This window comes from Pleurodeles waltl, chromosome 1_2, assembly GCF_031143425.1.
Source record: "Pleurodeles waltl isolate 20211129_DDA chromosome 1_2, aPleWal1.hap1.20221129, whole genome shotgun sequence".
NCBI lineage: Eukaryota > Metazoa > Chordata > Amphibia > Caudata > Salamandridae > Pleurodeles > Pleurodeles waltl.
This window is the reverse complement of record NC_090437.1, coordinates 874,385,400-874,457,488: the sequence shown is the minus strand read 5'-3', so window position 1 is coordinate 874,457,488 and position 72,089 is coordinate 874,385,400.

The window sequence follows — 72,089 nt, the reverse complement described above, 5'->3', positions numbered from 1 at the left end:
CCAAATGTAAGACAGTGTGTAAAAAAGACGTCTATTTGAGAAATGTCCTGTAATTCACATGCTAGTATGGGCACCCCGGAATTCAGAGATGTGCAAATAACCACTGCTTCTCAACACCTTATCTTGTGCCCATTTTGGAAATACAAAGGTTTTCTTGATAGCTATTTTTTCCTCTTTATATTTCAGCAAATGAATTGCTGTATACCCGGCATAGAATGAAAACCCACTGCAGGGTGCAGGTCATTTATTGGCTCTGGGTACCTAGAGTTCTTGATGAACCTACAAGCCCTATATATCCCCGCAACCAGAAGAGTCCAGCAGACGTAACGGTATATTGCTTTCGAAAATCTGACATTGCAGGAAAAAGTTACAGAGTAAAACTTAGAGAAAAATTGATGTTTTTTTCACCTCAATTTCAATATTTTTCTTTTTCAGTTGCTATTTTCTGTAGGAAACCCTTGTAGGATCTACACAAATTACCCCTTGCTGAATTCAGAATTTTGTCTACTTTTCAGAAATGTTGCGGTTTATGGGATCCAGTGTTGGTTTCATGCCCATTTCTGTCACTGACTGGAAGGAGGCTGAAAGCACAAAAAATCGTAAAAATGGGGTATGTCCCAGTAAAATGCCAAAATTGGGTTGAAAAATTGGGTTTTCTGATTCAAGTCTGCCTGTTCCTGAAAGCTGGGAAGCTGGTGATTTTATCACCGCAAACCCTTTGTTGATGCCCTTTTCAGGGAAAAAACCACAAGCCTTCTTCTGCAGCCCATTTTTCCAAATTTTTTTAAAAAAATGAAATTTTCACTGTTTTTTGGCTAATTTCTTGGCCTCCTTCTGGGGAACCCACAAAGTCTGGGTACCTCTAGAATCCCTAGGATGTTGGAAAAAAAGGACGCAAATTTGGCATGGGTAGCTTATGTGAACAAAAAGTTATGAGGGCCTAAGCGCGAACTGCTCCAAATAGCCAAAAAAAGGCTCGGCACAGGAGGGGGAAAAGGCCTGGCAGCGAAGGGGTTAAATGAAGCTTAACAATAACTTTCCCGTATTTAAAGGCCACCGGCTCTGATTGATCGTCGTAGATCATGATGGTTATAGTGTCAAAATGTTTTTGGGAAATTGCCACGTAGTTGGGTTTGTGTTGTTGTATATTAACCATTGTGTTATTTTCCCCCTTCAGAGGGACCCACCTCAACAACGGCGAATAACTGTCACCAATCCTTTGTGGTTCTACGATGTCGCTATACACGCAGAGTGTATAAAATCCGCCGTTAATATCAGGGCACGTAGGGTCTGGATCCACCTGCCTTTTCACATGTTGAACAGTTCCTAAAACCCTCTGTAATTTACCGGAACAGTTAAATACTGTACTGAGCTCCGGGCCTTTAAGAAACACTTTTCTTCTAGCGTTATCTGACACCATATGTATATTCGCATATGTTTCAATGCTGCCTATAGATTTGTTGATGGTGTCGACCACCCAGGAAACGGTTGGGCAATAGCTATGAGGAAATCCCACATGGATGTTCAGAGAGTCCTGATCACGCTTTATACTAAATTTAGCCTCATGCTTTGTAAATGTATTCCCCGTTCTAGGGTATTGTATCTCCGTTAGGGCCACCTCCCATGGCCCTTTCAAGTACACAGGTTTTGCCAGTTTCACCGTATAATTTGAAATCTGATTGCTGGGGAACATGGCCTTCGAAGCGTTGGACGGCAGCGTAATATAAAAAGGTGAGTTCTCCATCGCGGCGCTTACAGCGCAGCCTCACACCCCGTGCAGAGAGCTGTCCAAAACTGTTAAATTTCTCGGGCCACCCCCGCCATTTGACCAACGCCTGTCTCTTAGCGCCGATGGCTTTCCTTTTCAGAACCTTTTCAACCCTGTACACCCTGTTCGGATCGTAGGGCACCTTTTGTAACTCTTCGTTGTAAAAGACACCTGATACCTCTTTCCCAGCGTAGTCCTTCAGCCTGTAAATATATACCCCTTCTTTAAGCTCCACACTATCCACTATGAATATCTCATCGCTGAATGTCTGTTGGCAGCCTTAGGTGAAGACACCATTCAACTTTGAAACCCTGACATGATCCCCTTCTTTTAAAACCGGTTTATTGACCCTTGATGCGAGACGACTGCCATACACGGTTCTCCACACCATTAACGAATTATCAACTGTTACCTCCACAGGGCCATTTTGATTGTTCTATGGTAACTGGCGTTATAAACATCTATAAAAGCCTGTAGAACATCCACGTATCAGCAGGTATTGTTGGCTGTGAAATATCACCACATCTTGGATTTTAAAGTTCTGTTAAAACGCTATACAACCGCCACTTTTACCTATGTATGCATTACAAAATGTTGAACAGTGTGTTGCTTTAATAATTTCTGGAAAGGTTTGTTTAAAAATTCCTTTCTGGCGTCTGTTTGTAGTTTTTGAGGTACTCGACCTCTCGCAGAGGCTGTGACGCTGTTACCACTTTTATTGTTTAACACCTCTGCATAGGCATACTCGGACAATATGTCTATGACTTAATATATGCACCACAACGTTGTTATGTTTTGCTAGATCTTGAAGACTGATTATGCCACTGATAATCTAGCTGTGTACCAACGACTGTGGCCCGCCTCTTATAACGTCTCCTGGCTGGCTTGTGGAGCGAATATGCCTCTTCCCCCTCTAACCAGGTCTTCACCTTTGAGCAGTTTAAAGACTCGTTTTCAACCCGAGCCCTTCTAAATAGAGCTTCGCTGCTGCCGAAGCTTCCAACCCCACATGCATCGTAATAAAACCTCCTTAAAGCATCCCTGGCCATGTTGTCACACACAGCAACCACGAAATGAAAGACATTTGTTTTGTGTAAGCTTGTTTTATTAAACATAAAAAACATAAAAGACTGCTGGTCACCTTGAGATCATATGACGGCGTATATATAGCATGACACATGTTACACATATTACTCCAAGTTGTTCCTTTTACCAGGTCTCAGCGTTACAAGCTTTGATATTTTTATAGCTATACTCTCAATAGCTCTAGACATGACCTCCTGCTCCCCAAGCCTATAACTCTGGGCCATCAGGATGCTGTCAGCATTAAGGAGTTCATACAGTTCTAGGTCGGACAGTGTAGGACCTTTATTTGTGAAATAGTCTTCAGTCATGAGCTCCAAAGCACTGTGTAGCCCCGTCAGTGGTGAAAGTCTTAACTCACACAGTCTCGGGCCGCGCTCCAGTATTTATCCGCTGTGGGTAGCCACGCGTTGATAAACCATTTGGTGATACACACAGGACTGTTGCACTTCAGCGCAGCCGCCGGTTCCGTAATGTTCAGATAGCGCAGAGTCACAGGGTGTAACTTATAGACATCTTGCCCGCGACACTCTGATTCTCGTCCTAAACGTGAGTAAGTATGGAGTGTTAAGTAACACCGTTATGGTCTGTTGTCCATGACCTCTGTTTTTATTTATTTATTATTTATTTTTATTTTTTTTAAACAACTTTCTGGGTGCTAAAGACGTAATTCTTCTATTTTTAAAATAAATATCACACATACGTCTTTCTATGACCCTTTCTATCAAACTTTTGTCAAAACAGGTACATAGCCTCTGCATGTGCTCCAGTTTTGAGCAGGGCTCAGAAGCGTATCGGATCTCATTGACAGTATCTGCAAGATCTTAATCATATCATCGTGGACCCCTTTCTTCACAGCTGCCAACCCATACACCACCCTTAACAACCGATATACCTTGTGCGGGTCTAAACGGCTGCAAATGTTTCGAATTGTTCTGGCAGTGTACGACTCGTATAGATAGTTGTGAGCCTCCTGCTGTGGCTCGTTCATTTTATGCCCGTAACACAGGTTATAATAGTCACGTTTAACACGTGTGTTCACAACTGCTGCCGCAAAACCTTTAACAGGCCATATTGCGTCGTAGGGTACGCCTGGCATTTCCTTTTCATAATTGGTGCTAATGTAAGTGCTGACGCATTTCTTACGCCGCTCTTTGTTCTGGCTTATAATACTTTCAGACTATCTGGAACAGCATAACCAGTAAAAATTTACGTTGTTAACCTTTGGAGTAGACCCCTTTAGTGTATCTCTCTCGGAAGTTGTTTTCTAAGGTTCGAACAGAAACTCAAAAGACATACTATTAGTTAAAAGTATGATAACGATGTATACACGATAATTGTCTATAGAGTCTTTACTAACCTCAACATTTTCGCCACTCTCAGCGGCGCTCTGAAATCTTGCGAGTCACACAGGTCCATTGGTGTATAAGTGACTTTGGATTTTACAGTTGCTGGTTGCATCAGGAAGGCCTCTGGATCTGGGCCCTCCTGAAAACCCATCTCTTCATAGATCGGGGAATTTAGCGGTGCTACACCTTCTTCAACATCTTCATCGTCGTTGAAGTTGATTGCATCACTTAGTTGGTCTTTCGAGGCTTTGCTGTCACTGCTATCAACATTAATGGGTGATACCAGTTGTGGCAAATCCTTGAGGCTGAGCTTTTCAAGCCGTTGGCAGAGTTGCTCGTGCAACCCTGTAACATCGGAACCAACGACTTTAGGAGGAGTCTGCTGTGCATTCTCATCCATCACCGCCAGTGCTAGGGTCCGATAGTATCTATTGATAGGGCTCTGGACTCCTGAGGCCATGGCTTTTCTGGCTATCGGATTGTATCTCTTCATGTTGCCTAGACACCCTATTCCAACGCTAGATCACGGTTTGACATGCTGCTCTAACCGTCACTTATATGTATTCGGTGGTTCAAAAAAGGCGTACGCCTCTACAACCCATAACTATCACATGTTCACATTGACGGCTCTGATACGTTGCCGGGTTACACGTGGTGATAACCACATGTCATGGCTTTTACATCATTTGACCATCCCCTCTTTTTGGACTAGCCAACCGAAAGGAGGTCTGGCCAGCCCGCCCACTTCACAGCCCTGTGAGGGGAGCCCCAAACAGCCACTTGGTCCTGAATGTCTGACATGTCCAGACCTGTCCTCTTAGGCTCTGAAACTGCTTGCACCAAAGCATTCATTTTACACAGCCCATAGACCAATACCCAGGGGCTAGGACCCAGGCACATGGCTAACATGTAAGATCATGAGGTCACAAACCACGTGACACCTCTACACCCACGTCACTTCTGGGGCGGGCTCTCTGGGGCACCGGAAGTCCCAGTAATGGAAGTGACGTCACTTCCGGGGCGGGATAACTGTCACTTTGCAGTTGATGAGGAAACGTATCCCCTCCTACTACTATTATCCATTGCGCATGCGCACTAGTAAGACAGTAATGTGCAGTAGAACTAGAAAACACTACTTCTAGTTATCGTGAATGTGAAAGTCTGTCATATTTGTTATGGAATAGTACCCTGCTTTCTTGACCTTTGATCCACCCTATCCTTTTACCTCTTGATCAAGGACGAGGCTTTTTTCTTAAGTCCTGTCATAGTCTTGACAAATTGTGTTGTAAACCATCCACAAAATGATGAGAGAGAGAGAATACCACCTGACCATGCCATTTTCAGGAAATAGCCCCCACTCTGGCTACACCATGTTGGCACAAATGCCTCTCAGTTCCTTATTTACGAACGGTCTCTGTCTAGACACATTCATTTATAGTCAACTGGCTGAAAGTTGACTTGTTAAGGAGAGGGGTGGAAAAAGCCTAATCATGCCCTCCTGCAATTGAGAGTACATTTACATTCCAATGCATGACCTCTGCTAGACCAGCCACACAGTGTATTACAGAACAGGTCTTACCCTCCCTTTTGAAATTCGAAAATGATGCCCCTGAAGCACAGCTAGCAGCATGCACCATTTGAGCATGGCCTCATTTTCCGTTATCTGTTCACAGTTTTGTTACTTCCCTCCGTGTGTTTCACGTTTTATTTTCAAGTGTGGAATATTTTTCTTTTCTCTTATGACAAATATGCTGTCCCAGCTTTCGCAATTCATTCATTTCATAAACATAATGTAAATATATTGTCAAGTTAAGCAATTTTTCTTTCCCGGTTTTCAGCTAGTACTTAGTTGTGAGGAAGTTTAATTCTTTACTTCAACTTGTTTTTGTTATTGTCCTTTATGTAGCACATTGCCATTACTAATGTGACCCAAAGTGGCATTTTCTAACTCTTAGAAGCAAGCATGCTGGTGAATTTTAGAAGGGTGTTGATTGGGGGACCTTTACTATGTTGGAGGATGTTGTTTCATGATTGCTGAGAAGCTGTAATTTGTAAAGGAGGAAGGATGTAGCAGCATAATGTGGCTGATGTATATGGTGGAAAACGATTGGTGGGGAGTCTTTATATAGCAGTGGCGGGCCTCTGTGCAAGCTGGGAGCGTGAGTGCAGGAGCAAGTCGGTGGGCTGCAAGTATACACAGCTGAGATGCATAGGGACCAGAGATTTAAAGTAGGTGCTGTGCACAGCCAACAAATACAGCTAAGTAGAGGGATTAGTTGGTCAAAGTTTAGGGAACTTTGTAGAGGATGGATACATATCTGAGCAGCATTGAAAAAGACGGAGGTATATTTTAGTAAACATGGGAGGGACCGCCCTCCCTGAACCATCTTAGGCTGCACCTAAATATGAATGCATTTTGCACCTCCCCACCGGTTCTCAGACCCCACTTCAGGGATCACACCAAAACTTTCCTTGCACAAACTAGTCATAAAGTAGCATTTTTTGGGAAAATTTTGTGGAGATGCATCAAACAGCGTCAAAATTATTAGCAACACAAAAAGGCCTTTCCTAAGGAAACACGATTCAACCTATAAGTAACCAGTGGCAATAGGGCTTTGGCTGCCTGTGGGAAGGGGTTGACCACAGGGCCTAGCTGCAGGCCTTGCAGCATGGAGTTGACTGGGTTAGGCATTGGGCCACTGGTGCTCTAAGGCAACTATAACTTGTGCCCAGCCATGCACTGCAAATTATCCCACACATCACTCATGCTGCCTTCTATGACATTATTGATAATATTACTGCAACATTTGCACTCAAATTATTGATGAGAAAACTGTGCATGGCGGGGCGGAAGTTATGGCTACCTTTGGGCACGAGTTATTGTTACTTGAAATAACTCTAACTGGAGAATTTCTGTGGTTTTTAGAGTTTGAAACAATATGTTGTTACTAAACATTTCACCTACCTAAAATGTTTTTTTTCAGTGTTTGTATGTGTGTATATATATATATATATATATATATATATATATATATACACACATACACATATATAATATATAAAATCTGAATCAATCAGTCAACCAATCAGAGTTTGTAAAGCGCAGCTACTCACCTGTTAGGGTCTCAATGCGCTGGGGGGGGGGGGTTGTAGCGTGTACCAGAGGTGGATTAAAAAAGCCATGTCTTCAGTTCCTTTGTGAAGCTGGGGAGGGAGGTGGTTTGTCTGATGTGGATGGGTAGGGTGTGCCAGGTGGTGGCGGCGAGGTAGGAGAAGGAACGTCCTCCTGTTCTGGTTTTCCTGACGCGGGTCACTTCTGCGAGATAGAGCTGGGCTGAGTGTAAGGTCCTGTTGGGTACGTGGAAGTTCAGTCGATGGTTAAGGTAGGCTGGTCCGGTATTGTGGAGGGCTTTGATGAGTGATTCTTTTCTCTATGGGGAGTCAGTGCAGTGTGTGTAAGTGTTGTGAGATGTGGCAGTGTCGGGGTAGGTCGAGGATCAATCTGGCGGCGGCATTCTGGATGTTTTGCAATTTGCGGATTCGTTTTTTGTTGATTCCGGTGTAGAGTGCATTGCCGTGGTCCAGTCTGCTGGTGATGAGGGCATGTGTGACGGTCTTTCTATGCTCGAGAGGGATCCATTTGAAGGTCTTGCGTAGGAGGCGGAGGGTGTGGAAGCAGGTGGAGGTGACTGAGTTGATCTGTTGGTTCATGCTGAGGCTGGGGTCCAGGATGACTCCGAGGTTGCTGGCTTGCATGGCGGGGGTGTGTAGGTTTCTGAGGGTGGGTGGCCACCAGTAGTCGCTCCATAGGTTTGGTTGAGGGTCCAGGATGAGTACTTCTGTCTTGTTTGTGTTGAGTTGAAGGCAGCTATCTCTCATCCATTTGCTGACTGCTTTTATGTTCTTGTGGAAGTTGTGTCTGGCTTTGTCTGGTTCGTTGGAGAGGGAGAGAATGAGTTGGGTGTCGTCAGCGTAGGAGATTATATTTATTCCGTAGCTTCTGACAATTGTGGCTAACAAGGCCATGTAGATGTTGAACAGCGTGGGGCTGAGGGAGGATCCTTGGGGCACTCCACAGGTGGTAGGTGTGGGTTCTGTGAGGAAGGGGGCGGGTTTCACTCATTGCATTCTGCCGGAGAGGAAGGATTGGATCCAGTCGAGGGACTTGTCGCTGATGCCGGCTTCGTGGAGTCTTCTTATCAAGGTGTGATGGGAGACCGTGTCGAACGCTGCCAACAGGGTCAAGTAGGATGAGTGCCGCCGTCACTACCTTGTCCAGTAGGGAGCGGATGTCGTCTGTTGCAGACAGGAGGGCTGTTTCGGTTCTGTTGTTTGACATGAATCTGGATTGGGAGATGTTGAGGATGTTGTGGCTTTCAAAAAACATGGTGAGTTGGCTGTTGACTGCTTTTTATATGACTTTCACAGGAAATGGAGGTAGGGAGATGGGCCGGAGGTTTTTGAGGTGGGTGGGGGTCAGCCGAGGGTTTCTTGAGGAGGGGGTTGACTTCGGCGTGTTTCCAGTCGTCGGGGAAGATGTTGGAAGCTAGTGAGCAGCTGTCGGTGAGGCGGAGCTTGGGAGCGATGGTGTCTGCAGCTCTGTTGAAGACATTATGGGGCATAGGTCCATGGGGGCCCCGGAGTGAATGACTCCAAGGGTCAGCTGACTGACCTTGTGTCTGAGCTACAGGACAGCAACATGCTCCAGAGGCCTCCCTGCAACTGTCCGGCTTCCGTGCTGCACGGCCTCTGCTGGAGTGAGTTCCTGAGCCCCAAGAGGTGCCTCCCAGAACCTGGACACTTTGCTAGCATCGTTAAGCTCCTCCTGTGAGAAAATTTGAAATCCTAAAGTTTTGGGCTCATTTTGACTGTGAACGGTCCCGTTCGTGCTGAGGCTCTGCCACCTGCACGACCGCCAATGCTAAGCTTCGGAGAACCTGACTCTTCATGCTACGGTGACTGCCAGCAACATCTGGAAACAGGCGATCTGCACTTAATGACAGAGTGCTTTATACACCCGGCTCTTTGAGCTTCAGAAACAACAGCCCGAGCCACTCAGCATGCTCTTCTCACTGTAGTAATGACCATCCATGATACTCTCCCTGCTCCTTGTGGCCCACTCCACCACAAACGGAATTCTTCTCTCTGTACTTTGAGCAGGTAACTTTTTCAGCAGGTCTAAACCTGATCCCTGTATCTGGCTCACACTCCATGGGGGTCTGCCTGAACGTTTGACTTTCCACCAGTCTAGCCTGATCAAATGACCACAAGTGGGGCTTTGTGCTTTTAGGTGCTTGTAGTGAAAATAATTGTGTTTGACCACTGACTTTGTGTTTCACCACTGTACATATTAGTTGTTCAATGTTCACCAGTAGCACATTACATTTTGCATTCAGTCTAGCTGCCTATTGGCTTTAACGTGGCATTAGACATTACATTTTGTATTCAGTTTAGCTGCCTACTGGCTTTAACGTGGCATTAGACATTCAGTTTAGCTGCCTATTGGCTTTATCGTGGCGTGAGACATTGCAGTTAAGACATTGCAGATGAACTGTGTTTTTCCACATGGTAAAGTAAGCTTGTATTTTGTTCTCACCGAACCCTAGCATGATAAGGGAGCGCATATTTTGTGTTTTTCTTTAGTCAGTCTTAGGAGAGACAGCCTTGAAAGCGTGGCCAACTTTTGACGCTTGTTTCTTCCAACTCTGACCTATAGTAGCCAGCATTTTTTTATAATTCTCCTCTAAGGGGGAGGGCTTTCTTGAAAGTTCTCTATTCAATGATATAAAAAAGATGACTCTGTTCAGTAGCAGGGAATTCCGAGACTTCAGTCAGGAGCGGGCGCTAGCTGCCTGACGTGTCCTGTTGGGATGGAAATTCTCTTTCTCGCAATTGAACATGAGACGTTCTTCTTGCTGGCATGAGAAAGATGAAGCATTTGGTGGGCCCTACTACAGTGATGAATTTTGACTCCTATTCTTTGCTTTGCTTTGAAGTTATGCTATAATATAACCACATATATTTGCTGTGTACATTGCAATTGAGAATCACTTTGATATATTTTCCTGTGCTGTGGCTACTTTTAAATGTGTGCCTCCAACCTACTAATCTCCTCTCTCAGGAATCTTGTGGTGAAGTAATAATAAATGTCTTCTTTAAACTAAGAAGTGCATTCCAGATATTGTTTTCAGCTTGGTCATTAGTGAAAGCAAAACAGTGCTAAATATACTTCAAACTTTAAAACTGAACTTCTCTGGTATAAGTTTATTTATCAAAATGTACTCTATTTTCCTAAATTGGTTTGGGATTTTTCTTGTGTTGTATGTTCACCTTACTGTAGCTTCCATGTTGTAAAAATACTTTACACAGTGCCTCTACGTTAAGCCTGGCTGAATTTGCACCAAGCTACCAAAGGGTTAAGGACAGGTTAATTTAGTGACTTTTGTGGTTCACCTTGGCAAGGATTGTGGTTGTTTCCTGCATGGGGTCTCCACCTCCTCAATCACTAAACCCATTTCTTACAGAAGGGAAGACCACCCCTTCTAGAACATACATGCATTTAAACAACAATTGCATATTGAGGGCCTCATTACGAGTTTGGTGGTTGGACTGCCAGACTGCCAGGTTGGCAGCCGCCAAAAGACCCCCATGTTGGCGGTCATACAGATAGCCTTCTTACAAGTTACACAAACAAAACCTTAAAAAAACAGCCAAAAATCCTTCCCCGTCAGGACTCTGGAGGGTGGGAAAAAGGCGGGCCGACCACCGGCACCGCCAGCCCATCAATCAACCACAGACTGCATTACAGCTCGAAAATCACCATGACAGTCTTCCAAAAGTGGTGAGAACTGTGGCGTTTGGCAGGCACCACAGTAATATACTACACCACATTGGCTGAATTTGAAAATAACACATGAGACACATGTCCACACACTTCACACCCCTTCAAACCACACTATAAAACACGCCCCTTCACACACCATAATCCTTTGCCTCTCCACGCCGAACACAAGCCAGGGTACTGCCCTAAAACGTCATAGATTAGGCACCCCTCTAACTTCTCACAACACACACCCACCACACATTTTTGCACCTCTACACTCCATCTACTCTTGTCACCTCCCCATAACACAGCATCTAACCATTACATTTTGTTTTCTTGTTGTCCACCACCATAGCACCACAGAAACATCCCCATTTCAGAGATGAGAAGTTAAGAGTCATGGTGGATGAAATCATTAGCATAGAGCCACAACTATTTGGAGACCAAGTCCAGCAAACTACTATCGCTAGAAAAATGGAAATGTGGCAAAGGATAGTCAACAGAGTGAACTCTGTAGGCAGCTACCCGCGTACAAGGGATGACAACAGGAAGAGATGGAACAAGTTCCGGGGGAAGGTTCGTACCATGGCGTCCAGGCACCAGTTTGCGGTCCGGAAGACTAGCGGTGATTGCCCACCTCCTCCCTTACAACTGTCATCATGGGAGGAAAAGGTCTTGGCCATCCTGCATCCAGACGGCTTGACATGAATACCTAGGGTAGTGGAGTTGGGTAAGTCACAACCAAAATGTATTGGCATGCATGCTCAGTGATCACCTCTTGCCACCTACTATGTCACTCCACTCAACAGTCCAGTGTCCACCTGTCCATAGATCCCTGTCTGGCCTCCAAAATATCAAGCACACTCAGCCACAAATGTGTGCTCTGCTACTATGACCATTCTCCATCTAGTTAGCCATACAACTGTACTTATCTGACAGGAGAATAACTCTACAGTGTGTGGCATACAGGGTTTGAAATGGTTAGTGCTCATAAGAGGATCCGTTATTCACAATCCAAGAAACAGCACACTGTATAACTGTAAAAATACCTTTACCTGAAAACACACTCATAACGTATACTCACCTGGGAGAGTCAAATTGAAAAACTGCATGTAGTACAGGGAGTCACATGATTGCTGAGCTCAGGTGGCTCTGTCTATAAAATTCAATTACCCTATGATTAATTATCCCAGTTGGTATACTTCCATGTACGTCTACATACCTCAGAGGAGGGACAATGTGAACTGTGAGATGTGTCAAGAGCAATGTCAGAACAAAATCAAGGAGCACCAGGACATGCAACCCCAAACACCAGTTTATTGTCCAAATGATATTGTGCCACAGTCTCTGAACCCACATTGAATGTGATACACCTGGGAATGACAAGGACATAGGTCATGGTACACCCTGTGATGTGGTAACACACCCAGATCCATCTAGAACTGACATGCCAAGATGACAACAGTATAGCCAGGAAGGATAGCTCAAAATGTCTGGTGGGAACTTCCTACACAGATCAGAGACCCCAAAATGTGTCTGCTGTATGCCATTGGCAGCACTCACTTCCCCAATGCACTGAACACAGGATGACAACTATCACTCATCATCCAAGGACCTGGCAAGGCCTGCATGACAAACAACTAGCTTTCAAGCAATGCTGGCAACATGAGTCTATTATCATCCTTCCAACTGCTAAGGATTCTAGCCAGTGTGAGGCTAGGTCACTGAACAGGAATTGGTATGTGGATACAATGTCAGCTCATTATGAATGACAATATGAGTACCTGTCACATGAGAGAAAACAACATTTACAATGGCCCTAGCCCAATGTCACTGTCAACTATTGGTAATCTCTCCACATCAACAGGTTGACCTGTCACTGCAACTGGGAATGCTATCACCGACACCACAGAGGTGACTGCCACTACACCCATGGTTGAAGCTCTCTGTGAGAAATGAACACTATTGGACCACTGGAAGTGGTGGACAGGTCTGGCGCATTCGGCCAACCTGGGAAGATGACACCGGTCAACCTTAGCCTGACCACATCGACTCCTCCCAGTCCTGTGGCCTCAACATTGCAGGCAGCCAGTTGCCCTCAGACCTGCGCCCTTGCAACAGTCTCCTACATCTTCTGTCCCCCAGTCCAAGTTCCTGAGTCTCAACCAGTCAACCCTGTCAATGATAGACGTGAAACCAAGGGAAGAGGCCAGGCTGGCTAAGGGTCACAGGCACGTGGGGGTAGGGTGTGTTGAGGGTGAATGGTGTGGTCCAGCGGCAAGAGGCTGCTGATGATTATGGCCCTGGCCAGGATACCATCAGCCAGGTCTTGACTGCCTACCAACTTTCCCAATGTGTAAAGGGGCCAGGTACTGAATCAAATCTGGGAAATCAAGGAGCAACAGAGGGATTTCCATCATGAGATTTAGGAACAGTGAGAGACCCACAATTCCAACATGGTCTCCATAACAGGGGTGCTGAGTGACATTAACAGTAGCATGAGCAGAGATAGGCAACAACATCACACCCCTTCCTTTGGCGCATCCACACCAGGCCCTTCATCAGTGCCATCCACTGGAAGGGAGGCCCTGTCAGGGGACACACCTGCCCCAGACACCCCTGCCTCTGTAGTTACTGAGCCCCCCGCAAGTGGGGACATCTAGCCAAGCATCCAGGAGGTGCGGATGGTAAGACACCAACCACCAGCAACTGACCATTTCCTGATGTCATTCCTTTGTGTGCAACAGACTCACTCTGTTGACTTTTCCTTAACCACTTTCGATATTCCATGCTAGTAGGACACTGGACTCTGGACCCCAAATGTTGTGGCCTCTACTCTATTGATTGTATCCACCATGACTGATCCCTTTACCTGAAGTGTAGTTTTCTATCCAGTATCACTATTCATTTTTGTTTCAATGTACATAAACACACCCATCACTAAAAAACTTCCTACTGCCTTTCTTTGTTATCTTTCTGGAATGTTGAATGCTAATCACATGTAATGAACATGCTTTAGACATTAGGAGACAGTGGATGGAGGGATATGTCTTAGGTAGTGTCATGCTGAGGATGTCTAACAACAAAATGTCACAGGTGTCTGATCACATCAAACCCTTTATTGTACTGTATTGCACATAAGCTGTGAAGAATGTCTGTACAGGCATAGCCAAGAACGGCCTAGCCATATGGAGTCAGGCCAGCTATCCAATTACCAATGTGCACTAGACCACACCAGAAAGGGCCCGTAAGACCTTGTCCCGTAGATTAGGCAAAGATAGTTTGAGATTTTGTCTCCAGTTTCACCCTTTTCATAGTCCAAAACTAGCCTGCCAACTTCACATATGCCTCAGCACAGACAGAGGGCAGTACAACAGACCCTAAGCCCAGGCCTTTCCCATAACAATGATCAAGCACCTGGTGGAATGTCACAAACCTGTTTCAGTGTTGTGGCGCAGGCACACTGGCCTGCAATGAGGAAACACATTGACAGCCATTAACAGGTCATACATGATCAATGCTGTCACAATGTGAAGGTAAAAGGAATGGATTGTACAGGATGACATTGTTGTGTAGCCATTTTAGTTATAGCTCCATGCATGTTATTTTAGCACACTAGGCCTGCCGCAGTGCACTTTAACCTAGATATATTTTATTCCTTTTATTAGTTTAACACTAGCCACATTTGTGGTCTTGTTTTATTTCTCTCTATCTAGCTGTTCTATGCTTAGGCCAGCACTGTGTTCTCAAACAAGCCCTCTGTGCTTCGCTCAAGGCTGCAGTAAGATAGTTTGCCGGTAAACGTAGTAACGTTTTGTCTCTGGTATTCATAGAAACACACACATCCTTACGTAGGGACATTTTCTCCGAACATCAACTGTTTTATTATAAAAACACTTCCCTGTCCCAAACACGTTGGAGGGAGATTCCAGCCAGATGACCACGACTGTATGCTGATTGCTGAACACTTTGCTACAGCTGCTTATGCAGTCTTGAGGCCTTTGCTCAGGTATGGGGGATGATGTCTTCCCAGGGGAACCTGAAGGGCTGAACTAGAGCTTAACATGCTGTGCTCTAATATAGCCTAGGTAGGAAATGAGTCTATTGAATCTAGTGACAATATGGTAGCGTTATTTTTATGCTTTACTCTCCTTGTCACAATTTTAATCCTGTCATGCTTTTTTGTCCTGGATATTGCAGTGCATGCTTTATTGTCTAAGATGCAGTTGCTTCATTAAAACCTTATTAAAACATAAACTGCCTCTGCTTGTTTTTGTGTATGTGAGACTAATGTAACTGAGAGAAACGGATGAGATCTGAGTGACCGCGATTTCCCTGAGGAATCAATTGTGTCATGCGCTCAGCTGCCCAATCATCCCTGCTCTTGGGTAGAGATGAGGCACTGCTAGTTAGCCGGGGCAAAACCCGGATTTGTCCGACAGGTATCACCTGTAGTGGGTTAGACTCAATCCCCCACACTGCAGGCGATTCTGCCATGCGAATCCAGTAGTCTCATTAGAATAATGAGAGCCTACGGGACATGGGGCCACGAACATTTGGTCAGGCCCTAATTTTTGGGTCCTCCTGGGCATCTCTGTCTTACTACATACAAAGACACCTTAGTACTATATACGGAGATGTCCGTGGTATTGAGGATTTATCTCCTCAGCTAAATAGGGCACACATACTAAAGCTGCAGGTTGTTCAAGCTTGAACTCTAAAAGGTTAATCCCCATTTTGGTGTGCTTATCTCTGAACCAATTTACCATTCATTATGGCGAATCCACACAGGTAGTAATTGCAGTCAAAATGAGACCACCCCTTGCTGCACATTTACTGGTATATGGCTTAACAGCCCAGGGGGGTCCAGTCACATTTGTTGTTGATGCACACGCAGCTTATAGAACAGAACTTTTTTTTTCTTGGGTCACCTTTCCAGCAATTGATGGGAACACAAATACATTTCATCACTATACACCTGCAAACGTATCTGCACAATACAGAGCATATGCATATCTAGAGATATATTTATCTTATCAAGAACATAATCATTGGCTTAATGGCGCCCTACCCCACACAATTTTACACAGTAGGTTAGATCTGATGGCCATATACTGTTGGGTAGCCATTTTAGTTATAGCTCCATGCATGTTATTTTAGCATACTAGGCCTGCCGCTGTGCACTTTAACCTAGATATATTTTATTCATCTTCATTTTATTATTCTTACAATAGCCACTTTTGCTTGTTTTATTTCTCTCTATCTAGCTGTTTTTGCCTAGGCCAGCACTACATTCTCAAACAAAACATTCTTGCTAACTCTGTGCTTCTTTCAAGGCTGTAGTAGGATAGGTTGCAGGTGAACATGGAACAAGTTTTGACTCTGACATTCATAGAAAAACACACATCCTTATGTAGGGACATTTTTTCAGAACATAAGCTGTTCTATCATAAAAACACTTCCCTGTCTTTTAAACATTAGAGGGAGATTCCAGCCAGAGAACCACAACTGTATGCTGATTGCTGAACGCTTCACTACAGCTGCTTGTGCAGACTTCAGGCCTTTGCTCAGGTATGGGGGGGGGGGTGATGTCTTCCCAGGGGAACCTGAAGGGCAGAATTAGAGCTTAACACCCTGTGCTCTATAAAAAGCCTAGGTAGGAATTAGTCTATTGACTCTAGTGACAATATGATGGCATTATTTTTATGCTTTACTCTCCTAGTCACAATTTTAATCTTGTCATGCTGTATCGTCCTGGTTATTGCAGCACATGCTTTTCCATCTGCCTCTGTTTGTCATTGTGTATGTGAGACTAATGTAACTGAGAGAAATGGATGACACCTGAGTGACCATGGTTTCCCTTAGAAATCAATTATGTCATGCGCTCGGCTGCCCAATCATCCCTGCCCTTGGGTAGAGAAGAGGCACTGCTTGTTAGCCAGAGCAAAACCCGGATTAGGCCAACAGGTGTCAGACTTAGTCCCCCACACTGCAGGTGATTCTGCCGCTCAAAATCCAGCAGTCTCATTAGAATGATGAGAGCCTACGTGACATGGCGCCGCCAACACTTGGTCAGGCTCTGATTTTCGGGTCCTCCTGAATATCTCTGTCTCACTATATACAAAGACACCTCAGTAATATATCCGGAGATGTCTGTGGTATTGAGGATTTCCTCCTCAGCTAAGTAGGGAACACATATCTGAGGCTGGAGGTTGTTCAAGCTTGAACTCTAAAAGGAAAATCCCTATTTGGTGTGCTCATCATTGAACAAATCTACCATTTAATATGGCAAATCCGCAACAGTTAGCAATTGCAGTCAATGTGACACAGCCCCTGACTGCACATTTATTGGCAGATGGCCTAACAGCCCAGTGTGGTCCAGTCACATTTGTGGTGGACGCCCATCCAGCTTATAGGACAGAACTCTTTTATCACAGGGTCAAATTTCTAACAGTTGATGGGAACACAAATGCATTTCATTACTATACACTTGCAAACGTACCTGGACAATACAGAGCATACACATATTTAGAAATATGCTTATGTTATCAAGAACATAATAATTGGCTTTATGGCACCCTACCCCACACAATTTTACCAGTTAGGTTAGGTCCTCTTAGTAATAATGGTCCTACCTGGACTTTATTTGCCACTTATACACCTCACCATGCAGTAGCAAACTAAGCAGTAGCTGAAGTAGGTCACTCATATACTGAGCTGACGGCAATATACAGACGTTTAGTACAGTTTGTAATGCAAACATTAAATAAAAACCCAGCACATACTGCTCCAGCACAACCACATGCAGTAACACCAGGCATTAACCCTGCAACTATACATTCGATCATGGGTAAAGTACCCACCAAACAAGAAGAAATTCCGTTTTGGTTACCTCAAAATATAAATGCCCTGGAAGCAGTATTTCCTAATACGGGACCTCAGGATAAACATAGAATATTTGCTTGCCATTTGGGTTGGTTCCCACAGTAGATAACTGTAATACATGGGGCACGGTATTTGCCACGTTCTTTATTAGAGCACGCGGTACACCGACACTTGCCAACTCACTGGAAGTGTTGAAACAAATTCAAGATGATTACGGGGCTGCCCCGGCCCTAGACTTGGGGATGCACTTAATGGGCAACTTTGACACAGTATCCTCAATTATTTTAAGTAACCTTAAAGGGGAAGCGGTCGCATTAGCGGTGCACATGCAGCTCCGGGATGTTCCTCAACAAGATCAAGAACATGAGTTGCCAAAGATTATTGCAGAGACCTACTCTAGTATTGGTCGAGATAGTCTGGGGGCCAGACCAACAAAACCACAATTTCACAGTAAATTTAATAAAGATTTTTCCTAGCAAGCTCCTGAGGTTAATAAGAAACGCTGGGATAAAAAACAACAAACTCCTAAAAAAGAAAGGGGAGAATCTCCGTGCACGGAGACCCTGCAGAATAGATATAATCTCAGAAATAGAGATAATATAAAAGCACCTGACAGACATCAATATACTGATACACACCAATCTCATACCATTCAGGACTCATCGGAAAAACACAGTGAGATTGGTGGGGGGTCAGAACGGTGAACAGAGTACGTGAAACCATGACAGGAATCACAATGCTCAACGGAGGATTCTGTTAATAAGGAAGAGAAACCTCTCCAACAAAAACCCCAATTTAAAAAGAAAAAGGTGGCAGCAGTTGCAGTTCGTAATCCCACTCAAGAGGATGGCCCTCTTGAAGAACAAGAAGTGGGCACTAGCACTGCTAGACAGCGCAGCAGAGGTCACAATAGTTCGCCAGATTCTTGTAGAGCATCTGGAGGTGAAAGCAACTGATGACTTTCTACCAGTAGAAACTGCGGACATGCGTGTCTCCACGCCTGATAGGGTGTACAAAGTAACACTACAGTTAGAAGGAGACATTGAACGCACAATAGATGCAATCCTTTGGGATTGCGTGGTAAATATATACAATATTTTGTTGGCCGAACAAGACTGGCCACCTGAATTTGTCCGTACATGCCCATGTAGGGAAGATGTTATTAAAGTTTCTTTCTCTCCCTTTGTTCCGGAGGAACTCGTATAATCCTACGCCATCGATTGGGCATTGGCACAAACACCCGTGTTATATAGCAGCCACATAGGTTGGGACAATGAATCCCCTTACCACGTAATTCCTCTAAAAAAATCAACCCCAACCTCAACCCCAATATCCAATAAAACATGATGCTAGAGCACCTGTGAGAGAAATTCTCACACAACTGTATTCCCAGTAGCTAAACCGGACCATTCATACAGAATAGTCTTAGACTACAGACACTTAAACAGTCATACATGCACATATGCTATACAAAACTCACATAGCACAGCACTGATGAACAACATAGTGTGCAAAAAATACAAAACAACACTGGACATTTCCAATGTTTTTCACTGCCAAAATATAGCACCTGAGAGTAGAGACTTAGCAAGTTTCAGCGCATTAGGCTCCCAGGAAACATTCTGTTGTTTACCCCAACTGTACAAGAACAGTCCAGGACTGTTTGCGGCTCATGTGACTTCAATTTTGCACGACATTGATCCTGAAGCATTGTTCTATGAAGATGATATATATCCATCGGATGATGAATTGCTACAACATTTAAGATGGGTAGCCCGCATTGTTGTGGGATTTTCTGAATTTGGCTACAAATTCAACTTAAAAAAAACAAAAATAGCTTTCCTCAGCGTCCTGTTTCTGGGATATGAGCTATCGAATGAAGGAAAGAGCCTAGCGCCACAATTCTTAGAAAAATGTGCACAGTTACATCCTCCAAACACCATTAAAAAACTGAAATCTCTATTGGGTTTCCTAAATTTTAGCAGAACTTACATTCCTGAGTATTCAACATGCATAAAACCTTTATATGACTTAATACGTCCTGATTTTTCAAGTAAATTTTGGACAGTGGAACATACACGCATTCTCAGAGACCTGAAGACAGACATGCTTGCACCACAACGTTTACATACAAGGGACAACAAAACACACTTGATCATCAGGGTAATTGCTGGTGCCATTGGTTTTTACCTATGTAACCTTTAACGAGGGTGAGACCGTCCCGATTGCATACAAATCACACTTATACTTAGCAGCAGAACAACGCTTTGCTCCCACTGAGAAAATTCTCACTGCTGTACAGAGGACTGTCATTAAAGAAAGACCCCTAGCTCAGGGTAAACGCATTATTGTTGTCTCCCCAATTCCAGCCCTTGAGGCTGTCACCAAAGCCAGCGTTCCAAACGCTAAAGCATTACATCCACGTTGGATACAATGGGCCACGTCTTTGACAGCCACTGATGTAGTTTACATTTTCGACTCAAAATGACAAACTCAATAATTTTTGCAATATGAATTAGAATACCCATTTCCAGCAAACACACTGCCTATTGATCAGTATCAAAGAGCCATGTACACCAATGGCTCAGCGCAACCTGCAATTGACACAAAGCATCAATACTCCGCTTCTTGCGCAGTCGTAAGCGGCTACACGGAGGATAATACATTTTGTCCCCAACATACATACACACATACCCTAGGGGATTGCACAGCACAGATAGCAGAGCTAAAGGCTCTGATGATGGCACTGGAGCATACAGATCCTGCACAGTTAACATTAATTGTTTGCGATTCGTACTATTGTGTCCAGTCCTTCAATGAATACCTGCATTACTGGCGCCAGAATGGGTTCAGAGATTCTAAAGGTAACACCATTAAACACAGACTTCTGTGGGGGAAAGTAGCGGATCTGAAGGAAACGCTACCAAATGTCCATGTTGTACATACACTTGGACACCAGTGTGTTGGAATACACGTTGCTGGGAATACACTGGCTAATGAAGCCGCAAAGTCAGCAGTGGCCAGTGTTGCTGCAGTAACCCACTTAGGTGTGAAACCGGACGAAGACATATGGGCTGCCGTGAAAGCTACTACTGATGGTACACCCTATCCAAAAGCATTTTCTGCTAAATATTCCTACCGAATGGGAGGCTGCCTAAACACTGAGGTTAAGATACCAGGCGTAGGGGTTTGAGATATTCCCAACAAAGATATATAACCAGAGTTGATTAAAGCAGCGCATTAGGGGGTAGCATCTGCCCATGCTGGTGTGGTGGCTACAATATCATTGTTACAAGCCCATTATTGGTGGCAAGGCCTATATAAAGAGGCCAAGCAGTATGTCCTTTGTTGTGACATCTGCCAACAAATTAAAGTTTCCACTGCTAAACGCCCACTGCAGACAGCCCTCCAAATTTCCAACAAACCTTTACAGCGTGTATACTTGGACCATTGCGATCCCCTAACACCGGACAGTGCATACAAATACATCTAAGTTGCTGTTGACTCCTGCTCCAGATTTCTATGGGTGTGGCCACAACGCTCGGCTGACGCTCGGACTGTTATTAAAGATTTGCAAGTCTTTATCCGTGCATATACAGTTGCGGCTTTCCACTCGGACCAGGGCCCTGCATTCGCCTGAAGGGCATTCAGGGAGGTCATGGCTTCATTGGGGGTCCAACTCCAGTACTTGTCTCCATTTCATCCTGAGGGAAATAGTGTTGTGGAGCGATTAAATTGTGATTTAAAGCAATCCTTAACAGCCAGAGTCTTAGGTATGGGTTGTAGTTGGCTTAACCACCTGTATGAAGTCCAAAGAGCACTTAACAATCTGCCTAGAAGGTCCCTGCGGGGCTGTACTTCATATAAGTGCCTGTTTGGAACTCAAATGTATGTTCCAGATCTTTATGGTCCTGGCATGGAGGAGGCAGAAACACCCTTTGACATAGATGAACGTGTCACTGTCTTACAGGATTTGCAACAGTTCAGTGACAACGCTTCTGCCAGTGCTGCCTCCACAGGAGCTAAGGATGTACCTGTAACGCCTACCGGCTGGATTCCTAAAGTTGGGGATCTAGTACGTGAAAAGGTTGCTGTGAAAAAGAATTTGGTCCTTCTTATCGTGCACAGTCCCAGTCTTGGGAATACACGGTACCAGAACTGTCATTCTACCACCGTTGGCAGGTGCCAAAGAAAACCGTTTTGTATCTATCGACAATGTCAAACTACACCATGTGTGCCGATCCTGCACAGCAGACCCAAAGGAACAGCCAGTAGTTCCCGAATCCTTTTCACTACTGGTCAAGAAGTTTCTATACAAGTTGTAAGCAGCAACACTGATGCCCCTCCGAGTTTGGGGAGGGTGGAAAATGATCTTTCATTAGTTCCACTAACATCAAATAATACAGAAATTACTGATCGATTTGAAACAACTTCAATACAGACGGATGGAGGCATTTATTCTGAGCCACCGCGGGAAATACCCACTCCACCTACAGACACGGCTTCAGTTTTTGCACGAGCTGCTTCTGGATACATGAACGACAACGTTTCGGACTCATTCACCTCTTCGACACCTGAACTGTCAAAAACACGTAAGCTGACAAATTGGCTTAAAGTAACTCACTTTATTCTTCCATGGAACAATCTGTGGCTTTCTTTGACTGTATTGGCTTTCCTGCTTTGGATTGGGTTTGTTATAACATTCTTTTTATTAATACATGGTCATTTTCTTCCTGAAAAATCAGCTGTTGAACTGGTGGATGAGGTCCTAAAACCAAATTTTTCTTCTCACAACGTCCGTAGAGACTTGTCTTTTGTGATTATTTCTGCCATACCAATTCCTGATGGGACTGTTTGAGATAAAGCATCATTTGATATACACGGCCCCACAGAGGTCATTCAAATACTATGGTGGTCATTACAACCCTGGCGGATGGTGTTAAAGCTGCGGAAATACCGCAAACAGGCCAGCGGACAAAAAAAGGGAATTATGACCCTGGCGGTAACCGCCAACAAAGACAGCCACTTGAACACACCGCCCGCCACGGCGGTACAGACAAGCAGCGTGGCGGTTACCGCCAACAGACAGGCGGGAGACAATGTACCGCCCACACTATTACAACCCGCCAATCTGCCACCTTTTCCGGGGCGGATTCACCGTGGATAAAAACACGGCGGAAACAGCTTTTGCTATGGGAAACCGCTCACCTGAACACATACCACGAGGAAGGAGGACCCCATGGAGCCCGAATTACAAATCCTACCTGCCCTTTCTTTCTGCTCCTCTACGACCAACAGCTACGTAGGCGCCGAAGACACCGGTGAGTACTGCACCTACGACACGGGGGAGGCAAAAGTTAGGGGGAAACCCAACAAACACCCCCTCCCCCACCCTTGCATATTACAACATACACACCAATGCAGTCACAAAAATCACAGTAACAACCCACAATCCCCCCGGAAGAATGGAAAGACAAAGCGAATTTCGGGCAAACATTGTAATGTGGCAATATACATGTCATACAAAAATACACAGATATATATATCTCAAAATCACTCTTATTTACACATACAATCTGAGAAGTAGTGCAGATATGTACAAAACAATGTCCGTGCACCAACAGTCCAAAAATGCATGGGCGAGGCCCACAAATTATACCTGACCACAATCGGAGAGAACACTGCTGGGGCATCAGATAGAAACACTACAGGCACCTCAGGGGGAAGGGAAGGGGGTGCACCTCAGCCACATGAATGCAAAGCCAGATCCACGACGGGGCTCCATGCCCATTGATGTATCCTGGGGAGTGCAAAGCCACAGTCTCTCAAGTCTCTACAGTGGGTAGTTTGCCCACTGTGCCATCCTGGGGAGTGCAAAGCCACAGTCTCTCAAGTCTCTACAGTGGGTGGTTTGCCCACTGTGCCATCCTGGGGAGTGCAAAGCCACAGTCTCTCAAGTAGATGCAGTTCTCTACTGGTACTGGGTGGGACTGGTGCCCAGACTGGATGAGTCTCCCCTTGAAAGTTCATGTCCTGTCACTGTCCCAGCTGCACATGGGAGAAGGATGCCTGATGTGGCGGCCTCTTCATTCCTACACGGTGCATGTCCTGTTCAGCGGTGCTTTGCCATGGCGGTCTTTGCCCTGTTCAGCGGTGCTTTGCCATGGCGGTCTTTACCCTGTTCAGCGGTGCTTTGCCATGGCGGTCTTTGCCCTGTTCAGCAGTGCTTTGCCATGGCAGTCTCTGGACTGTTCAGCGGTGCTTTGCCATGGCGGTCTTTGCCCTGTTCAGCGGTGCTTTGACATGGCGGTTCTGATACGGACATTGGTGTGTGGCATGACGATCTCTACACTGGGCATTGGTGTGTGGCATGACGCTCTCCACCATGGGCATTGGTGGGTGGCATGGCATTCCATCATTACCCAGCGGGGCTGTGGCATCCGGGCCCCTCCTGGGCACTGACTCCGGCGGTGGTCTCCTGACCACTGACAATACTTGGGCCCTCCTGGGCTGTGACTCCGGCAGTGGTTTCTGGATCAGTGACGATACTTGGGCCCTCCTGGGCTGTGACTCCGGCAGTGGTCTCCTGACCACTGACGATACTTGGGCCCTCCTGGGCTGTGACTCCAGCGGTGGTTTCTGGACCAGTGACGATACTTGGGCCCTCCTGGGCTGTGACTCCGGCGGTGGTCTCCTGACCAGTAACGATACTTGGGCCCTCCTGGGCTGTGACTCCGGCGGTGGTCTCCTGACCAGTAACGATACTTGGGACCTCCTGGACTGTGACTCCGGCGGTGGTTTCTGGACCAGTGACGATACTTGGGCCCTCTTGGGCTGTGACTCCGGCGGTGGTCTCCTGACCAGTAACGATACTTGGGCCCTCCTGGCCTGTGACTCCGGCGGTGGTCTCCTGACCAGTAACGATACTTGGGCCCTCCTGGGCTGTGACTCCGGTGGTGGTCTCCTGACCGGTAACGATACGTGGGCCCTCCTGGGCTGTGACTCCGGCGGTGGTTTCTGGACCAGTGACGATACTTGGGCCCTCCTGGGCAGTGACTCCGGCGGTGGTCTCCTGACCAGTAACGATACTTGGCCCCTCCTGGGCTGTGACTCCGGCGGTGGTTTCTGGACCAGTGACGATACTTGGGCCCTCCTGGGCTGTGACTCCGGCGGTGACGGTGGTCTCTGGACCAGTGACGACGGTGCTGGTGTTTGTGTCTGGACCGCCGAAATGATGCCGCACTTCTCCGCCGTGACACTCACAACTGGCTGGGCAGACTTCCTCTGAACCTTCCCCACCTTTGTTGACTCACCAATCCCCTTCGAACCTATGTCACTTGTTGTCCCACCAGGAGTCTTAACACGGTCCCGTCGGCCACTCTCCAATTTTAGAGGCTTTACAAGGGGTGGGCTGCCAGTGCCTTGGCTCCAGGTCCTACTGCCTGCCCTGGTGGCCGGTGCACTCCACAAACCTTGAACAGGTACCACTGGCATTGGAGGCTTTTTGGCTGAGGCGCTACGACAGGACTGATGAATTGGAGGGGTGGGTGGGGGCAAAAAGGTCAATTTGACATAGGGAAAGTTTCTGATGGACACTGGGATGGGTAGCTGGAGGGGGTCTGGGAGTGGAGGAAGAGGAGGTGGTTGTAGGAGGTGTCAGTTTAGGTGTTTTGGGTGCAGGTGCAGGTACTGGAGGCTGTCGTGAGGTGGATGGAAGTTGGGTGAGTGATTGCCGGCGTTTGTGTACTTTGGAAGGGGGTGTCACAGACACACTGGGAGAGGACACAGGGGACGTGTAAATGGCAGTGGAGGTGGTGAGTGCAGGTGAGCGGCTTGTGGTGCTGGGTGTCCTGGTGCGAGTCCTAGTGCCTGTAGATGTGGTGCTTGCAGGTGTGTGTGTAGACGAGACTGGGAGGGAGGAGGGAGAAGAGGAGGAGGAGGGGGACACAGTGGAGGTAGTGGATGTTGCTGTGTCTGTATGTGGGTGAGGCTTGCGTGAGTGCCTGTGGTGTGTGTGGTGCCTATGTTTGCTTGAGCTACTTGTGTGTGTTGACTTGTGTGCATGCTGGTCTGTAGGTGTGCATGGGATGGGCTGGGGTACAGGGGATTGGGTCTGGGTGGAGGAAGTTGGAGGGGGGAGGCTGGACACAGGGACAATGGCTGCCATCAGTGCTGAGGCCAGAGATTGCAGGGTTCGCTGAAGGACAGCCTGACCAGAATGAATGCCCTCCAGGAATGCATTACCATGTTGCAACTCTCGTTCTACACCCTGGATGGCATTCACAATGGTAGACTGCCCAACAGTGAGTGACCTGAGGAGGTCAATTGCCTCCTCACTGAGGTCAGCTGGGGTGACTGGGGCAGGGCCTGAGGAGCCTAGGGCGAAGGTGATGCCCACCCTCCTGGGTGAGCGGGCACGTGGCAAATGCTGAGGGGCTGCTGGGAGGGCGGTGCTGGTAGGGGAGGTGGCGGCTGTACCTGTAGAAGTGGGGCGCACAGATGGTGCCGCCACCACAGGGGAGCTCCCATCGGCGGACGAGTCCGTGTCGCTGGTTGGTGATCCGGTGTCCGACGTGAAGCTCCCCTCGCCCTACGTCCCACTGGTGCATTCAGAGTCTGTGGTGTGGCCCTCCATGGCCATGTGGGAGGCAGCTCCCTCGTGCTCCGGTGCCACTATACCTCTGCCTGATGATGCTGATGTACAAGAGGACAGGGAGAGCAGGAAAAGGGGGGGAGACAGAAGAAAGAGAGTTTTAGTGCATGGCATTCCGCTACCGTTGGCGGACAAGACAGACGCAGCAGCCCCCTGCATAACGCCGTGCTCCTGCCCTCTGCACATGCAATTTCTGGGATATGGCCTACATGGCAATGGTGGACATCTGCGCACATGGATGCCACAGGGGCAACTATACCTCAACTTGGAACTCTGCTGAGGTGGGGTTGAGTGCCACATGGCCTACATTACGGGGGGGCCTTGCCTACCGAATTCGCCCTGGCCTAGGGACACCCACAGCCCACCTCCCCCACCCAGACCCCTCCACTGCACGGAAAGTCCGCAGAATGAGGTTGTACTCACCCCCTTGTGTCTGCTGTGATGTCCTCAAGCGCCCATCCAACTCCGGGTAGGCCACCGCCAGGATCCGGAACATCAGGGAGGTCATGGTGCGACAGGCACCCCTCCCACGTTGGGAGGCCATCCCCAGCTGAGCCTCCGCCGTCTTCTTGCTGCAGCGGCGAATGTCCTCCCATCTCTTCCGGCAGTGGGTGCCCCGTCTCTGGTGGGCCCCCAGGGTCCGGACCTCCTTGGCGATGGCACGCCAAATGTCCCTCTTCTGGTGGGCGCTGACCTACATGACATGCACAAGGGAAGAGGAACAGTCATTACCAACTGCACCGTCAATGTGAGTGGCCCCCTCCCTACTCTGGCCATGTGGCCCATTCATTCACATGCATTAATGTTCTATGTACTCTGCCCCCTTCCCTCTTCCACCCTGCCCTCTCCACCCAGGCCTAGCCCATACAACGTGCTCCCTGTGTACTAACCTGTTGGTCTGGAGGACCGTAGAGTAGCGTGTACTGGGGGAGGACCCCATCCACAAGTTTCTCCAACTCCTGTGCAGTGAAGGCAGGGGCCCTTTCCCCAGACGCAGCAGCCATCGTCGCTTCCAGACCGAGGTCACAGCAGCACTAGCAGTGTAGGTCCTCTCCTGTCGAAGGTCAGGTATCTAGTGATTGAACAGATAGAAAATGGCGGTGACGTCCGCGGCGGTGCGCATCATCACCGCCAGCGCACCTGTTCATTGGCTCCTGGGACCCATAGGGTCCAATGTTAACCAATGCAGCATTGCGCCACGGTCTACGACCGCCTACCGCGACGATGTGCAACGCCAGCGCAGTTACCCCACAATCCCATTGTCCCAGTTTAGAGGTCAGGCAGCCGCCATTTCAGGGGCCCACATGGCTTCATTTACTACTGCGTCACACATAGCTAGGCCTACACTCAACACACATACAGGAAGGGTTTTGTGTCTGGTGTAGTCTTGTGTGTAACTGTGGGTACATACCTGGAGGAATAGTGACTGGTTCTTCGCTGTTGTCCTTCGTAGGCACCGTCAGCTGGGACATATGAGAAGATGGCGGAATCCTCCCGTGTACCGACCGCTGGTGGACCTGTTGACAATGGAAGAAAGACATGTCATCGTCACCTACAGGTTTGACCGTGCCACTATCCAGGAATCATGTACCCAGTTGGAGCCAGACCTGATGTCACCGATCCGCCATCCGACTGGAATCCCCCCTGACGTGCAGGTGCTGTCAGTGCTCCATTTCCTTGCAAGTGGGTAATTTCAGACAACAGTGGCCATGGCATCAGGGATGTCCCAGCCTATGCTTTCCAGCGTGTTGTTCAGAGTGTTGTCTGCCCTGCTGAAACACGTAAGGAGATACATCATATTCCCTCAGGTGGATTTACCTACAGTAAAAGGTGACTTCTATGCCCATGGACATATCCCCAACGTCATAGGTGCCATTGATGGGACCCATGTAGCTCTGGTTCCCCCCGCAGGAGTGAACAGGTGTACAGGAACAGGAAGAGTTATCATTCCTTGAATGTCCAGATGGTCTGTTTGGCAGACCAGTACATCTCGCAGGTAAATGCTATGTTCCCTGGCTCTGTTCAGGACGCCTATATCCTGCGCAATAGCAGCATCCCTGATATGATGGGTCAACTCCAGAGGCACCGTGTATGGCTATTGGGGGACTCTGGTTACCCCAACCTTTCCTGGCTATTGACCCCAGTGGGGAATCCCAGGACCAGGGCAGAGGAACAGTACAATGATGCCCATGGGCGGACTAGGAGGGTTATCGAACACACCTTCGGCCTCCTTAAGGCCAGGTTCAGGTGCCTCCGTATGACAGGTGGATCCCTATTCTACTCACCGAAGAAGGTGTGCGACATCATCGTCGCCTGCTCCATGCTCCATAATTTGGCATTGCGACGCCAGGTGCCTTTTCTGCAGGAGGATGATCCAGATGACGGTGTTGTAGCAGCTGTGGAGCCTGTGGAGCCTGTGGACAGTGATGAGGATGAAGCTGAGGAAGAGGAAAACGACAACAGAGAGTCAGTCATACAGCAATATTTCCAGTGACACACAGATGAGAACATTTTCTGGTTTAACATTACATTAACTTTCACACGTCTACCTCTATCCTGTACCTACATTTCACTCACTATTTGTTAATTGAGTTGTACCCTTCCATTTCAGTTTCACAAGTGTGGTAACCTACGTGTCAACTGCTTGCATCCTTCAAGGGCTTGTGATGTGTGACATAGGTATGTTAGCCTTACAATGGGTAACCCATTATGACACTGTGATTGATAATACAAAGTACCAAATCATAGACTGACTCCAGATTTTTTGGTGTTTCAAGGGTGTTTATTTAAGTGCTCAAAAAATGATGGGGGGTTGTAAAATGGTGATGGGTGATGGTGGAGGAATGTCCATGGCAGAGTCCAGTCTATTAGTCTCACAGGTGCACTGGCCATCTGGGCATTGGAAGTGGAGCTGGGGCAGTTCGAATATGGACAGGGTAACAAAGTGGGACAGTGGGGGGACAATCAGGGTGGTCTTATTTCCTGGCGGGGGTCTTGCCATCTTGCTCTGTCCTGTTCCTGGATCTCAGGGACCGCTTGCGTGGTAGTTGTCCGTCTGCAGGGGGTGGGGTGCTGGTGTGGTGGTCCTGTGGCTGGGCTTCCTGTCCACTAGCGCCGGTGGAGGTGGTGGGCAGTTCATCGTCCTGGCTAGTGTCAGGGGCCCCTTGGAGTGCCACGGTGTCCCTCAAGGTCTTTTGAATGTCCGTCAGCACCCCTACGATGGTGCCCAGGGCAGAGCCGATGGTCCTGAGCTCCTCCCTGAACCCCAAATACTGCTCCTCCTGCAGACGCAGGGTCTCCTGTAACTTGTCCAGGACCGTCGCCATCGTCTCCTGGGAGTGGTGGTAGGCTCCCATGATGGAGGAGAGGGCCTTGTGGAGAGTTGGTTCCCTTGGCCTGTCCTCCCTCTGTCGCACAGCAGCCCTCCCAGTTCCCCGGTGTTCCTGTGCCTCCGTCTCCTGGACCGTGTGCCCACTACCACTGCCCCCAGGTCCCTGTTGTTGTTGGGGTGGTGGGTTAGCCTAGGTGCCCTGTAGTGGTGGACACACCGCTGATTGACTTGTCCTGGGTAGGGAGGTTTGGGCCCGCTGGGTGGGTGCTGTGCTGGTGTTACCAGAGGGTGGAAGCTCGGTGTTGGGCTGTGGCTGGGCAAGGGGAACCGACTGTCCTGAGGCCCACGATGGTCCGGGCTGGTCATCAAGATTCAGTGGGGCAGAGCTGCTGTTGTCACTGCTGTCGTCACTGTGGGCCTCTTCTGGGGGTGGAGTGGTGTTGTCTGGACCCTCTGGTGTGGTGACGGACCTTCGGGTTCCTGCAGGGGTATGAGAACATGATTATTGCATGTGTGTGTTTCATGGTGTCCAATGGGTGGGTGTGCGTGAACCCCAGTGCAGGCATTCCTGTGTGGGGGCTTGTGTGATGATGGTTGGGGGGGTGTTCTGGGTATGTGCAGTGAGCATGCTTTAGTGAGGGGTGACCATGCTTAGTTGTGTCATGCAGGGCTTGGTGTTGGGATGGGTGGTTTGTGTTATGGGTAGATTAGTGAGGATTTGGGGAGATAGGGGAGGGTATGAGGGTGGAGGTGTGTGATAGCATGCAGGTAGGGTGGGGGATGTGATAGTTAAGATTTGACTTACAAGTCTCCCATCCTCCACCGACTCCTCCGAGGCCCTCAGGATGCAAGATGGTCAAGACTTGCTCTTCCCATGTTGTTAGTTGTGGGGGAGGAGGTGGGGGTCCGCCGCCAGTCCGCTGCACCGCGATGTTGTGCCTGGAGACCGTGGAACACACCTTCCCCCGTAGGTCGTTCCACCTCTTCCTGATGTCCTCCCTATTTCTTGGGTGCTGTCCCACAGCGTTCACCCTGTCCACTATTCTGCGCCATAACTCCATCTTCCTGGCTATTGATGTGTGCTGTACCTGTGAGCCAAATAGCTGTGGCTCTACCTGGACGATTTCCTCCACCATGACCCTGAGCTCCTCCTCAGAGAAGCGGGGGTGTCTTTGGCTTGACATGGGGTGGTGTGTGTGAGGTGTGGGGTGGTGTATGTGGTGATGAGTGTGGTGAGTGTAGTGGTATGTGGTGTTTTGTGCGTGGATGTTGTGTGGGTGATGGTGTTGTGTGCCTCTGTGTGATGGGGTTGTCAAAAGCTGTGCTCTCTCTCTCGCCTTCTCTCAGAATTTCTGGTTGTAGGGGTTTGTGGGTGATGTGGGTGTGTATTTTATATTGCGTTGGGTGTGTGGGAGTGGTGTGTGTATGTGTATCAGGTGTGTGTATTTGGATTTGTCCAATGTGGTGGTGTTTTGGAGCTGTGTGTGTATTTTGAGCGCGGCGGTGTGTACCGGCAATGGAATACCGCGGTTGAATGACCGCCGCGTGGATTCGTGGGTCGTAATAGCATGAGCGTGTTTCTGTTGGCGTGGAGGTGGAGGATTTGTTTCCGCATGTTTATCGCTGACCTTTGGTGTGGCAGTGTTGTGTGGGTGTCTGAATTTTGGCGGATTCCGTGTTGTGTGTCATAATTGCTGTTGCGGTCTACCGCGGCCGCGGCGGTGTATTGGCGGTCTTCTGCACAGCAGTAAGCGCCTTATACCGCCAATGTTGTAATGACCCCCTATATGTGTTTAAACTTTCATTGAACGATATAATAATATCCAGAGTTGTTTCTGATGATTGTGATGTGAAAACAGTTGATTCTATGATGACTGAATTGCAGTTTTGAAAACGAAGATGTTTATCAATCTAAAGAGAATTATGGTGATATGTTTTGCTATAATTATTATGGGCACCATTTCATCCACAGAACAAGTACCCAAAAGACTGTTTTTAATTCATATTATTTTAAATTGCCTTCAGTAGAAAATTTACATATATTATTAACAGATACGAAATTCATTTATTCGGATTCCTTTGTTTCCCGGTTGACTATAGAAGACTATGAATATTAGTTGAAGTCAATTGACTTAAAAAGTGTGCGGGTAACTAGAAATTGGCAAATAAGGGGGAAGGAAGCTTTGTTTAGAGCATGCTTGATACCTGTTCAAATTATATTTGTAAATGAAGCTGTACAACAAACTAGTTGTTTAGGCATAGCAAAGATTAAGGAATTGAATGCGCCCAGTATTACTGCCCCTGCAAAATTTCACGAATGGCAAAAATATATAAATGCAACTGAAGATCAGCTCGATGAATGGGTTCAGAATGGCACGTTTAATGCTTCACTGGGCCAAAAGATACCAATGGGTGTCATAAACATTTTATAAACTCCACATGGGTTTTAGAACTAATAGGCCGGACCCTAGCTATGTGTCGTCCAAACATGCGGGTATAGTAACAACATACAATGAAGGGAAACTACGCCAGCAATGGTTGAAGAGTTCCTCACTAGATGCGGTAAGAGAACACCTCAGTCTCCTGTCTAGTAACACCGACTTACAGGACTTCCTGTTAGGCCCCAGAAAACAACACATAAAGCGCTTATTATATGAAGTATATAATGAAATTTGGAAGCTTTCTCAACAGGAAGCCGCTGCCCGGTTAAGGCAAATAGACCAGGAACATTTAAAGAAGGCATTAGCTGTTGTAGACAATGGGATTAATACCCTGTCTGACTGGATATACACCTTAAATTACATTGTCTCTTCTGCAATAGACGCAATAAAAAACAGATATGTCGTCTTTACACCATGGCCAGAGTCAACTAAGGTCCAATTTGTAGTTGGGTTGGACTCTTCAAACACTGAAGGCAGGTCACGTTCCCTGTCAACACATTAGCTCAAGGGACATATTTTCTACATTTAATTTAATGTGACAACAACAACTAATGGCTAAGAAAGAGGGAAGGGAGTTCCAGTCCCCTTGATTAGACCTGCGTTCCAGGTGCTTTCAAATGGTAGCTATGTTCTCCTCAATAGTGAAGACTGTTGTGGGATGCGAGACGGAATAGTTAATGTTGTTTCAGTCTCTAAGATTGTTACATGCTGCAGGAACGTACTTTTCCTCCCACAAGACAGAGAAGTGGCTGACATTTGTCCCCATATTGCTACTTCTAATGTAAATTTTGACAAGTTGAGCAGACTCAAGGCTTTATTGTTCCAAAAACATGTGGAGCTCACATCCGCACGCGAGACCTTCGCACTTCAGGTGGCAAGGTCATCAGCAGAGATACAGTCCCTTTAAAGTACTAACTTTCCGAGACACTTCCGCGAGCTTGTGGGACGAATATTTAATGTATCCAGTACTACTGGAATCGCACATTTCTTTAAGGCTGTTGGTTCTGGTTTCATTCACACCTTCTCCTCCATATTGGGTTTTATACCATCAGCCATCCACTCAATATTCTCCAGTATTTTCGGGGGATTTCCAATAACTTTGGCTATAATAGTTGGCATTTTGCTGTTGCTACTTTTTCTGGGCAATGGTTGTCCCGCTGCAACAAGGAGGAAAGAAAGCACTCCCACCAACACAGCTGTGTTGTGAACGCATGATGCAGTAATTCGGAGCAACACTCCTGGAGCAATTGGAGTATGACTGGTCTCTCTCATTCAGATCGGATTTGCATTGTGTGCAGCCCGTGTTTCTGTGCCGCTGGTGCTCATTCGAACAGGAACTGAAGATTTGCCTTTCAATGCAGTGCTTGCTTTTGAATGGACGCTGATCTGTTGATGTTCTCGCTGAGGGTTCATTACCAGACATGCGCGTTGAGGGTGCGTTTGCTACAGGAAGCTGCTTATGAGTTGCCCTTCATGGAGGATGCGGCTCTAAATTCGTTATTGGGCACACCACGGAATGCTGCTGCCTTAGCTGAAGCTAAGGCTCTGGAACAGGACTGCTCCTTGGTCCTTCTTGGTGATGCATTTCCTACTTTCACACCTGTCGAAGTGGAAGATTTCCTGTTTTCAATTGTCCCGGATTCAATTGCCAACTTCCAAAATGACTCTGACTCTTAAAATTTGTTCTTTTTTACGCCACAAGTGAAAATTTGTAAATTGTCCTTTTATATATGCTCAAGTGTCTTTTAACTTTTCATTATTGACCTTCTTAGATATCTTAGGTTGATTTTTAGTAGCTTTTATACATACTTAGACTTTGAACCCTCTTTAAACGGGCAAGGGGAGGGTGCTGTGTAGCCATTTTAGTTATAGCTCCATGCACGTTATTTTAGCACACTAGGCCTGCCGCTGTGCACTTTAACCTAGATATATTTTATTCAGCTTTGTTTATTATTTTAACAATAGCCACATTTGTGGTCTTGTTTTATTTTTCTCTATCTAGCTGTTCTATGCTTAGGCCAGCACTGTGTTCTTAAACAAGCCCTCTGTGCTTCTCTCACTGGTGCTTGCCGATAAGCGTAGTAATGTTTTGTCTCTGGTATTCATAGAAACACACACATCCTTACGTATGGACATTTTTTCAGAACAACAGCTGTTTTATTATAAAAACACTTCTCTATCCCAAACACGTTAGAAGGAGATTCCAGACAGATGACCACGACTGTATGCTGATTGCTGAACACTTTGCTGCAGCTGCTTTTGCAGTCTTCGGGCCTTTGTTCAGGTATGGGGGATGATGTCTTCCCAGGGGAACCTTACGGGCAGAACTAGAGCTTAACATCCTGTGCTCTAATATAGCCTAGGTAGAAAATTAGTCTATTCACTGTAGTGACAATATGGTAGCATTATTTCTATGTTTTACTCTCCTTGTCACAATTTTAATCCTGTCATGTTTTTTCATCCTGGTTATTGCAGTACATGCTTTATTGCCTAAGATGCAGTTGCTTCATTAAAACCTTATTAAAACATAAAATGCCTCTGCTTGTCCTTGTATGTGTGAGACTAATGTAACTGAGAGAAACAGATGAGATCTGAGTGACCACGTTTTCCCTGAGGAATCAATTGTGTAGACCTCAGCTGCCCAATCATCCCTGTTCTTGTGTAGAGATGAGGCACTGCTAGTTAGCTGGAGCAAAACCCGGATTTGGCCGACAGGTGTCACCTGTAGTGGGTTAGACTCAGTCCTTCACACTGCATACGATTCTGCCGCTCACGTCCAGTAGTCTCATTAGAATAATGGGAGCCTTGCAACAACATTTTACAAGGACACATGATCAAACACATGTGACCATTGGACCAACACACTATGGGAAACAGGTCTATTGTGTAGCTTAGATTCCTGCCCTCCCACTGTCCAGGAAGCCTGACCATAGGACTCATACACCCCAAATCTGTGACCAACAGTCCCTGGATCAGTCCACTTCACATGTCTGACCAGCAACAGGCACCTCCTAATGACACAATTCTGAAATGCCCATAAAAGGATGACATGGTGAAGACACCTGGAAGGAATAAGTGGCATACAGGGAGTTTAGGCAGGTAATGGCATACATAAGACACAAACCTCATTTCAAGCTACAGTCATTTCAGTGACAGTGCAGTGTGACTGACCTAAACAGTAGAGATCCTCAAGACAATTAAATTTTTAAGCCGGATCTAGCCTTTCAAACTAGGGCTGTATGATGCATAGCATGAGATGGCCTGCCTCATGGTAACAGAGATACCCTTCTCAATAAATAGTGACCCCCTAAAGTACGCCATGCAGTCACACTAATCTCAGATCATCACATACTTACACTCAAGTGGAGTACTGATTGATGAGATCTGCCTGCATGTCTCCATCTTCATCCTCATCACTGTCATCCTCAATTGTAGTTTCAGGAGGCTCACCCAGTGGCACTGCTAACCCCCCTTATCAGGAATGTATGGGATGTTTCTCCTTGGGGCAAGGTTGTGGAGCATGCAGCAGGCCACAATGATCTTACACACTTTTCCGAGTGAGTAGAGGCGGACTCCACTAGTCTTGTCAATGGCCCGAAACCTTGCCTCCAGGAGCCCAAAAACCCCTCCACGACATGCCATGTTCCTCCATGTGCCTTGTTGAAGTGGACTTCCCTTGGTGTAGTTGGGTTCCTCACTGGTGTCAACAACCAGGTACAGTTTGGGTATACATAGTCCCCTGTAGGAGAATTCAACATGTGTGCTACCATGAGTCCAATGCATCGTCTCACTAGCAGCAGGCACAGAATACAAACACATGTGACATATGTTACTTACCAACCAGCCAGGCCCTCTTTGGGTACAGTTGTGTCATCAGCTGTGGAATTGCAATGTTAAGCATGATGAAAGCATCATGCTGTGGAACCAAGGCTACATGGGTACCATCAATGGCTCCTACAACGTTGGATGCATGACAAACCATCAAACTCTGCCTTCACATGGGCAAAATCCTCACACTGAGGAAAGCATATGTAGCTGTCAAGGTGTTTCAACATTGCTGAGAGAACATGCTTCGAGACCAGACTGAATATAGGCTGGGACATCCCAGAAATTACTGCCATTGTATTTTGGAAGGACCCTGTGGACAGGAAGTGCAACACTGGCATGACTTGTGCAATTGGTGGTATGTTATTTGGGTGATGGATGACTGTCATCAGATCTTGCTCCAAGTGACGACAAAGTTCCACAATTGTCTGCTTATCCTGGAGGTAAATCTGGATGAGATGAAATGTCTATCCTCCATTGCCTGCAAGTCCGCTAGTGGACGGCACACAGGAGGTTGTCTGATCCTTCTCCTCTCAGGGTAACTATGTGGGGAAAAAAGGAAGTTCTGGCCATCTTTCAGTATGTACCTTGCATACGATATTATACATGTCAAATACGAACTGTGCCACATCTCGTGAGTCACTGAAAACATGATAGACAGCACTCATCAAGACTAACATTGTCTCATTTTTCTAACACGTTACTCCCTTGCTTTTGAACATATGTGTACACATCCTCTATCTGGACAACAACAATATTTGCATCAAACTTGCAAGCCTGACTATGATTCAATGCCCAAAATCCTGAAATATCTGTGTTGGAGATGGTGGTTGCTCTTCCCCCAATTATGTTGTTATATATGCTGGACCACATACCAATAGGTACTCTGAAACAATTGACCTACAAGACAGGACTAGGCCAGCACTCAAGATTTGCCAGGACATCACTTTTCAAACTTGTCACATAAAATGGTGGCTGCCTGACTTACCCCACTGGACATTAGGAACCTCCTGCGACCGCCGGCGGAAGTCGTCATGGCTGTAGACGGCTGCTACAGTGGTGAAACTTGAGTTTGGATAACATTTATGCCTGTGGCAATCTTGAGCCAATGGCAGTGTCCGCTGGTAGTGACATTTGAGTACGTGGCAGACGTGACTGCCATCTTCAGCTGAATCCCTCACTTGACTCCTGACACTGCTGCCAGCAAGACCTCCACTGCCTGAGCTGCTGTGTACCCCCTCTGGGAGTAATCATGCCTCGTCAAACAGGTGATGAGGCCCTTGCCTTCTCGCCAGAAGAATCTGAGAAGATGGTGGATGAGGTCTTACCCCTGTATGGACAGCTCTATGGTGCACCAGAGGAGCAGGTATGTTCCCCATGTCCACAATTTTCTTTGCACCACCGCTCATCTTAGCTTTAGTTAGCCAAGGCTTAGGCCCAGTTTGTCAGATTGTGTCCTCAAAGCCCTGTAGGGGCTGACATTGTGCAATAATTGTTGAGTCCATAGGATGTATCTATGTCAAGTGGCAGGTTTTTAGTCCTGAGACAATGTGGTGAGTATGTATTGGGTGTTCCCTGACCCATATTGTGTTGAATGCACATGACTAAGTGAGGTGTCATGACACCCATCCCCAGGCAACTCTTTCCATAAAATGTGCATCATGTTTGGTCACATGTGATTGCATGACAGCAGGAAGTGTGGATGCATGTTGCTTGGGCCAGTTGATCACTATTTGAGCTTTATCTATGTTTGCACAGTGATCTCTGGCCTTGTTGTGCTGTTGATCCACAGCCAGGTAATGACTCACAATGCCCCTCAGCTCTGCACATAGATGACCAATGGAAATTGGCTGTAGACTACGAGATGTACTGTGATGCATGTGATTTGTCAGAGATAGTATTTTGTATAGCTCTGTCTGCTCAGCCTGCAGAGCCCGAGACCTGTCTATCATTACTCATAGCAAAAGTCGTAATCTGGTCTGGTATTGATTCCCTTTTGAAATGCAAGTGTGACACTGTGCCCACATCCTGTACCCCTGCATGTGATGTTGCTAAATCATGCCTCACTGCCGATATGCAGCTTACTGAGGGGGTCATTCTGACCCTGGCCGGCGGCAGATGCCGCCGGCCTTGCGGGAACCGCCAGAATACCGCTGCGCGGTCAAATGACCGCCACGGGTATTCTGGGTTTCCCGCTGGGCTGGCGGGCGACCGCCAGAAGGCCGCCCTCCAGCCCAGCGGGAAACACCCTTCCACGGGGATGCCGGCTCCGAATGGAGCCGGCAGAGTGGAAGGGGTGCGACGGGTGCAGTATCACCCGTCGCGATTTTCAGTGTCTGCATGGCAGACAATGAAAATCTTGGTAGGGCCCCCAGGGGCCCCACGACACCCCATACCGCCATCCTGTTCCTGGCGGCCAAAACAGCCAGGAACAGGATGGCGGTATGGAGGTCGGAATCCCCATGGCGGCACAGCAAGCTGCGCCGCCATGGAGGATTCCCCAGGGCAACGAAAAACCGGCGGTACACCGCCGGTTTTCCGTTTCTGACCGCGGCTGTACCGCCGCTGTCAGAATGCCCAAGGGAGCACCGCCAGCCTGTTGGCGGTGCTCCCGCGGTCGTTGGCCCTGGCGGTTTTTACCGCCAGGGTCAGAATGACCCCCTGAGTCTCTGTCCACTGACTAATATGGGAATTGCATTGGGGCAGTCTAGTGATCTGTGAATGATGTGCTCTTTTCAACTCTGACAATGTCAGTCACATATCCTAGACAGGTCCCTTGATCCCACGGCCCTGTTGTCTCTTTCATCCAGCTCTGATATATCCTGTATATGCTCCTTGCACTTTGGACAATGCACAACTGCAAACAGTGTGTTGTGACTTAATTTGCCATGATATCGCACTCTGTGGTTTGGGCATAAAGCTGGACATGTGCAATGCATGGCCAGGTTTCGCTTAAGGTACTCTAGGTTTTGTGAACACATATGTTGAAGTGTGTATTGCTATGTAAATGTGACACACAGACCCCCACCCTTTGAAGTAGCAGGGGCCTGCATCTGTATCTGCAAATGTCCACACACAGACAGGGTTGACTCTTTGTGTGTTCAACATGTCACTCCCTTCATTGTGGTCCAAGCACAATGGGTCAGTATGTATGCTAGCTGTGACCTGTAGGGACTGTATGCAGTGGCTGACATTCATAGTTAGAGGACGTTTGTGCACGTTCTTTGCTGGGTGGTGTACATGTCACTTGCCACTTTGTGTGATGTGTTCCATTGTGTTCCTGGTCAATGTAATGTGGCTAGCTCATGTCCCACAAAAGTCACAATTGGACTACCTGGTTATTGCAGGGCCTGAACTGGGGTGTGTGTAGGGCACCCTTTTGAGGAGTGTTTGTAGTCAGGTCCCTGTGTCCATGTATGTAACTCAGCCATTTCGCATAGGACTTGTAGACACAATGTGTTGTCTTGTCCTTTGCATCAATTCAGATCAATGCCCATCAGAAGAAGGGGATTTGGAGAGCCATCACCATGAAGGTGCGGACCCTGGGGGTCCACAGCCAATGGAGCACCCACTGTTGGAAAAGGTTAGACACCTGAGACGCTGGGCTCGAATGACCCCAGAGGCCCAGCTGAGGCTGTCCTCTACGAGGACCATTACACCCCCAATGGCCTGCATTTTGGCGATGGCCAACCCAGAGTTGGATGGGCATTTGAGGGCAGCACACCAGCCACAAGGGGGTGAGTACAATGGTAATTCATGCCTGACCCTTTGCCAGGTAACTGAGTGTGAGACAGACTGCTCCCCCTGCCAGTGTGGGATGGATCATGTGTCGCAATTCATCTGGGTTCACCTTAGTGTAGAGGGATCATGTGTTTCCAACTAGTGTGCTCAACCTTTTAGAGCTGGAGCTGGGACTAAACTGTGGGGCATCCTCAGTACAATTGCACAGCAGAGAGCACATATGACTTTGTTCAAAGTACAAATCTTCTGCTTAACCTACTCTTTTTACCAACAGATCACTCTTCCCAAATGTCACAGTCCAAAGGAAGGTAGGATGTGGCTCACTGTCCACTGCCATGTGTCTGGGGGTATGTGTAGGTTGATATCTGCAAACCATGTGCACGTTTATTCCATTGTATGTTGGGTGCTGGAGCCTCACAGCATACTGTGATGCATAGGTGTCCATCATACATGTGACATGACTTACATGTCAAAATCTTGGCAGCTGGAACATATTACCTTTCCTTGGTAAGTGGGGAATGTGCTTTGTCATGGGTGATGTGTCATGAGTTTAGCCAACATTCAAGTTGCCTATGTGTTTGCATCTGCTCCATTCCCACTAGGATACATGACTGTGCATTAGATGTAGGAATGTGCTAGCTATGCAGATGAGATGATGTCTGAAATCTCTAACATATATGTCCATGGCGTTCTGTGCCAAAAAGGCACATCTGCAATGGTTTTCCATTTACTGTGATGGCCCAGACAAGACTGTGTTATCATCATATGTTGTTAGAAAGATACAGTCATGCCGCTTAGTATGTCATTTGTCATATGTATCTGCAGTAGCCATGATGAACATGACAGGCAGGGCTAGTGTGTGGAACCACTGCATGACCATTTGTACCTCTGATGTTGAATGTTGGTTGTGGGTGCACAGCACCTATGTGTTGTTTGGAAATTGTACACTGACTTTTGGGGTGCATCATGGATTGACTTGCAGTGATGTTTGCATCACTTGTGTTTGGACTCAATGATTCATCCACATACAGATGCCATACTTGCCATGTCTGAGATGTGGGTGATAATGTAGCTTCTCATTGCACAACAGTTTGATGTCCTTCAGTTAGTACTTGCAAGGGTTGTGTTCCTCCTTTCAGGGACTGGCAACACAAATCCAACAGAGCAGTGCTTTCCTGGAGGGCAATCACTGTGCAATCTTCCGTCCTCCCCTCCACCTTCCTCTTACCAGTCCAAATCCCCCCTTTCCCAATCCACTCAAAGCACATATATAGACTCTAATGCATCCACCTCAACAGACAAGGGTAGCACACACAAACATGAGCGCCACAAGACACACCGGCATGCACAGAGACAACATCCACCTACAGACACAGCAACAGTCACAACTTGCCCTGACACCCCTACACCCAGCATCACACACATGACATCTAGCACACCTGCAGGTACCACATCAACAGTCACAGATACAGCCACCACACCCATCCTACCTGCAGACACCACCCCAGCACACCCTAGGACATCAACCCCAGTCTCCACACCCGCAGACACCACATCCACACACACACCTACATGCAGCACATACACTGTACCTGCAGTCACCACCCCAACAGACATACATCCACCCACCACAGCATCCCTCTGCACCACCACCCCCTCAGCTCAAAATACATAAACACCCTCACTCACCCACCCAACAGACACCTACCACACACAAGCACAACTCCCACAATCATGCACCCAAGACATACACACCTACATGTCAGACAACCACTCCCTCAACCTCCAACTCTCAACCTCCTTTGGATGACCATACCCGTATGTCTAAAAAAGTTTTCCTTTGTGGCCTTGACCTTACCCTGTCACCCCCGTGCCACCTCCAAAAGGATAGTTTCCCTCCTAAAGTCCCTCCCTTCCACGTCCAAGGCCTCCCCCACCCTCCTTGCAAGTATCCATACCCCTCTTCCTCCAAGAAGAAGGTCACCCCTCCTCAGAAGGCTCCCTCCAAACCTCCCAAACCTGCCCCCCAAATCATACCTGAGGTGCCTGCCTGCCCCCTTGATGCCCCTACTTGTGGAGGTTACATGGCAGGCAGGAGTTAAGTAGGGGGTCCAACAATTAGCCTTTTGGCCCAATACTGTTTTTTGGACTGGCCTATGGCCTAGGACTTTGGTTTCCAGACCTCATTTATTAATAAAGTCAACCTGTTTTTGGTTTATTGGATACACCTTTGTCCTGCATTTCCTTCCCAAGCTTTCTGATGTTCCTGAGTGCCAATGGTTGTGTGCCTGTAGTTGTGTGTGTTAGGACTGCTTGCTGCTCCATGTGGTATTTTTTGCAGTATGTAAGTTTGTGTGCAGTGCTGATGTTCCCCAAGTGAAGGGTGTGAGTTGTGTGATGAGTATGTGTAAGTAGCTGCAATGTTGGTGTCAAGGCATTGTGTTTGTTTGTTGTGATATGTGTTTCTTTTTGTGTTTTAGGTATGTATGGTGTAGGACATGTCCCCCTGATATGGCTATTGTCTACCTGTGGTGTGTGTATTCTTGAGCTTTGTCAGTGCAGATATGGTGTGTGTTGAGTTGTGCTATTTTGTTTTGCATTTGGCATGCATGTGTCCATTTATGTGTGCGTCCTTCACAGTTGGTTGGTGTAGGGGTATGTCTCATGGAATGTGAATTGGGTGTGCTTTATTGCCTTGCCCTTCCCCGTGGTGTGACTGTGCATGACCATTGGTATTTGTATTGCTTGTCCCTGAGATCCAATAGGTGCCAATTCCTGTGTACATGTTGTCTGTGTCTCTGTTCAATGTGATGAGTGTCCCAGTGTAGCCTCCTTCCATGTATTTTCCTGATGTTCCTATCTTAGTTGTGCAGGTGTTGTTGTGGTGCTGTGCTTTGTGTCTATTTGTCTCTGCGTGTATTGTGCAAGGCATTGTGTTCCCATTGTGGCATGTGTGTGTGTGTGTGTGATGTGTGTGTCGATAGCAGGGTTGTTTGGTGCTGGTGTTGTGTGTATGCCATGGCATATATGTGTGTTGTGTGTGTGGCCAGACCCTGGCCATGGATGGGTGTTTGTGTGCTGAATATATTTGTATATGTGCAGTGGTTGTGTAGTTTTTGCTGTATGTGTGAATGTTGTGTGGCCTTCTCTGGCCCTGAGCCTGTGCTGTGTAGCCATGCATGCATGTCTAGCGTTGCTGTGCAGTGTGTTTATGCTGGCTGAAGTGTGTGTGTTGTGACTGTGTGGGTGTCTGTGATGCAGTATGTGAATGTGTGTGTGTTGAATTTCAGGTGTAGCTGTTTTCTGTGACTCCCCATCATGATGTGTTTGCTAGCGATACAAGTTACATATTAGGTGCAGGCTGCTGGGTTTGTGGGATATAGGGTGGGAAATTAATTAATAATTATGAATTTATTATTTTAATTGGTGATGATGTAAACTCTGTACTAATTATATTTTTAAGTTATATGTTAGGTGCAGGTTGTTTGGTTTGTAGGGGTATAGGATGGGACGTTAATTGATTATTAATTAATTATTAACTTATTATTAATTGTTTATGTACATTGTGTAATCAATTTTTTAAAGATATATATTAGGTACAGGCTGTTTGTAGGTGCATAGAGTTGGAGCTTATCAAAGTAATGATTAACAGTTAATTATTCATTTATTCATTATTCAATTGATTATTAAATATGTTAATTCTGTTACACTTAATTATTTTACTTATATTTTTTGTGTGGGTTACTAGGTTTGTGGGTGTAAGTGTGGGAACCTAATCAAATGTTAAATGAATAACATTTTAATTCATAATAAATTATTACATTTTCAGTTATCATGTGCATTGTTTAATTTTATATATATATATATATATATATATATATATATATATATATATATACATATATATATGTATATATATATATATATATATATATATATATAACATTTCCAAACAAGTCTTTTATATTTCTGATAAATTAATTAGGATATGTTTTGTGTCTGAAGTGCTTTCCCTACTGCTACAGAGCCTGGAGTGGAAATAGTAAATATTACCCCTCTGGTGCCCGAGTAGTAAATTTAACCCCTCCGAAGTCTGGCACTTTACCTACTGTTGCATAGACTGGAGTAGGAATAGTAGATTTAGCCCCTTCCAATTCCAGTGTTTTCCCTACTGTTTCATATACTGGAGTGGGAATAGTAAATTTAACCCCTCCCAAGTCCAACTCTTACCCTTCTGTAGAGCAGGCTGGAGTGGAAATCGTAAGGTTTGTGTGTTTCATTTTATATTATTCATTTTCATACAGGTTTTTTAAAAAACTGTAATTTTTTATTTTTTTTTATTTGATGTTTTATATTTATTTAAATGGGTAATTCATTTTAATATTTCGTACTTGTTTCATATTTTGCTTCATTTAAACATGTATGGATCTATATTCACAAAATTATGCTTTTTATAGTAGTAAATTACAAAAACAATTATATGAATTAAAATATATGTATACATAAATATGTATGTAAATGTGTTTTTTATAAGTATACCTATATATATGTTTGAATATTAGTTATGATTTTTTATTTACATTATATTAATGACATAGGTTATATGATTTACTATATACTAATATATATATATATATGTATATATACATATATATATGTATATATACATATATAATTAGATAGATAGATAGATAGATAGATAGATAGATAGATAGATAGATAGATAGATAGATAGATAGATAGATATGTAATGGAAATTTATATCTTTGTATTATTTGCAACAATATTAGTGTAAACTATATTTTTGTTCCGATATTTTTGTACTTACCATTATAAGTATAGGTAGACAATATTTTTGTTTACAAACATTTTGACACAATACTTGTGTGTCTCGATACATAAATATGTATGTAAATGTGTTTTTATAAGTATACCTATATATATGTTTGAATATTAGTTATGATTTTTTATTTACATTATATTAATGACATAGGTTATATGATTTACTATATACTAATATATATATATATATGTATATATACATATATATATGTATATATACATATATAATTAGATAGAGAGATAGAGAGATAGATAGATAGATAGATAGATAGATAGATAGATAGATAGATAGATAGATAGATAGATAGATAGATAGATAGATAGATAATGGAAATTTATATCTTTGTATTATTTGCAACAATATTAGTGTAAACTATATTTTTGTTCCGATATTTTTGTACTTACCATTATAAGTATAGGTAGACAATATTTTTGTTTACAAACATTTTGACACAATACTTGTGTGTCTCGATATTTGTTGTTCCGATAGTCTGTCAGATAAATTGTTCTAGTGCCTTGCTCTGCATAAGCTATATGCTTGTGTGAATACATTTTATAGTAAGATCCGCAAACCATGGAGGACAGTTAAGTCCAACCAGACAATCTCAAAGTCCGCTGCTACAATGCATGCAGTCAGTTGTATACTGCACACTGAGGTCAAGCTCTGTCTATACCAAAATCCAGGAACTGTGATTCCAACAGGAATCATAAACAGCCCAAATACAATGCACTTTTTTGCATCAATGATAACAACAATAAATAAATGGCATGAATTAAAAAATAGAAATTATAAAAATGTAAATAATTTAAAACAAAATTAAGACAAATACAAAAAATACCTTTAAGAAAGCTTTTGGAAGGATCAAAACATGTGAGCAAGAGGAAACAATGAATATCGGAATAGAACATGGCAATATAAAGGAACTTAGGAGACTAATATACAAAGTTTTCTGTGTTTGATTATGGATTTTACATGAAATTAAAATAAGATAGTGACCTTTCTTCACAAATTACTGCTATACATAACTTGATATGTAGGATTGTAACACTTTCCAATCTGGACCTAATAGCTAGCTAATCTTCAATGTAAAAAATAATTCTAAAAATGTTATAAAAGAAGAATTGCATTTTTAGTGCTTTAGTTTATTCTGCGAAGTCTGAAATGAAAGCCATTGTGCCTGACTGTGACAGCCCTGAGATAGTAACTAGCTAAGTACTTGATATAGTATTTGTATTCTATTTTATTTATGGTCTCTGGGGCTTTTGAGATTTAAGTTTCCCATATGTTTTTATGGTACATGACCTTTCTAAAATCATCTTGAACAGAAAGACTTAGGGCCTGATTAAGCGTTTGGTGGTTGGCAAACGCGACCCCCAGACTCATGGTGAGGAGACCGCAGCAGAGCTGGTGGTCTCCCCACCTGTCCTTTGACAACTTTGCCACTATGCTGACAGGTTGGAACCAAGGCACACTGTTGGCAGAGAGTGCGCATTTCAAGGGTGATGGGCAAGGGGACCCCTGCACAGCCCATGCCATGGTAATAGGTGGTGCAGGGTCCCCTGCACTTGTTCTCTGTCAGCCTTTTCATGTCAGTCAGATCATCATGAAAAGGCTGGCGGAGAACCAGGTTGTAATCAGAACGGTGTCGCTGACTTCAGCACCTCCCTGGCTGATTACAACAAACACTGCCATCAGCCCGCCGGGATCTGAGATCCTGGTTCAGATGGCGGTAGGTTGGTGGGTCCGCCCAACAACCTTGTAATGTGGTGGTCGGACTACCACTGCTGAGGCGGTCCGACCACCACAGCGAGGCTGGAAGTCCTAGGACCACCAGCCTCACAATCAGGTCCTTGGACTGCAGAGTTCTGTATTTTTGTAGCACAATCGTACTCAATATTTAACATTTGTGTTTAAAAGTGAGACTCGTATATACTGTGATATTAATGTTTTATGGTTCCTGTGTTTTCTGAGAACTGCAATATTATCTTGTCTCTGGCTTATGGTGGTGTTTCCTTCATCATTGTGACATTAAGCATTCTCCAGAAGGCCAGAATTTCTGCTGTGGCTGGGTAAGATTAATCATGAAATCCTTCATTGTCTGATGATCTAAAATAGTTCAACAGTTTCATCACTTTTGATTCTTCAGTTACAGTGATAGCTTCAGGTAACTCATTTGCTATTGCTATGTCTAATTGAGGCAAATATGTTCCTCTAAGTAATCGTACATCTACATTGTTTGTCAACTGGGATATCCTGTAAATAGGGTTGCAGATGCTAATCCGCATTATTTGTTTGTGTACATTTTATGACAAGTAACATCCTCAGCCAATTTAGTGATTGGGGTCCAAAGTGTTATTCCTAGTTCTTTTTAAGCAACTATTGTTGTCCCAGAAAAGGGAGCACCCTTCAGGCAGCCTGTACGAAAATGCCTCTATTTGCATGATCACCCCTATTTTTGTAGACTGACAATGCTGAATCTTGCATTGGGGCTCTGCTAATCGGGCACCAATGAATGTGCTCTGCAACACATCAAATTTGGTTATACTCCTAACTGGCATATCTATAAGTGCTTAGTATATGGTACAATGTGTACCAAATGCCTGCAAGTTAAATGTTACTAGTGAACTGCAGCACTGATTCTGCCATCCACTACACTGAATATGCAAACAGGACTTCAGGCATACAGCTGTAGCCTGGTGGTGACTGTTTTAAACTGAAAGTCAGCCTTTCAAAATAAACCTTTTTGACAGGTTTAAACCTTTATTTTAAATATTAATAAATTGGCATATGCTTGGCATGTAAAAGTAGCATATACATAAATTTAAGGTTACACATGTCCTTACAGTGAAAAATCTTCCAAAGCTATTTTCGCTGGGTTACCTTATTGCATTTAATAATGCTAATGTTGGTTTGGAAACAGCTAAAAATCTAATTTAAAGACTCTTTTAATAGATATTTAAAAGCCATTTTAATTGTAAAGTCAATTTTGTGATAACTATTATGGAAAAGGTACTTTTGGAAAGTTAGCTCTTCCCTGCCTAACGCTCTGGAGGCCAATTCGCAGGAGGTCTAACTGTCACCTGGCAGCTGAATAGCCCCATGATGAGGTGTGAAAACTGCTGCCAGAGCAGGACAAAGGCGTTGGATGTGGGGAGATGTTTCTGTTCCTCTGGCAGGATGGCCATCTGGTTTGTGCCCAGAAACTTGCTTAACTTCAAATTGGCCTACCCTGTCACATATTAAAGTTAGCTAATAATTGGGGGTGGGAGGAGCTTTGTTGTACCCCAGTGAGATAGACACCAATCCCAATACAAGAGGAGCTTCATCCACAACTGGTAAAAGAGGAGCTTCATCCAGAACTGGTTTCAAGTGACTACAGAAGGGGTGTTGCTCATTTCCAGTGATGCACTTTTGGGTTGTGTACATGGACTCTGCACTGGTGGAGAAGTGGTTCACCATCTTTGTTTTAGGCAGAGATGGGCACTGTCGAATTGATTGCAATAGTGCATATCGGAACAGCTGCATAAGTGGTTAAGTTGACCCTCGGGAACTTTTTCTCGATGAGTCAGGGAGGGGCCAGGAGTCTACCCACCCACAAGCTAGTACCAGGCATAAATGTGGCACCCCTGAACACCCTCTCTAGAACACTACTGGACCCGTGGAAGTCAAAAGAAGTACTGCATCAGATGTGGAGACCTGTGAGGGGGACCTGGGGTGCTCAACCTGTTCTGGTTTGCACCCAAGACAAAGAACTGGATTCCAAGGTCAGTTGGCCAACCTGATACAGAGCTACATAAAACTGCAAGAAGCACCTTTTCCTGGAGAATCAGCTGACCAGTTCCAACAGCTCCTGCACTGGACCCTATTTATGGTTTCCGCTGGAGTATTGAACCAAGTGGTGTTCCTAAGGTACTTGGACCCTTGGCGTTCTCAAATATTCTAAAAAACCTAGAACTCAGAGGCTCCAAATACCTCCAGAAGACCAAAACAAATGTTCCAAGTAATTTGGACAAAGGACTGTTGTCACTGACTGAGGTTGCTCTTTCTCTGAGCTTTTCCGAAGCAGCAATTCTATTTCAGCAGGATTTTGCAGAGAGGATATCCAGTCAAATGGAGCCCTGTTCAGCTACTGCTTGAAGCCTTGCCCTGCTTGAGAAACTCCCAAAAAGTGACTAAGGGCCAGATTAGGAGTTCAGCGGACCATTTTCACCATCCATCCGCCTAACTTCCGCTGGGGAGGTTACCACCACACTGGCTACCTCCCCGCTGAACCCATTAAGAGTTACTTGCTAGGTTGGTGGGAAGAAACCTAGGTTTCCACCCACCAGCCTAGCGGGAAACAGATGACAGCATTGTCTCCGGCTCGTAATTGAACCGTGACAAAGCTGCAGCCAGCAGGGTGCACCATTATCCTCGCAAAGCAGACAATGAACATTGTGTTGGTGTTGGGTGGGGGCCCTGCATTGTCCATGCCAAGTGCATGGGCAGTCCAGGGGCACCTCTTTGGCCCCCTGCACCTGTTCTCCACCAGCCTTTTCATGGCAGTGTTACCGCCATGAAAAGGCTGGTGGAGAACGAGGTCATAATCCGCAAGGCAATGCTGTCCTGGCGGATTAGTATCTCCGCCACCTCTGAAGCACCGGGACCGTTTTCATCATCTGCCGAACTTGCGATGGGGAGGTTGCCACCACACTGGCTACCTCCCTGCTGGACCCATTAAGAGTTTCCCACTAGGTTGGCGTGGAGAATGAGGTCGTAATCTGCAAGGCAACGCTGTCCTCACAGATTAGGACCTCCGCCACCGCCAGAGCTCTGGGATCCAAGATCCTGGCAGAACTGGGGGCTCCCTTGTGGTTGGACCGCCAGGGTTGTTATGTGGAGGTCAGACCACCACATAGGCAGCGGTCCAGACTGTCACTGCGAGTGTGGCAGTCGTAATACCGCCATACTCATAGTAAGGCCCTAAGTCTGAACATAGAAACCTTCACCTTGTGACGGTGCCAAAAGTATCCAAACAGCAAGGGACCTACCTTGGGCATGAATTATAAATTGCTCCCTCTTGGAGCTTTCCCACCAAAGTCAATGACTTTACTGGTACCTTGTCCAATGGCTATCTAGCCTTGTGCAGCTCTTCTTTGCCACAGCCTGCTGCCTTGCCCTTCTGAGGACTTTTGATATCCATTTCAGAGACTTTGGGCCTCACTACGAGTGTGGTGATCTGAGGACCACCGCTCTCACAGTAACGGTTGGACCACCGAACTCCAGTTGGTCCAACCTCCACATAACAACCCTGGCCGGCGGACCTGCCAAAGACCGCCGTTACCGCCGGGGACATCATTCCCAACAGGCTGACAGCAGTCTGAGTTGTAGCAAGCCACGGCGGTGCTGAATTCAGCGCTGTAGTGCTGATTACAACTCAGCTTTCCACCAGCCTTTACATGGCAGTCACCCCACTTTGCAGACAGTGCGCATTCCAATGGTGCTGATGTGCTATGGTATTGGCCTTTGCTCCCCTAAGGGAGCATAGGCCAATACCGTAGCACTGTTCAAGCCAGTCAGCCAGCAGGAACATTGTAATATCCTTGGGGGGGTTGTCACCTGTATGATGGTGGCATCTTCCTCACGAGTTTGGCGGTCAGCTTATATGACCGCCAAACTCATGATGAGGCCCTAAGTTGGAAGATATAACTTCTGACCTGGTTGAACTGCGTTTCTGTATCAAACCCGTTCATCATCACTGTCAGCTGTAGATCATGCCGAGGTCCTGGTCTAGCATCACCACATGACTACATTTTGGCCCACATGTACAAAGATCCGGTTTTGTAACTCGCAAAGTGTGAGTCTTAGTGAGTCGCAGTTTGCGAGTCGCAAAACCAGATTTACAACAGTGTCCTTAACACTGTTTGTGATTCCCAATGGGATCGCAAATGACCTACCTCATGAATATTCACGAGGTAGGTCGCAATTTGTGACCCCAATGGGAATGGCCGCCCTCACAGGGATGGTGGTCTGCTGGAGACAGCAGACCACCATGTCTGTGACTGCTTTTAAATAAAGCAGTTTTTTTTATTATTTTTTTTTAAAGAAAACGAGATGCATTTCAGAATCAAAAAGGAAAAGTTTTCTTTTCATTTTTTCAGAGCAGGCAGTGGTCTGCGGGACCACTGCCTGCTCTGAAAAAATATTTTCGCTTCCATTCACAAAGGGGATGGGGTCCCCTGGGAACCCCTTCCCATTTGCGAATGGGTTGGCACCAGTTTGAAACGGATGCTAACTGTGATTGTTTTGCAACCGCATTCACAGTCACAAAACAATCATACATACCATTTGGATTCGGTATTAGGAAGGGACGCCCTTGTCACGCTCCTTCCTAACACTGAATCGCAAAACCCAAACTGCGATTCGGTAACAAGTTACTGAATCGCAGTTTGGTCTTTGTACATCCCAAAAAGCATTTTTCAAGTAGCAAACGGCCCGATTCTGCAAATCGGCCCCTTTGCGACTTGAAAAATGCTTTGTACATCTGGTCTCTGGTGCTTAATGCTCTTTAGCACTTTTTTTATTTAAAGCTCAAAAATGTAATATCTCTGATTCCCCTTATTGAATTTGTGTTGTTTTGGGGTCATTTTGTTCATTTAATTATTTTCTATTTTTAGAAATTGGAGTGTGATTTTTACTGTGTTATGTTTTGACTTTTTATCAGTACTGGTACTTCTAAATGTTTTACACGTTTGTGTAAGTTGAGCCTGTCTGCTTTAGGCCACATCTACCAAGGCTTGAGCTCAGGTTTAACTTACTTAAACATTTGCTGGACCAAACAAGAATAGGGACCTTATTACTACCATCCACCCCAACTAACAATCCACTTTCTTACAGGGCCTTATTCTGTCTAAGACATAATAAATCTATAAAATACAATATTAGCAGGGGCCCTTAACCACATTCTGCAACTGGGAACCCATCATTTAGCATCATGGCACTGGCTGCTTTCTATTGGTGTAACAAGACTTTCTCTTCTAATATATACACATCTTGAAGATTTCCCATACAACAGCCAGTCTCCTAATCGCTGCTGTTCAATTCAAAGAAATCTTGAATGTGAACAGTTTTCCCTGGCTGGCTCTGGCCAATATATGCACATTATTCTGACATTACACAGTACAGTATTTCACACCTCTTGTTAATTCACCTCTTCCATCATTTATAACCTGTAGTTCAAGTGAAAGTTCCATATAGTGCAATAAAAACACTAATGTTATTATGTGCCTCATTATTTAATCCCGATATTGTAAATACACATCACATCTAATAAGAACCTCACCCCATTTGAAATGAGGGATCCTTTTTATTGTATGATGCATTAATATCACACTTGTGTCTGAGGGCACATTACATATACCTTTGAAAGAACAGCGATTTTTTAACAAATAAGGATTCGTCCTGTAAGTGTGGCGCATACTCATTCAGCTGATACATGTCTGGTTCTTCTGTTAAACCATTAATTTTTCAAGTCTGTGGACAGTGTTAGCACATCAACTTTTCACACTGTTCTAAGGGCTGAAAGCTTCATCTTCCTAAAACCTGCACAATGGTTATTTTCAGCCTGCAGCGAACCCTTGAATTTATCATGTCATTTTCCACATGTTGAGGATTTCTGTGAACTATCAGTAACTGGTGTAGACATAGTGAGTTACAGCATTTAGAAGTTAAAACCAAAAAGTTTAACAAACTCCATTTCTCAATCTTCCTACTTCCTGTTAGATGGTGCCATTTTCATAAGCCATCTTGGTGTTTGGCTAAATATAATTGATGCCCATGTTTTCACCTGTGCTTTTCTTGAAGTTCTTGAGAGACCTAACAAGACAGAAAATCTTGTTGAGTGGCTATTGGGACTCCTGGCCCTTACGCAATCAGTCCTCTAATGTCAAGAACATGATACACCTTGAGTTGAAACTGTACTACGTAGGAGAGGATTGATCACTGAATACAACAGAAATTACACCAGTATAAGCCAAGGATGTCCAAGAGGCTATCAAAAATGTGAGGCTCTTTGATGAGCACAACAATTGGGACGAGATCTCATCTCAGGGCTCTGATGCGCACATATCCTGTACCGATGAAGCCTGAAAATCTAGGCACAATATGTCGTTTAAATCCACAATATCTGTGAAATTAAATAACTGTCAGATGTTACAAAGGCCAGCCCCCAGAATTGTCAAAATTAAGACTTTTTCAAATGGCATGAAGTATAAAGACCTTTCTGAACGACTTCTGGGCTGTGCTATAACTATATCTTGGTACACGAGAAAAAGGAACTCTAGTTCTTAAGTTACCAGATGAATTATACTGATTGTGCCTATGACGTTCAGCTTATAAAAAATGTAAAGGGTTCTAGAAACTCAACGGACCACTAAGTGTTATCTATGTGGCTGATTACAAATACACGGTCTGTTGATATCCTGTATTCTTGTGTTGTGGACATAGCATTGTCTTCATGATCATAGGCTGAGGTAAACCTCTTAATCCACTGACCAGATCAGATAAAGATAAACCAGAGGCAAACCCCTTAACCTATTGACAAGATCTGTTGGAGCCATCCAGATAAAGAGTGAGAGGCACTGAGGAGTTGTCTTCCCCTGTTTTCAACTCTGGCTGTTTAATCATCATGCATCGTTCACTGAGGAAGGTTACAATAGAGATCAGCCTCATTGGAGGTAAGCTGCCTCCATTGACTCCTGGGACATCCTTGACAGTGCAGTCACATATCTACCTGTAAGATCGTTATTCACATGCAATACTTTATGTTGAACCGTTTGGATCACCCGTATTCAATCAATCAATCAAGGCATTTATAGAGCGCGCTACTCACCCGTGAGGGTCTCAAGGCGCTGGGGGGGGGTTACTGCTGCTCAAAGAGCCAGGTCTTGAGGCGCTTCCTGAAGGCGAGGTGGTCCTGGGTAGTTCTTAGGTGGACGGGGAGGGAGTTCCATGTCTTTTCTGCCAGGTAGGAGAAGGATTTACCTCCAGCGGTGGTTCTGCGGATACGAGGGACGGTGGCGAGGGCAAGGCTGGCTGAGCGAAGCTGGCGGGTGGGCGTGTAGAACGAGCGGCGTCTGTTGAGGTAATCGGGGCACTTTTTGTGGAGGGCTTTGTGTGCATGGGTGAGGAGCCTGAAGGTGATCCTTTTGTTGACGGGGAGCCAGTGCAGGTGTTTCAGGTGGGCGGATATGTGGCTGTGGCGTGGTGTGTCGAGGATGAGGCGTGCGGAGGTGTTCTGTATGCGCTGAAAACGTTTCTGTAGCTTTGCGGTGGTTCCTGTGTATAGGGTGTTTCCATAGTCCAGGCGGCTTGTGACGAGGGCGTGGGTAACAGTTTTTCTGTTTTCAGCGGGGATCCAGTGGAAGATTTTGCGGAGCATGCGAAGGGTGTGGAAGCAAGAAGACGAGACGGCATTGACTTGCTTGGTCATGATGAGGAGGGGGTCCAGGATGAAACCCAGGTTGTGTGCGTGGTCCGAAGGGGTTGATGCGGTGCCCAGGGCCGTGGGCCACCAAGAGTCGTTCCAGGCGGTTGGGGAGTGTCCAAGGATGAGGACCTCCGTCTTGTCAGAGTTCAGCTTCAGGAGGCTGAGCTTCATCCATTCTGCAACGTCTTTCATTCCATCCTGCAGGTTGGCTTTGGTGGTGGCTGGGTCTTTGGTGAGGGAGAGTATCAGCTGGGTGTCATCGGCGTATTAACACCAGTCTACTGCTAAGTGTATAACAAAATGCATTATTGTGTCTTCTTCATTTCTCCTAGGATTGGTAAATTCCTCTGGCTATTCTTGAAGTATAGCTAACTGTACTTTCTTTGTAGAAAAGCTCTAACCGTATGCCTGATGTTTTCAATTATCATTGTGCCGTACTGATAGAAAGCACTGGTATTTTCCACAATGTTTCCCTGGAATTAGCATTATTATATGGGACTGTGAGCTGCACACTTAAATTTGCAAGTTCCCCCACTTCATTCTTACTCGAACCTTGAACAACATTCCAATCCTAAACATAGTAATAATAGAAACGTTGTCAGACCGCCCAGTTTTCTATAGCCCCTTTCGTAGCTGAGACATGTTACCCAACCAAGATGTTGTTTCTCACGTCTCTATCTACAAGTTAAACTAACTTGTTATACTCTTAACCCGTGAATTATCTCAGGATATTCAAACTACTGGTCCCGAAATGAGGTTCATAGTATGTGGGTGAATGCAGCCCCACCTACTGGTCTACCTTACATTTTACTTTATGTACTGAAGATTATGGAATGGAGAAAATAAAATCATATTCCCAGATAACTTTTGGAACCCTTTGTAATATTAGGTCGGGCCATGCAAGACCTCTCAATTTCCTGCTATTGAGTATCAATCAGAGTCGTCTTCCACAGATAGTCTCTGGTGGCTGAATGATAGCTCTTCAGTAAACATGTTTAGTGGCTTATCTAATGTTGTGTGGGAGAAAAAACATCTCCCACTTGCTTTGGGTCATTTTCCTTCATATCATTACGTCTTCTATTGTTGGATCAATTTGTAGGTCTCTTGCAAGTGAGCTAAAGCATTCTGAGTGACCTGTTTGTAGAATCTTGATTTTATTTTTATATTAATTTACACTCTGGCCCCAGCTGTGTCATAAATGGCTTATTCTCTTCAAAGGATTTATTTGCCTTCTGAACAGACTGCACATAATATGTTAAATTGTATGTGTGTTGAAAGGAAATCAGACCTAAAGTTCCAAAGTCCCTCAGGATAATAAGTCATGATGTCCTCACGTGTCAATCTTCTGCAAATCTCTGTCTCTCCCTTCAATTCATTCCAGAAAACCTGGCAGCTTTTGAGCTACAAGACATTACCAGGCATTTAAAGATATTTCACTGTATCTTCTATAGTGAATATCCCCGTGTCCGCCTCTGCTTCTCAGGTGATCAGGCTCTGAATGTCTTTTTGGAGCATACACCCATTTGAAACCCCATCGGACCTCATGTTCAAAGAACTCTTGCCGTCATAAAGCCTGTGAATGACAAAAATAGAGGCTTTCTAACTGCAAAAAAGTGTTCTGTTAAATACTACTCTCCCTTTTTAAATTGAAAAAGTCTTTCCAAATTGTAAAAACGGGTTTGCAGCACAATCTGATTCTCTATTAAGAGTGGGTCTAAATGGGGAGTCACCCTCTCAATTGCAAGTCACAAAGAGATGTGTCACTGGTTTGTGACCCCAATTGTAGTCTCAAACTATTGATCCATTACCAACACTCAAGCTGGAGTGGTAAGCGGCTTGCCTTTAGAAACTACATTAAAGTAAACAGAGGTCCATGGTCCCACTGTATTCTCCTTCTGCTGTACCGGAAACATCTCTTTTAAAGCAGAACCTGTCCCTTCAATGGACATGGGCTACTTTTAAAAAGTTTCCTGTTTGAGGATGCCAACTGTCCTTTTCAGGACACTATCCCTGAATTTACAGCAAGTTGCAGGGGGTTGTAAATAGTGCCCTACCTAATATTATTTATTAGGAAGGTGGTTTTGCGGCCTCTTGTAATGAAAGTTTCAAAATGCAGCCACTTCGCACATAGGACACATTGCAAACTGGCTACCTTTTTGGGATGGACTGTTCTTATAGCTGCATGTTTCCCACTAATTTGATTTCTCTTTCTCTCTCTCCCTTGCTCTCTTTCTCTTCTCTCGTGGCACAGTGGTAGACAAATGATGGGTGGTAATACTGCTTAGAGCAATTGCAATTTTTTTGCAAGCATTCCCCCATCGCGATTTCTCTCTCTATTTGTGAATCAGGCACATAATTTTAGTTTGTTTCTCCCTTGCCGTCAGCGCTGTGCTATCATTCATGCCCAATGGGATCTCTGATCGTGCATGTTCTCCAGGTTTCATTTTTCTGAAACTGAAAAGGTTGGTAATCTGCCCACGGCGCCCCATTCTCATTCTGCGGGGGCCCGCAGTCCGCTTTTCAGCATGTCAGGTCAGCCGCGGGACGTTTGTTCACCCGCAGCATCCAACTCTTGCGTGGCGACAGGGTCAGACAGCCCAGGATCGGGCAGCGGATCTTTCCACGGTCGCAGCATGGTTTGCATTTGCATCGTGGGTGACCCCCGCGACACAATTATAATACTTGACTTTTGGCTGTCTGCCCTATTGGTCACAGGGGCCATGCTTTCTTGGACTTAGAATGCTTGTCTATTCCAGCATGCACTGCTCTTTCCTTTTACTAGTACCTTTCCAAGATGGTGTTTCTCCTATTTTGTCCTATGATACTTTCTCAACTTAATATGGCGTTTTTCCTTTTCCTGTTTGTTCATTTCCTGGTTTACTGGTATATAAGGGGCTTGAGTTTTTTTCTTCTTTGCATTGCAATAATCTGGTTTGATGGTCCTCACCCCTGTTTGTTCCTGCTGTGGATTGCTTTCTGCTTGGTTTTCCCTGCAGCTTCCTACTGTTCTAGTTCTTGGAATCCTGAGTTCTACTGTGCCTTTTATGATTTTCTGGAGCTCCTTTCTGGAGGTTTTTTCCCTTGTGGTTTTTCCTCTGGAGCTCCTTCTGGAGGGCACGGCCTGCTTGGGCTTTCATCTTGCCAGCAGCACCATGGCTACCGGAAGGGGTCGTCATTATCTTGGCCAGATTAGGACGTACAAGATCCGAAACTGTACTCCAGCTACATCCGACAGAGGCGATAAGGGAAGGGTGAATCATGACAGATTGCAACACCCAAAAACCCATCATGGCCAAGAGAAAAAAGAGGATCGTCTGGGAGAGATGGTGGAGACAGCTCAATCATCTGTTCATTCTGTGCAACAAGCAGCTCAAGAGTTGCAACAAATGGTCTTTATTACTACGCCACTTTTTTCTGGGGCTCCCAATTAGTTGAAAGAATTCCTTGATTCCTTGACAGTATTTTGTGCATTTCGTTCATCACAATTTCTTCAGGAGAAGACCAAGGTTGGTTACTTGATAAGTGCCCTGTCAGGTCTGGCTTTAGCATGGGCGACTCCATTGATGACCACAAATTATTCCCTGTTGTCTAATTATACTGAATATGTGGAAGCCTTTAAACAAATGTTCGAGCATCCTGGATTAGAGGCTTCAACAGAAAATGCCTTATGTGACATTCAGCTGGGTAAGCAGGATGTCTTGCAATTCATAACCAGGCTTCGTCATTTGGCAGCAGAGACCACTTGGGTAGAACGCATCCTCGTTACCCTTTTTCGTAGAGGGTTACGTGATGAAATAAAGGACGAATTGGTGCAAGAAACACTTGGAGAATATTTGGATGAGAATCTAAAGAGCGGTTTGATCACACGGTCTTCTTCACCTGCAGAAGCTCCTCTTTTCTCTGTACCAAAGAAGACAAAAGATTTACCTCCCTGCATACACTCAATAAGATAACTATAAAATACAGATATCCTTTACCTCTTATAAAGAATAAATTGGAAGCCATCAAAGGAGCCCAGAGTTTCACTGAGTTGGATTTATTGGGTGCTTATCAGCTCCTCTGAATAAAGGAAGGAGATGAGTGGAAGACCGCTTTTAGGACCCCTTCAGGCCATGTTGAATATCAAGTGATGCCTTTTGGCCTAACAAATGCTCCTTCTATATTTTAAAGATTCATGGATTCTGTATTTTCAGAACATTTAAATCAAATAGTTGTCATTTATCTATATGACATCTTAGTGTATTCCATTCAACCAGAACAACATACGTCACATGTCATTCAAGTCCTTGAAAGACTCCGAAAGCATCAGTTATTTTGTAAACCAGAAAAGTGTGAGTTTGTTAAGACTGAAGTGGAGTATCTGGGTTATTGTATTAACAGGACAGGTATTGCCATGGATCCTGGAAAGGTTCAAGCCATCCTGGATTGGCCACCTCCTTCCACGATAAAAGAGATGCAATGTTCCATAGGATTCAATTTTTATCGACAATTCATTAAAGACTTTGCTCACAAACACTTTAAAGAAAGAAACTCTTCTGAATGGATTCTGTTGGACTGCATCTGCTGAGGCAGCCTTTCAGGATCTGAAACAAACCTTTACACAGGCTCCAATTTTATGGCATCTCGCTACTATGAAAATAATTATAGTTGAAACTGATGCATCTGATAGAGAAATAGGGGCTGTACTTGTACAAAGACATGATGAAGATGGATTAGAACAACCAGTTTTTCTATCTAGCTCATAGTCTGACAGATTCTGAATGTTACTACTCTGTATTGGAGCGAGAATTACTTGCTTTAAAGGTGGTCTGTACAGAATGGAGACCATTCCCAAAGAGAACCAAATAACCTTTTGAGGTCAGAACTGATGATCGGAATCTACTATGCCTTCGGAATTTTTATTGTCATAATAGTCGACAGGCAAGATGGGCTTTACTCTTCAGTCAATATGATTTTTTCATTACTTACATCCCTGGATCACAGACTATCATAGCAGATGCTTTATCCCGTCGGCATCTAGAGGGTGTGGCCATTCCTGCACAGCACATTATAGAACCCTATCAGATCATTGGAGTGGTACATTTCTTTATGGATCGAGTGGCATCTGAATATGTCGTACTTACTAAAGAAGAATGGAAGATATTGAATTCCCAATTGAGGAAAATCAAGAGATATTAACATCATGAAAAAGTATTATTCCTTCCTTCCAAAAAAGTGGCAATAGAAGCATTACAGATGTGTCACGATTCACCTGTTCCGAGTCATAGTGGAGTTAAGGCAACTCAAGAATTAATTATTCGATCTTTTTGGTGGCCTACAGTTTAAAGGATGTAAAGACCTACGTTTCTTCTTGTCCAGTGTGTGCACAAGCTAAGATACCTCGTACCAAACCTGCAGGAGTATTACAACCTTTTTGTGTTCCACCATTCACATGGCATACAATATCTACTGATTTTTTTTAATGTTCCCCACAATCCTCTGTAGGGAATACCACGATCATGGTTACTGTAGATTCTTTTTCAAAGATGGCTCATTTTACAGCATTAAAGAAATTACTTCTGCGCAAGAGTTGAGACACATCTTTTACAGGAGATTTTTGATCTTCACAGTCTCCGTCAAGTCATTATTTCAGACCGAGGCGCTCAGCATGTTTCATGTTTTTAGAAACAATTTTTTCAATTATTGCACATTGGGGTAGCCTTATCCTCTGGGTTCCAACCTCAATTGAATGGACAGACAGAATGTTTAAATCAGGGATTGAGCAGTATCTCTGTTGTTTTTGTAATGCAACTCAAAGTGACTGCTCCCAATATCTGTCTTTGGCAGTTTTCATACAACAGTACAGAGCAAACTGCATTGACGGCAACTCCTTTTATTTTACGTATGGATATCATTAGAGGGCCTTTCCTATTGTGAATATTGAGCCTTCCTCTGTACCAGCTGTAACCTCTTTTTTCTGACATCTTTGTTGTGTCCGAGAAAAGATACGTTCTAATTTGCTGGCTGCAAAACAACTTATGAAGAAAGCTACTGATGTCAGACGACGTCCTTCTCACTTGTATCAGGTTCAGGATAAGGTCTGGTTTTCATCAAAATTTTTGCCTTTTAATTTGTCCACAAAAAAATGTAAACCTCAATATTATGGTCCTTTTAAGATCATACATATGGTGAATCCGGAATCCTTCCGTTCGCAGTTGCCTCAGACATTTCATAGACACCATGCTTGTCCCCCTTCACTGTTGGTGGATGAGCCTGAGTATGAGGGACAAGAGATATGTAATTCAAGTTTTTTTCGGAACCATCTTCAATTTCTGATACATTGGAAGGGTTATCCTCATTGTGACTGTTCTTGGGAAAATACTTCTTATGTTCATGCTCCCCTTTTTGATAATTTTTTTGGGGCTTTTTCCTGCTAAGCCTGGGGCTCAGGGGGGTGACCTACTGTTACGCTGCGGGTCGGTAACCCACCTGCGATGCCCCATTCTCATTTTGTGGGGGGCCCGCAGCTGGAAACGGACTCCCTCAGCAGATAACTAATCCTCCACTTGTGGCATGTCGGCCTTTTGACAATCTTGAGCCCATGGCACCTCAACCTGCGTGACCCCTGGGTTACGATATACAGCTGAGTACACACTCAGGACCCAGCAACAGCTTTGGCCAGCACACTTGCATTCCTACATCAGCATCCCCTAATCAGATCCGATACCTTTTGTTGATCGTGGCCTGCAGAGGGGACACAACCCAGTCTGCCCTCATCATCTCCTAATCGCATCATCTCCTTTTCATTGGGAATTACAGAGCTTTACATGAGCACCGGTTATCTTTCATAAGAACACATTGCACCGAGACTCAAACCATGTTCCCCAGCTCCAAATTCAGCAGCTCTGGCCCTTATGCAACATCCCTGCCCCTAGGGTTCTTTGTCTTGTGCATATTGGGGCAATCTGGGAATAACTTTTTTTTATATAGTGCTTGGTAATACAGGTACTACCATTTTATAGTGCTGAAAAGCAGATGCTATTCTTAACAAAATCACTACGATTCATTTGTATCAACCTTGCAGAGATGAAGAGGTGAAAAAGCTAGAGACCTCTGGTGTGGGAACAACATCAAGCCTTTGGATGTAAATTGAGCCTCTTTAAATAGAGTTCAGTTAGCAGAGGCAGCCATTTTCCTATCCCTGTAGTGCAAAGAAGCTAACGCAAGGGTGCCCCAGTGAGAGCAGCAGCATATCATAGGGCACAAAAGTGGAGCAAACTCCATCACTTCCTCCTCTCAGAATTCACTGGTGTCATAGCTTTGACAGCGCCCTCACAGCTACTGCGACCTTGCAGATGCTACTTCCAAAAGCACTGTCTAAAACATTGCTTGAATAGCACTGCTTCCTGGTTGAAGAGGCCTCACCTCGAATACCCCCAACAGTCACTGTCACAGATGCAGAGCACTTCCCGGTCACCCTCTGGACACCCCGTGTAAAATGATCCACGCATCGTCTGGACACCCCGTGTAAAATGATCCACGCATCGTCTGTCACAGTCCAGTAATGTTTAACCTGCTCTGTTCTCTTCCAACCCCAGGCATCATGTAACCACTCTACTAAGTTCCCTTGCATCATTTGATGTAAACTCTATCCATTATTTCTGATTGCCGTGGTTACAAAGTACATGGAAAATCAATGTCAAGAAAATATCTTTCTGACCATATCAAGTGGCCCATTTCTCGCTCCTGCTTCTACTGGTGTTCCTCTCATTGCTTCACCATGCCTCCTCGTGTCTATAGGAACATACATGTGTTTGTTTATGTGGGTACACACCCCCAAAGACTACCTTTCAAAGTCAATCATGGGCAGTAACAGTTAAGAGTCCTTGGGCAGGAGATGTTTTAAACAGAATAACTGTTGTTTCACAAACTGTGGCCACCAGGACCAGCCACTGCTTGTACGTTTGTAAAGCAAATGTGTTGTTGTGACTTACGTCTTTTTGGTATAAGACAACAAAAAAAAGATTACAAATGGACGTTATGATGACTCCAGATTTGTCACTGGCACAACATTGATGGGTTACTATAATATGGCTTGCACAGGGCCATGGTGGAAAGACCCTAGACAATTGAAATAGTCTACATGAAGTGGGTATTTTACATAATTGCAACACACATTTTATTCATATTACAAATATTTGAAATTTGAGGTCCCGGCATTTAAGTGAAGGTAGCCTGAATATGGGCTAAGGTAGCCCACAGACCCAATGTGTCCCCAACAAAGATCTGTGTGGCAGCAAGGATTAAATGTTTGATTCCCAGAGGATCTAGCTTGGCCTTTCATCATCCAGGCTGATACCACCTGAACCTTTGAATTATATATTACACCATAACTGCATGGAAAAGACCGGCCGTCACTTAACACACTGAGCCCAGACCGCCACTATCGCAGGTAGTGAGAACTTTCAGAACCCAGAGGAAGTTGTGCCACAGCTTCAGATGGCGCCATACAGAAGGCAAAAGTGTGCAAAATGTGGGAAGATAATATTTATGTTTTATCTTGTGTTTGTCTCTTGCTCCTTTCCTTGTCCCGTAGTCATATCTTCTCATGGATTTGTATGTGATGCCACGTGGTTCCTCAGGATTTTATATGTCAGCTGGAAACATGAGAACCTACTCAGGGAATGAGGTGATAAAATCACGCTGCTGGTGAGACAGTGCCACATACGTGACTGGTCACCTACCTTCTGTACTGATTTGCATGGTAATAAATGCTTCAACATGTGTATTTCCCTGCCTCATGTGCTGTGCATCTGTGTCTTCTCCTAAGATCACCTATTACCAGGGCCACTGGAATTATGCAGCATATGTTGGACAAAAGTATGTGGCAGAGGTGCCGGAATTATGTGGCTAGACAGTACAAGTTATGCTGCTTAATGCTGCACATTGAGTGGCAACAATACTTTGCTGTTTTGTCATTTAACACATATTAATACGGTCTGAGCAAATATTTTGCCTTATTAGTACCAGTTTAACACATGACCACAAGAGTCAGCAACTAAAGAGTGGCCAGATGACCTCTGCAAAGGATCTGCCTCTTTCCAGAATATTCCAGAGTCACAGAACTGCATCATCCCAGTAGCCCTCCCTCTTACTAACATGTACCAAGAGGAGACACTGCATTCTTATTGTGGGCTACATAAATGATTTATCATTATTATTATTATTGCATTAGTTGTGTGATGGGGTTATGAAGAGGAATGCATGTTTACTACTGCACTACCTATACATGATGGAGTCTAGGTTTCCAACACAGGAGTTAATATTTTCTCTAAAGTAATACATGATTCATATTTATGACTTGTGAGGCACTGAGAATTTGTGGCTGGCACAACATCTATTTATGCTTAACAGACTTGGACACATCTGCTCTCAGCATCACCACAACATTGATCTGTTTCAGAGAAGCAGTTCACTGCATCTTCAATACACATAAATATTCCTGTCACTTGACCAGACTATTTCTGGACATCTTTCCTGACTTTAAGAGAGGTCAGAGCTGAGTCACTGCCAGAGAGGTATATGACTGCCTTAGCTCATTCTTATTGTGTGTTCTGCGACTACACACCAGAAGTACACTAATGCTGTATGCTTTATATTTGTTGCATTTGGAGATGCACAAGCTCCCCTTCAGAGGGTATTTGGCCTAGCCAAGGCCTGGCCAAGTGGTGTAAGCAATGTGCTTTATGGAGTCACCTAGTGGTTAGGTTAAATATTGCAAATTTACCTTAAAAACCTATATCGGGACTGCACCATTGGCACATTTCTATTTTGCCCGAGAGCTGAAAATTGCACCGCTCCCAGGGCCGGCTGTTCCAACAGAACATCCATTGAATGGCTGTGCCAAATTAATTCTCACCTGGTTTGTCCCAGCTTGTAATGGCACAGACAAGCTAAAAATAATGGAGTGGAATGTGCCTAACCATGTCTCAAAATATTGCATTTAATATTACAATACACAAAGAGCCTTTAGCCAGCTTTGAAAAGGTCTGTGTGATTTCTCCTTTATAGCAGTGACACACAACCAGACTGTGTCAAAACCAGAAAGGGGACCAAGCATCAGTGTGATAAAACACAAGGCACCACCACTGCGGTATCCAGTGCCATGACAGTGACATAAACAGTGGCCAGCCTTGGCTGGATAAATGTCCACATCCTGGTCTGCAGGTATATTTTGAATACAAACCTTTTCCCAGCACCTAATTGGGCACAATGAGATTTACTTGCCAAATGATTTCCCGGGAATCAGGAAGCTGGGCTTATGTGGCCCATAAGCACTCATTGTTCGATTTAGTCATTTGCATGTATGGGTTCAACTTACTTGTATAAATGGCTTGATTTACAAATGTGGAATATGAATTTGAGCTTATAACTCAATTTACACAGACTTAATATTACACCTGTATTATAGAACATTGGGTTGGAGTAAATCTGCTCTCATGGGTGGGGAGGGTGCATTCCATGGTGGGGATGCCATAGAGTTTGTGCACACTGACAAATGAATGAATTGGTGACTACTCATTACCATTTTCAGCCTGGAACGGTTTAGAGACTTAGGTGCATATTTAAGAAAAGTGGTGCTGCACACAGTGCAGTGCCACTTTTCTAGCGCCCCTTAGCAACCTCCTATTGCCACCATGAGTGCACCGCATTTAAAATACAGTGCACCATGGCGGTAGTTAGGGCACATTTTTTACGTTAGTCCAGCGCTTTGCAGGATTAGCATAAAAAATATTGACGCTAATCCTGCAAAGCACCCAGAGGCCCATTGTAACCAATGGAAGCCTCATTTTAATGCCTGCTCTGTGCAGGCGTTAAAAGTGCTGCAAAAAAAAGGTGCAAGTAGATCTGTTAGATTTTTTTGCATCATCTGTTCAGCCCCACTTACGGGGGAATGTCCCCTTTGCATACATTATGCCTGGTGCAGCCATAATGTAGCGCAAAGGGTTACAAAGTGGCACAATGCATGCCTTGCGTCACTTTGTAAATATGGTGCAACTTTTTTTGTCTTCTAACGCCAAATTAGCGTAAAAAAATGATGCTAATGTGGCATTGGAATGGCACTAGGGGCTCTTAAAGATGCCCCTTACTATTGTTACAGACAAGAGTAAATGATTTCTCAGTAACAGAATAAGGGGAAACACCTAAATGTTGTAGGAGATGTGGCTTCTCTACTGGGAAAAACATTTTTCTGGTAGAAAATGGGGGGAAAAGTTAGAAAAGGTAAATGTCTTAGTAATCAGTTTTTTTCATGTGATATTGTTTTACATGAGCAGTTATGTATGTGTAGCTGTTGACGATCGCGAGTACTTATGAAAAATTGTGACTGTTGCAGACTCCCAGGATTAATTCTGGTATTCTTCAAGAATTCTAAAATCAGAATTGAAAATCTCCCCCTTAATGTAGGAGTACATTTTAGACTGTAGGTTTTCTTAGTGAATGTGGCCCCTTGTGTCTGGAAAAAAACACACACAAGTGTAGAATATAATCGGAGGAGCCATGACTCCAGGCCGGGTAGCAGCCCAATGTCCCTTCCTTCCTGTGAATATTTATGTTACTCTTTTCACTTCTGTAATTCTAACTTGTCATTTAAAATGAGCCTGGTGATTTGTGGTCAGACAGTCTTTGCTTCTGTACTCAGAAATTTGGCCTAACTTTCTAGTTGCATGTCTTTGCATTCTGAAACAGTCATCTGCAGCTCTGCTGCAAAGCCATGGCTGCTGCATACCATCTTCGGTCTGGGTAACCTTTACTTTATAATTTTGTATGGGCCTAAAGTACTTTCTTTTCAAATATTTTGAACACTGGATTTTTCTACTTGCTCGAAATGCTTGCTGTGGGTCTTTATAATTATTCTACTTGCAAAGAGAGGAGAGAGTTCGGTGACCTCACAGGCTGACAGAATGAGTGGCCTTTTTATAGAACATGAGGAGACACAGGAAGCACTGCACTACCCAGCAGCTTTTCTGTTTCATTTTTATGTTGCCGTTCTTATATGCTACACACATATAATAGGTATACATTGAGGCTATCAGAATACTTTAATGTATGTCATTTTAGAACTTGCATGTCCATTGAAGGACTGGGAAGGCAGGATACATGCCAGGCCTGCAGGGTAACCACTATGTAAATAAGTTCCATATAAATTATTTTTATGTAATTTATCTTACGTGGGTATCAGGAAACCCTGACATGGTTCTGAACCTACCTTGGATTCCCAAGAAAACCATACATTTGAATCATTTTCATAGCCCAAAAAAATGCCAATGAACCAGCTCTGTGGGAGCCTCAATGGGCACCACTGGTCTAAGTGAAAAAACACTCTATCGTCCAAACCCAGGCTTCTGGCTCTACTCTGAGTGGTCCAGATTGCAAGGCCAAGAGTTAAAATTTAGAGTAGCCACTCCAACAGAGATAATTCTCACTTCAAAGCCATCAGCTAGTGCACAAATGTATGCACCGAAAAGACACCATCAAGGCCCAGGAGATTCAGGTGCACATATTTGTTCCGAAGAGTCCAGTTATCAGCTGAGGGCTGTCATAAGACTATTAACTCAAGGCAGTGCTTTAAATGAATACAGATTACGAGGCCTTCTGTATTTCCATTTAAAACACTGACCCAAGGTCACAGATTATGTACCTCTGGAACCTAACCTATCGGCCGATCCACCACTGAAGCTCTGTTTCACCAACCTGCACACATTTGAAGCCTCCTGTTCAGTTAAGCTGTCTTTTCTGTTATTCTTTTTGTATAGGGTCAATGTTTTTAAAAGTTAGGCTGGTATTGCCAATGTAGATGAATAATTCCTTTAAAAGTTTAATGCACAGAAATATAGGGCTGCCCCCTTTTCTTTGCTCCTAACTCTTTTGACCCCCACAGTCTCTGGGTTAAATATCATAAAGGTGCCTCTTTGTTGCACGTTTGGCGCCATAAAGTTTTAGGTAAACACACTAGAAAGGGTTGCATCTCTAGAGTATCTTAGCCAATCTGTAGTTATGAGGCAAAAACACTCCCAAGATGGCGGCCTTCTTGTCTCCTCTCTACTGCAACAACAGGCCTAGGGGGGTTGCTTTGGTGTCTGGCATACATCCACTACACTCCAAACCAAAAAACATAGGTTAACGACATTTACAACACCAATAGCGCTAACTCTCACAAATGTAAGACATATTGCATTGCATATGCGTGTTTTTTTGGTGGTCATTTTGGAGAGGTGTCTTTCTGTGCTACTGGTGGGGGACCATAACCATTGGGATTGTGTGCAGCTGAAGATGGCTTCCCAGACACTGCAGGCACTGCAACCCTCACATTTAAAAGTACTTTCAGATCCACAGTGTGCGGGACACTTTCTGTGGCCACTGGTTAGGGGACAGCAAACCCTCAAGATCCTGTGCAGTTGAGGATGGTTCCCCAGGTATTACAGCCCTCACGCTAAAAAGCACTCCTGGACCCACAGAATGCTTGGAGGAGGCTGGGTTGGCCCACCTCTCTTTCCTCTGGATTGCTACAGGTACTGTGATTACACATTACTTTACTTTTACACAAACTCTTGCACTAGGTCCTGATTCAAAATGGGTAAGTAGAAGCCCCCAGAGAGTAGCTCTAAAGCTGTTCCTGGTACCACTCCTAATGGGTTTCTACTGAGGGCAATTGGAGTAGTGAATAAAGAAAATTGAGTTGGCTGAACGCCGTCTATTGCTCTCCAAACCCCTTCTTCCCCACTTCTTGTACACCTCTACCCTCACCGACAACAGTGTCTGTTGACAAAAGAGCCACAGTTGTCTTTTTGAGCTCAAGAGTATCAGAAACTGACCAGCTAGTGCCTTTATTGTTGAGCTGGAGGCAATACAACCTCAGCTGCAACCATGCAGTGGGGCACCCAGGGTCCCAGCTGGGATAAGGAAGAAAACTGATACAGGTACTAAATCAAATAGGTTGTGTGCTTCCATTCTTTTCTCTGGCAGAACCTCTGAAGAGGTGAACAAGGACAAATCAATCTAGACAATAATGGACCTATGTAGTAGCCTCATAGACACTGTGATGGGCAAACTGAAGAAAACCTACAAGCACTGGGTGCAATAGAATTAGAGAAATAGAATTAGAGTTCGGCAAGAGAAGCTCTCTCTCCCTGACAATTAACAGTAGGCGGTGGTGCCACCTGTTGATTCCCACATTGTGGTAACAACCCATAGTGGCCAGCCCTCTCTGGCAGAGAAAAATCTGTCAAGTCAGCAGGAGGTCATCTTTGACCCAGCATGTCATTTAACAGATCCAATGAGACTATGCATAAGGGAAGCAAGAGAAGAAACGTCATCTTTGGGTGGGGCAGGAGGAAGCGGGGTGGGGGGCATTGACATGCACAAGGGTGGGTCAGGCCACTGAACTTAGATCAATATCAATTAACCTACATATACCCTGTTGAGTTGATGGTGCAGAGGAGTGATTTGCCCAATTGAAAAAAAAGTTTTTACATTGGTTGCACATCCATGTTGGGATATCATACTCAGATGCTTGTCATTTTCTGATGGTTGGGAGGGTTGGATGTGTCGGACCTCTGACTAAGACACTGGAAGGCGACTATGTCGTAAATTTTAGGTATTCCATTATTGCTGAAAATCTATTGGCTAACTGTATGCAGTTGGCTCTGCCAGACTCTAATGTCTCTCTCCTGCTATTGGGCTCTTCTATCTCCACTTGAGGCTTACACCTGTCCAACAATTTCCATTATTGTGCTTTCTGGGTTACAGTGTTGGCAGAAATAGCCTCCACCCGAAAATCTTTGTCCCAGGGGAAATTTCCTCTTCCCTTTCTCAGGTTGACTGACTGCACCCTGAACTAAATCTTGCAGCCTTACCACATATTATGCACCACAAGAATGGGTCACCATCTGTAGATTCGATTACAGCAATAAAAGCCCAAAGTAAAAGATCTTTGTCAGTGGGAGATTGTGAGACCAGCTTTCTACCTAATAGTGTTTGTACCCATGATGATTTGAGGGTGAGGATTTAAATGGCTCCTATTGAATTAGTTGATCACCCATGATGCAGATATTAATGCCTTATCACCCAATCCCCCAACCGCATGTCCAACTAACTACTGCATGGTCTCTCACCCTCAGATAAAGTTTCTGCTCCTACCTTCAGAGGAGGGTTGTATTGTGGCTCCACTGACTACATCCTACTGGATGTGAGACTCCGGAGCCAAATGGGCGACAGGTTGATGTTGGTGTTGGAGCGAGACGAGAGCGACCACAACCCCTTTATATGCAAACTGAAACAGTCTACTGAGACAGTCAACTTTATTAACTTTTGCTCCTAGAGGGACACCAGAACCAGCTTGGAGTCACAAACAACAGAGGAAATGTAAAGTTGGAGATAGTGAGCTCTTCACCCAAGGCAGTCTCTGACTTATATTTAATCCTTGCCCCCCACAAAAATGCTATGCATGCTAACTGGGGTAACAATGCAACAATCTTCACTGAGCATAATTCAGTGTTCCTAAAGTTGAGGGTCTTCTTTACAGAGGGAGCCTTGAGGTGACCCAAATTGACTTATCCAAAGGGATGGTTTAATAAGTCATGTAGAACTGCAAAGATCAAGCTACTGGAAGCAATAAAACAGGAAGTCATCTGGGATATTAGGGTAGGCAAGACCCTATGATGGTCCAATTTAAAGCAAACCATATCAGAATGGGAAAGCGCAATTAGGCTGGACCTTTTGGGCACTTAAACTATCAACAACCAAAAGTACTTCTGATATTTTGTCAGCCTCTGTGGGGAGAGAAGGGCGGTCAGGCCGGGTCTTCAATTCTTCCCTGTGAATGGGCCGCTCATTTTGGAAACCTCTACCAAACCACCCTTGAACCAAAGAGGGTTGTTTTCCCTGGAGATGTTAATTGTGTGCTGTTATGAGGTCATCTCGTAATAAAGAGACTCCTTTGAGGGCATTTATCTTGAAGCTTTATTCGAAGTACCCGACCTGGCATCGATCCACACCAGACAGTAGCCACCAACTGACCGCCCTGGAATTTCACACCGCTCCCATTCTAAATAGGTCGCCCATAGAAATCTTCCATTCCCATATTTACAACATAACATTTGCCTAATTCACACTTGCCTCCAGTAGTCTTTTCCCTAGAGGAAGCTGCTCGTGGTGTGGCCTCCTTTAGAGAAGAGAAAGCCCCAGGGCTTCATAAGATCCCTGCAGACCTTTTTGAATCTGATAATTCTGTTTGGGTCCTTTAGATCAATGCCATCTCCAATGCAATTGCGGCAGAAATCCCAGCATCCTCTCAAATTATCGCCTAATCAGTCTTATAGACAATTTACAAAAGGTCTTTTGCAAACAGGTGTTGGAACGACTTCTAGACTGGTGTGAGGGAAATCATATCCTCTTGAATCTGCAGGCAGGTTTGAGACAAAAACTAGTGCAGTTGATCAGGCCTTCCAACTTTTTTTGCTAAAGGGAAAACGGTGGACCTTAGAGGGGTAATCTCTTTGTAGCATTTATTGACCGCAGTGCTGCAGTTGATTTGGTACCCAGGGAGAAATTGTGGGAGGTCCTTTGAGGGATGGGGATCCCTCCTAGCCTATTGCGCATAATTATGTTCCTACATAATGTTGCCAAGGTCCGGTGTGCTACTAATAGGGAACTGACCGGGGCTTTTCCAGTTAAAAAAAGGTGTGTGCCAACGTTGTACACCTTTTAAACACGTTTTCCTTTATACTGTGTTAATTACCTGTTTAATTGTGTCAATGACTCCCCCCTAACTGGCGGGCTTCAAAATCCCCATGCTTTTCTTCACCGATGACACAGTCCTTCTACCTAAAACCAAGAGGGGCCTACAGAACTTGACTGACAGTTTCTCTGTGTAGAGTATGGTCTTTGAAGTTAAGACCACCCAAACTAAACGTATGGCCGACTCTGGGAGCGATAGGGTAATGGGTATTTTCAGAGTGGGGAATGAGCCAATAGAAATGGTACAGACGTTTGATTACTTAGGTATTCAGCTTGCAGAATCAGGGTCTTGGGAAGTGCAGATCTTGAAACTCTCAATAGTGGTAAAATAAAGCGCCGAAGCCATAAGCAGCTTTGCAAAAAAAGCTATCTGGTCACCAATCATCCCAGCCGTGGAAATTTATAAGGCTCAAGCAAGGGAGTGTGGGTGGGGGCAGCCATATATGGAGTTGTGATGTGGGGTTATTGCAAAATGGGTATCCTGAGTGTTGCTGAAAATTATTTTCTCAAAGCATTTACTGGCCTAGGGAGGGACAAGCCATTAGTGCCACTACGCTTGTATCCAGGTATACATGGAAACATTTTGGAAAGAGCCCTGCTATATCCGACCAGGTGATGCAAAAATGGTGAAAAAAACGGGTTTATGAGAAAATTGCCACTTGCAGGGAGCACCAAAATCACATGGACAGTATAACTAGATCCTTTCTACTTATCAAATCCACCAATAAACCTGATTCGTTTTTAGACTTTATACCCCCGGCATGTGCACATAACAGTGTTCTACATTTTAGATATGAGACCTTCTTAGTCACAGCCTTTACCACTTTCTGGGAGGGTGCGAAGCCGGGGACACGCTATTGTTTTTGTTGTAAATCAGTTGTAGAAACCAATGAACAATGGCTAGTTTTCTGCCCCCTGTACGCCAAAGTCAGGAGCAAGTGGATGGTGCCCATTTGTCACACTCTGAGTTTGGCAGAAAGAGGAGAAACGTGGAACCACCACAAGTGACACCTCAACAATAGTTATTGTATCTGTGTCAAAGTTCCTATATGTAGGTTGGCTAGCGAGGCCAAAGATACTAAGCAACACGACAGGATAATTTATG